Here is a 72,089-nt window from a genome sequence, read left to right on the forward strand (position 1 = left end):
AGAGTGAGTTAATTTCTATTTATCCCCGTGAGTTCAGAATACAAAAGAAATGAGAACCTGCGCAAATCACATGTTGTTGTCGTCCTGCCTTCGTGCTGATATCCCATGATGTCAAACCATTTCTTCTAGTCCTGGGCACTTTCTCAAATGCTGTACATCATATGGCTCTAATGCGCTGCAAAGACGATGGAAGCGTAGTATTTTTCCGGAGTCGCCTATCAAAACATCCGTTACCGCGAGGCACGCGCGTGCACTAAGTGCTGCCTATACGTACACCTACAGCCAGCCGGCTGTTCAAAGTTGTAAAAGTCCTACCATCTCGTCGGCTCTGCTCTTGCGTCACTTTCCAGGCATCTCCTCTCTTTCCACAGCGTCGGCAATTGGCTATCTTCCCGGTCGTGGTCTTCGGCCAGTCAGTGTCAACTACTCTTCGCCGATGAGACGTAGCTGAAACTGACCCCCCGTGAGGCGCGGTTGCGAGGAACGAATTTGCGGCGTCGATTTACCGGCTGGAAGCCGTCAACATCCCATCTCTGGAGTATTGTGCTTTCGTGTTTTTCTAAGAGAGGTGCAGCGATGCTTGCCTTCAGTCGTCGCACGTTGTGCCGCGCTTTTCGCCGACTCCCTCCGGAAAGGACTGAATTTCCTCAAAGGTGAGTTCCGTAACTTTTTTTCGCAAATCGTGCAAAGCAAAACTAAAAATTGCGAAGAAAGAAGGTTTCTTCGTAGACGCCTGTCAATAGGATAATTTTAAATTCTCATTTTACCAGATGCAAGCAAGGCAGATAAACCCTTGCCCCATCCTCTCCCCCACCCCCTCCCCCAAAACAAAGAAAAAAAAGAAAAGAAAATGTACCGAGATATTTTAAGTTCAATATTGGTGCCACGCTCATTCGACCTGTATTTTATTATTCTGAACACAAGGGCCACTTTATTATAGACGCTTTGCACACAAGCCAGATTGCAGCCGCCATCGCTGAACTTCTTTTGTCTTTTCGGTGTACCAAGCCACTGAAGCGGGCGTCGACGGACCCCCACGAGGGCCAATGCTGGGAAGAAAGACATAGTCGAATTTAAAATGTCAATAACCTGTCCTGGTGCAGTAATGATAGAACGAAGTGATCACAATAAGAGGAAACAAAAACTGAACGTCGATTATGGTGGTGCCCATAAACAGCCGCTGCAAAGCGTGTATAAAAAGAGTAAAGATTTTTATTCTGGCATATCTAGAATATAAATTGAAGAGGTCTCGTGTATAGAATCTTTAGTTTACTGATGACTATTCGGTCTCGCGCAAGCCCTGCATTTTAATTTTAAGAAAACTGCATTCCATGAACGTGCGAGACATCTTAATGTTCGTTGGGCGGTAGCTTGGATTTCCTTGCGGGGGCGTAGTACTAGGGGTTTGTTGATTCGGTGTGGTCATTTTAAATGTGTACAGATTTTTTTACCTTGTGTGCATGGATTAAAAAAAATGCTTGTTTCCTGCTGTGCTGTTCTTTACGCAGATATGTACACGTTGCCCAAGAAAAGTAACTAAATCCCGGTATTCGTTACTCGCTCAAAAGATAACAAAATACGTTACTCGTTATCGATTTTAAAAAAAGAACGCGTTACTTTACCTCAAATGTATTGCGTTGCGTTTCTTGTTACTTCGACTTTTCAGTAGTCGCGGGTCCTATCACATCAGCGATAGGACCCGCGATCGCTATGACATGGTTACCTATCGCCGGAAAAATCCTGAAGAGGCGTTACGCTGTATCTCAGCTATCACTGCGATCCTTGTAGCTTCGTTGGCTTCGTTGATTCGTGCTTCTGTGATCCGAACAGAAGTTCTTTTGCAATAACGACGAACGGCGACGAAGCACAACACATTTCACGGCCAGAATGTAATATCACGCGTATCACGAAGTACTGTTGTCACAATTAGGAAATCTTATCAGCATCAGCCTGGGACGTAGCCAGGGGGGGAGGGGGGACGACGGAGGGCTTATGGGGCTTAGCACCCCCCCCCCTCGAAACCCAGCCGAGCCTATAATATACAGATGCCTTTTGCCCCCCCCCCCCTCCCTCTCCGCACGCCAAGTCATGGGCAACCCAGCCATCTCCAGCCCCCCCCCCCCCCCCCCCCCCCGAAAAAATTCCTGGCTACGCCACTGGTATCAGCGGTATTAGAACATCCCAGGTCACGAAAACTTCGGCCGGAACCATTGTGCATGTGCGTGTCGAAGGAAGAGTAATTGTGTCCCTCTTATTTGTTCGCCTTCTCCAGGGATTATTTTCGTCATTCTTGTCCAGCTCACTTGCAGCTTTGCATTTAATTGCATTATAATAATTGTGTTCGCTCGATCGATTCTAGGTTTCTAGGTGACGTGTAGCAACTCTCGATGGGTTATTTTTGCCATGTGACGAACTCCGGTATTCTACTTTTGAACCTTTAGACCAACGTTACTTTAGGCTGACACGAGGCATAGTTTCTTCAAAAGAGCACTCTGTTTAATCGCTTTAAAAAAAAAAAAAATAAGAACCCAATTTACAAAATTATAGCACGACTTTGCAGACTGATCGTGATCTTCTTAAAAAAGGCCCTGCAATCATATTTAAGCGTCTATCTTATTTGCGGTTTCCACGTCCCTCGGGGTTCGGGCATGTCAGAGGGCACGGAGAGAGTAACTAAATATCAGTGCGTCATATTTTAACCGGACGACACAAGGCCAAAAAGACGCGTGACCTCGCGATTCTCATTTCTTCCTCTTTTCGCTTTGACCCCGTGAGGGCGCGGAGCCGAAGGGGAGCGAGGCCATTTCTCCTTCTTATCAACTCTTCGAGATTAGATGGCCGTCAACATTCTCCCTCATTCGCTTCTTTATTTTCCAGAAATGCGGCCATCCGCTCGAGATATGACTATATGAGTGATGTTTCGTGGTTTATGGCGCACTGTTTAACACTTCGGCAAGCTTATTTTGTGAAATCCGAATTTCTGTTTAGCATCCCTTTAACGGACGCTAAGCTCCTCCCGAATCGAATACGTGGCAATGAAGTTTGTCACTTCGCGACCTCTGCTCGACAGAACAGCAAGTTTGTTCTATCCTATTTTTACTAAACATTGTTTACACATTTAAAATTCCTCGCTGAGAAGCGCATCACGCATTATTCGCACATGGGTTCGCAAAAAGTAAACATACAAATGGTAGTAATTCATAGCAGGTGTATTCCTTATTTTTGGGGGGACGCTGAAGTGTTACGTTTTGCGTCGCCCGGGTGAATAAGCAGAGATTCAGTTGACTTCAAAAGCCAGCCTTGCTGCCAGTTTTTCTTTTATTTTTTTTAGAAATAGTTTGTTTATTGGTTCACGCATTTCAAAAAGGAATCAACTGGGAACTTATGTGGGATCAGCACTCACAGAACATATCGGAACCAACAGAATACAGAGGGGCGCTTTCACAGAATTGTTTACTACACACACGAGAGGTTCTCGAATGTCGCTTTCCTATATTCAGTGGGATGAGACACTGCTTCCTCAGTTTTATTTTGTCCAGATTCATAAGAAACAATACACTCCACTCGACTGTGGTAGATGTTGCAGTGGTATAAAACGTTAGATATATTATTTTCATTATCCAGCTGTTTGTATACTGGGGCAGGGGAGGATCCTGAACTCCGTTTTCGGGGGGGGGGGGGGGGGGGGGGAGGGGGAAGGGGCGGGAAATTTGTAAGGATGCTATTCTCCCATTCTTTCTTGATCACCGGCGGGTTCACCCATGTCAAATTGCCCTCCGAGAACGGGGGAGGGGGGGGGGGGTTCGACTTCGATTTGGGGGGGGGGGGGCGGCCGCCCCGTCACCCCCCCCCCCCTTGGATCCGCCCCTTTTACTGGGGGCAGGGAACAGCACACCACCATACGAGCGCTTCGACACGCGCCAAAGGCGTTTGTTCGCACGACTCTGCGTGCTACGTGCGGTTTCAAACTTTGGTAAAACTTCCTACTACAAATATAACTACAAATGAACACAACCCGTGAAACAGGCTTTGCCGCGCTTTACCCAAATTGCACATTAAGCGAGCTGGCGGGCTGAGGGATCCAAGATCTGCGCGTTCTGTCCCAGTCTGTCCTACCCATGACGTCACAAAAGATGATGATGATAGCTAAAAAAGCGCCCCCTGTAGTTCGCGAACGCCGCCAATGGTGCTGTAATTCACCATGAAGGTGCTGCTAGGTGGCGGACGTGTCTTTTTGAGAATAATAAACGAAACACTTGCTTTCAACAAAAGTTAGAAATAAAGACGTTCATATTCCTATGTGCAGAGAAGGAATTCAGTCTTTTTCGTGCGCCTAAAAAAGAAGAAAAAAAAAGGAGTAAAAAGTTTTTTTGGTGAGTTTTGGGGGCATTTGAGCAAAACAAAGTATGAAAGCGAGGTCAGAAGGATTTACCTTCTTCCGCGTTTTTGTTTAGCTCAAAACAGCCAAATAGCCGAGTAGAAAGATTTTTTCTCAAAGGCATAAAGAAGACTTAACTCCCTCTGTGACATTACAGAAATAAGCGTCTTTACTTCTGACTTGATTGAGGCCTGTGTTTTTTTTAATATTCTGAAAAATTGCGTCACGCTTTTTTTTAAAGTGCCTTCAACCCACTGGGCCCACGCGGTGTGCACAAAAACAATATGCATACTGTGAATTACACTGTGCGGATCAAATATGTACTTAGCGGGACGATTCACAACATTTCAACTCCCCGTATACTGCAACGATTCACATTAAGTGTTTGTCATTAGTACGCCTACACGATAAAAATAAAGCGTATGCGTGAATTTTAGAGCGGACGCCCATTGTTAAGTCTAGCAATGAAAGTCTAATTTAATAACCAATATTTCTAGATAATAGCAAATCAGAAGTAGTAAGTGAATTCGGCAATTAATGTAATTTTAAGAGCGACAAGTGGGCAATTAAAAATTGGACACAGTCTGGGAGGACTGTTTTCGCAACGTGAATCTGGACTGCCGTTTGTCATTGCGGTAGCATAGTATTACACGTGGATACTGACAAGGGTGCACTGCAAGACACCGTTGTGTTTTGCACAAACCACAAATAAACTAATAAAGAAAACTGTTAGTATATCACAAAAAACCGTGGGCTTCTTCAATAGAAAACGTTCGAAGACCCAATCATGGGTGCTGTAGATTGATGCATGGGTGGTAATCCTATCCGTAGCAGGGCTAGGTTTATTTTCCTTATATGAATCCAGGCATCTTGACCTAAGGTCTCCACTCCAGAGGAAAGAAAAAATTCCGTGAATCACTTGATTTTTTACACAGACTGGAGGAGAGCTGCCCACGCGGCACTGTCCACGGCCTGGCAGTGAGCCTCCTCGTACACACTGCGTTCATTCCAACTGCCATCAGTTCACGATTTCTTCACTTTGCAAAGCGTCAGTATCTGTAGCGGCTAGTCAATTTCATCAAGGGCAGTGTTTCACGCATTGCGTCGAGTGCGACTTTAAAGGTTCAAATATAGTTTGACGGAGCGCGGGCGCTATCGCCGGGCATAGAGATGGTCACTAATAAAATCTCTAAACATCGTTCTCTAAGGCCACTGAAAGGCGCGCGCGATGGACAACGCTGCGCTTGACATTGGGGACTTTTAGCAAACCGTTACCGTGTTTTGCGTAACGCACTACCGGATTCTTTGAAGCATGTTTTAAAGCGTGCGCCCCACGGTCACGGTATCACCCGGGCAAGCGCTTAAAAACCCTAAAAAGAAAACAAAAATAATTTTATAAACAGACTGTGGCACGCGTGTCAAAAAATAAGTTTTGCGCGAAAAAAAGAACTTTTAGAGCAATATTGATGGCTCGAGACGCGGTTTAGTCGGCAGTCACCTCCTTTCCCCTTGTTTTCTCTCTCGTCATTTCGGGCGCGGCGAGGAGAGATGGAGTGGCTTCGCCTTCACGACCGAGATTGTCATTCCGGAATGATCTGTGACGTCATAGATTTTGCGCGCAGAATTTTAAATAAATTTCTCGCCGCCAATATTGCTCTAAAAAAATATTTCTTCTCGTAAAATTTATTTTTTGACACGGGTGTCCCAACCAGACAGTTTAAAAAAAGAAGTTCTTTTTTCGTTTTAGGAGCCCTTTCAAAGCATGCTTCAAAGGCTCTGAAGTGCGGTATTAGGAACATGGTAGCGGTTTGCTAAAAGTCCCCTTTACGACAAAACGATCGTTACGAGTAGGTACAAGACGCTACGAAGGTGTACACCCGTGAGCGATATGAAGGTGAACAGCCCTCCTCTTGTTTTTGACGCTCCTGCAACTTTTGGAACACGCTCTGTTCCAGAAGACGGTTAGAACGCAAAGTCGAGACCCCAAGCCACGTACCATTTGAGACGCTGAGAGGGAGCCGTAAAACAGGCAAGAAACCAGGTAAGGTGTTCACCTTCATATTGCCGGCGGGTCTACCTTGCTCCGGTAAGCCCTTGGCGTATTTTACAAACAAAGTTTTACAATAACAGGAATCAATCAACAATTCTCTTAGATTTTCGATGGGTAGCAGGGGAGTAGACACGGACAAGCGTTAGTTGGCTAATTAACTAAAAATGACTAATTAATTTTAAATAGTGAAAATAGGCAAATGGTTCTAATATAAACTTGCTGAGCGTCATTGAAAACTCCTACATCAGTCATTTTCACAAAGACTTTGAGCGCGTGAGAAGCGTTGTAGTGCACTAAAGTTACCACCCGTGGAGCAGGTACAAGGCTGACGGTTGCGGTAAGGCGCCCGCGGGATTTTTCCGTCTATTATGAGAGCCCCAGCCTCGTACCTGCTCCACGAGTAGTGACTTTAGCGCCCTACTACCGTTCTCACGCGCTCAAAATCTTTCTAAAAATTACTGCTTAAGTGGTTTACGATGACGCTCGTTTCTAATTGAAGCCATATATCTATTTTCACGAATTAAAAGTTGATTAGTAGTTTTCAATTAATTAGCAAACTAATTAGGAAGTATTGCGCATTCTCTGACGTCCGCCACCACGACTAACGCGGCCCCAAGAAAATGATCCTTTTACCCGAAATACACTAATTCTAGAAATTTTTCGCAACTTACGTGAAACACCCTGTTTGAAAGGCTAGTGACAATACTCCCCGCGTGGCAAGCTGCTGCCCCGCGGTAGCTTGCGCAACAGTAATCTTTACCGAGAAATGTGTGCGGTGAGCTTTACGTGCTTCGCATTGTTATCAGGAGCGCCTTACCATCAATTCTATGGTTCGGATGCTGATTTTGTGCTTGTTCTTTATTGAAACGAATGATGTGCTCTAAAGTTGTATGTTGGGATATGTACTTTTCGCTTCAATCGCTGAAGGCATTTTTTATTATTATTATTATTTTTTTCGTGAGGATGCCGACACGAAAAACTCAGACCTATGAGTCATATACAGCTTCGCTGGAATTCTTAAAATTGATGATAATAAAAAAATATTTACAGAAAAAGAAATATCCCCTACACTCTAAAAAAAAACAAAAAAAAAAATAAAAAAACAAATCTGGTTGTAAAAAGAAGGTTTGTGGGTTCCTCGGCATGTTCATATTTTGTAACCTAAGAGGTTATCTTAAGAACCCCATAAAAGGGTTCTTCATGAAAAACCTATAAGGGGTTCTTTTAAAGGGACCATGAAGGCAATTTAATTTTTTTTTTAAAGAAGGTGTTTTCGGAAGCATTGGGATCCTGGCATGCCACACAATTTTTTCTAGAACGTTGTGACTCTTATTTCTGTACCTGCAAATAAATTTGCGAAACCGAAACAAACATTAAGATTTCTTCCCTTTTTCGCCTCTGGAAAGAGAAGTGACGTCAGGGAGCACTGTCGGCATCGGTAGGATTTAGTGCACACTCAGTGTGGTTCTCGTGGTTAGCTCTAGTGCACGGCGGTCTGCGAAGAAAACCTGGAAGAAATGGACGACAACGCCGCGCTCGCAAACGAGTTTGAGCTCCCGTTCAGCGACCTCACGCCGACTGAACGGGAGATGCTGCTAAGGACGCAGACGTCTGGATTGGCGCTTTACGAGGGCGATGCAGCAATGCTGCGCATTGCTGCATCGGTCGGCAGTTTATGCAAACTAACGTCGCCCGATCGATCGCACGTCTTTAGCCGACCTTTCGCGCAACCTACTACTGCGCATAAACGCGGCATGATTGGTGAGACATCAGTTCGCAAAGCGAACACGAAACGACGCACGAAACCAAAAGTCCGCCGCCCCTGGCGCTCGTACCTCTTTTTCTTTTTTTTGTCCATGGTTGCTCGATGCTTGTTACACGCCCGAGGTAACAGTGCGGGATGCGTTCAACCAGTGACAAACGGAGGGACCGCTTCAGATTATGCTTTTATACACGGTATGAAACCTATTAATTCCCAACTACAACTTCAAAAGATTATCCAACGTTCAAATAAAAATTTTTCATCACATCTCACCACCGAAATCGAAACCAAGAGCGTGTCTATCGTTTGAACCAATCACCAGACGAGGAGCCCGTTTTCGTCACGCTTCGACGGCGCACTTTAGTTCACCTTTCTGCCGCCGCCTCGGTGGGGTCTCAGGCATCGCTCCTGGCGCTATTATTACTAGGGGTGTCGCGAACTTTTGTCGAACCGGATTTTTAGGTCGAACTTTCTGGGTTCGACTGGGTCGAACCGGTTCGACGAACCTTCGACCTTTTCACCAGATTCGACCGGTTCGACTTTGCAGACAGTGTGGCCAGACCTTGATAGACGCATGTCTAGGTTTGGAGAATTTATTTTTATGCAAATGGTTATTTTATTTTATGAACAGTTGGAATTAAAAGAAACCACTTCTAATCACTAAAGACGTTAATAACTTAATTTGTTTTTACTGTATTAACTGAAATAACCAACCAGCGGTGCCCTTCATTCATCCAGTAGCCATTACCATCCAATCCGAAGCCAACTGGCCAGCCTGTCGCGCATGCGCACACGAGTCGAACCTCAATACAAGGTTCGTCGAAATTTCTACGAAAAGTTCGAAAAAGTCGAACCAGGTCGAACTCGAACCTCGGCCGGTTCGCGACACCCCTAATTATTACCGCGCCTGTTTGCTCGATTGGTGCGGCACCCAAACTTCTGTTCGGGCTAGAACTTGGTCAACAGTATCTGAGATGTGCCTGACATCCATTTCAATCGTCGAATAAAACTTCGAAACTGCCTTCATGGTCCCTTTAAGCTCCTTTTTTTGATGCGAACGATTTCTTCATCGCCCAGTTGCCTTTCTAGTCCGCCAGGGGACGATCGTGCTTGAGGCGAAACCGCCGTTCTTTACGAGGTAGAAGATTTCTTGAGGCATCAAGCTCTCACGCAAAAACTATATATATATATATATATATATATATATATATATATATATATATATATATATATATATATATATATATATATATATATAAGGGTCGAATTTTTAATTTCGATGAAAAAAATATATGTTATGGCGCCGTTTCTAAAACCGCAGTCGACACAAACCGCAAATTCGTCGGATTTTTTCTTCTCGACTTATGAATTTTTAAAGAGGCCGCGGCGAAAAGCAGTGTTTTTCACACCCGTCGTGGGTCGGATGTTTCGCTTGATCTCCCGCCATGGATTTTCAGTCCACATTATATTACCTTTTTTCAAGCACTCTGTGGACACATTTAAAAGACTCCAATACCATGAAATAATTTTAGGCCTGTTGCTTTTTTTCTGTAAAAATGTCAAAAACGCCTCCTCGGTCAATTGTTGACTAACTTTGACAATTAATTACTGGCGATCTACTTGGGTTACACAAATATTTTTGATGTCCACGGAGAGCCCAAAACACGCTCTTTTTATTCATTATAAAATGCCTTGGCTGTATAAAATATCCTTTGCGGTACGTTTACGTTAATATTATGCAAAAACCAAAAAGAACCATTTTTGAAATTGATTTTCTCAAAAAACCCATTTTTTATTTTTTTTTTGTTTTTGTTCAAATGTAGATATGGTAGTTGTCTACAAGAAAATCAAGCCTAGAAAGTGTATATTTTGTTTGCATGTTTTATATTTAGGCCTTAATATCGGAAAAAGACGTCTTTGTTTTGCAAGACCTAAGTCAGACATAGCGACCCATGCGTCTCTATGAATTGTGAAAAAGTTTTCTTGAATTTTCTTCTGCATTTTGTAATCAATTATAAACGGATTTTGTGATATTTAATATTTATGTATGTTTTGATAAGAGCGGGAACCATGAGATACATATCTAACCAAATCAGCAGGCCTAGTAGACTTTCAATAACCAAAAGGCACAGACGTTGTATTGTTTCGATTTATAAACCTTTCAAAGTAAACTAGCACGACTAGCTATTAGCTGTCATATTACTAAGACAAAGAAAGTCACCACATCGCCGATATATTATATACAATTCTTTACGAAACCAAACACTGGAGCTTGTTCACCGCACATCGCACAGGTCACCAGGGAATGTCCTTTCACTTCCGTAATACACAAAAGTGGTGACACAGAAACGGTCCGAAACACACAGAGAGTGTGTCATGGAGAGGGGTAGGAAATAAAAATAAATAAATAGGAATTAAATTGCCCAACTCCGATCTTAACGAAAATTGCGTTAAAATAAAAATAATAAAGTATTTAGGTTCAAGCGGTGGCAAGGCGATAGGTCCACGCCTGGTGGAGAGTCAGACAAAGAAGTCGACGGCACCTAAAGGTAAAACAAAACAAAAAATCAATAGTTTAATAAAGACGGGAAAAGTCAGCCGCACATAGCAAGAACAAAAACCAACTCCCCCGGGCATTCCCTAAACGGGACGCAACCAAATGTGTGCGAACACGCTCTCTACATCACCGCCAGGCCGCTCCGCCATGATGAAATAAACCATACAACTGAACAGTGCTAACAAACAGTTAGTAAGAAAACATTGAAAAAAAAAAACAAAAAAAAAACGTCCAGAAAAAATTGCACCCGAGAAACAAAGTTCAGCGGGGCGAAGAAACACACACGAGTCGGTCCCACGACATTGAAGTCTGGCAGGATGACTGCGTCCAGATGGTGCTCGAATCTGTTCCTCCCTCTATTACGCACATCCACGACGGCTGTGCGGAACAGTGGCTGTACGAAGAAAGTGAAGAATAGATTCCAGCAGGCGATGCGCGAGAAGGTAACCAAGACTATGCTTCAAGCTACACATCGGGAGAGGAGCTTTCGAGGTAGTTTCTGCAGTTACTCAAACTTTCTCTTTCCCCTTCCCTTTTTCAAAAGAACACGTCAGCCGGCGCTAACGTTTCATCTCGGGAGAAACCCACTCTTCACAAACGGTTATAGTTGACAAGGAGGCTGACTTCGACCCAACTAGTCTCCGGGCAGAATACAAACACAAGCATATTTACCAACACGCTCGTTTTAATGTCAGTCTCCGGGCTTTGATGTTTTCAAAATAGATAACCCTTTATAAGGACAGAACGAGCGGGTTGGTGGGGATAATTAAACTTAAACACTCCCTTCTCGTTTTCTTCCTCAAGTTTAATAGATAACCCTTCGGTGCTATCGGATCTATCCGGAGAGAGAGAGAGAGAGCACGGCCGTTTCAAGGTAAGGATAGGGCGCTCGAAGCTAGGGCAAACAGGCGGTGTCGTTTCACGCATGCACGGATGGCTGGTTTCAAATTTCCCCACATCCCTAAAGAAACCGGCCCATCTTCGTGTGTGCGTCTGCGGGATTTCTGTCCCGCGCCGCCGGTTTTAGCGCGCAAGCGGCGTTGTTTTGGCTGGCACAACAGTTGTTGACCGTCGACATTGTAAGGCCGTGGTGTCCTGATCCTTTCAGGCAACGATTCCTTTGCTTTCCCTTGTGCAATACTCTGACAGACTCCTCCTGGGTGGCTGTCACTGTTCGCCGCGTCAACGAAACAATCGTACCATTTCACTCCTCGTGACACAGGGTGCGCTGCTCGCTTTACTGTCACGGGCCGTCCCATCTAACACAACGAGCGTGAAAGGTCGTGGTCATCTGCTGGCTCCGAAAGGGCAGGACGTTCATGCAGGCCAATGAGGGCCCCGAATCAATACGACATCTGCCGACTCCTACACGTTAAAAATTTACGACCCCTGCTGGTCTGTTAAGAAGTGTTGCTTTCTCTTTTTGGAACTCCTCCGATGTAGCTTGTCGCCTATAATAAAATTTAAATAATCAATAAATATATCAGGGTGGAAATACTGTATTTCAGTTTTATGTGGGAACGTTGAAAAAAAGAAAAAACTATTTCCAAGCTTGTGAAGACGCGCAATTCGCAAGTCCATTTCGAGCCGTAAAAACACGTTTTTGTACGATATTGATGCTTAAATCTAGAACATACAAACAAAATATACACTTTCTAGGCTTGAGTTTCGTGTAGAGAACTATCATATCTACATTTGAACAAAAAATAAATAAAAATAAAAAATGGGTTTTTTGAGAAAATCAATTTCAAAAATGGTACTTCTTGGTTTTTGCATAATATTAACGTAAACGTACCGCAAAGGATTATTTTTAGAGCCAAGACATTTTATAATAAATAGAAAGAGCGTGTTTTGGGCTCTCCGTGGACATAAAAAATATCAGTGTAACCCAAGGAGATCGCCAGTAATTAATTGTCAAAGTTCGTCAACAATTGACCGAGGAGGCGTTTTTGACATTTTTACAGAAAAAAAGCAAAAGGCCTAAAATTATTTCATGGTATTGGAGCCTTTTAAATGTGTCCACAGAGTGCTTCAAAAAATATAATATAATGTGGACTGAAAATCCATGGCGGGAGATCAAGCGAAACATCCGACCCACGACGGGTGTGAAAAACACTGCTTTTCGCCGCGGCCTCTTTAAAAATTCATAAGTCGAGAAGAAAAAATCCGACGAACTTGCGGTTTGTGTCGACTGCGGTTTTAGAAACGGCGCCATAACATATATTTTTTCATCGAAATTAAAAATTCGACCCTTTTTGCCTGCACGATTTGAGATGAAACCACCCATATATATATATATATATATATATATATATATATATATATATATATATATATTATAATTTTTTTAGGGTGGTATGATTTAAGGAGTTTTACAATATTCTTTAATTTTATTTTTCGGGCTAATTGTTTTATGGGTGTTTGAATGATTTTTGCGCCTCAGAGTCTGACAATAAGACAGGACAGATTTTTTGAGACAAAGCCGAGAGCATGATATGAATGTCAGTGCAATTTCAGTAACTTGTGGCTATGCTATCGCTTTTCTGTTGGTAATGTTTTCCTTGCGGATCTTTTTCTTTTTTTATTTGTTCGTATTATTTAGTTAGGTTCGGAAGAAAGTACAATTTTCAATAACAATTCGCGATAACCAGCCTTACACGCGGATTGAAATAGACCACAGTAACGACACAGGTCAGACGCCCATGTGACGTCCGGCCGATACGCGAGCGACTGTCCAATCTTCACTCGCACGATATTGCGCTGATACTAGGCCAGTGGCGAAAGGACGGTGCCCCAATAGCTTCCGAAAATTGGACTGTGGTGCGAAACTCGACATTCAGCTAATATTGAGACAGAATTTTTACGAGCCCTGCCAGGATAGTGGCCTAGCATCGCCGAGCTGCATGGGATAAATATTTGAAGAAAAAAGACTTCCAGGAAAAAGAAGTGCTCTTTTTAGGCACAGGGAGAAAACCAGAAACAAACCGTCTGGTGGGCGCTCTAATTACCAAATGGTGCCATACGCACTCGCATCTGATGGATTTCGAAGACGCTTTCAAGTTTTTCTTCAATGTAATGCCTTCTGTGAGTAACAATGTCCGTCAGAGAGTTCGTTATTGTTTTTGCTCCTGTGCGTCAGAGTAGCACGTTTTTCTTTTCTTAGATTTTTTTCCCAGAAACTTACACCCCCGACATTTTAGTATGATAAACTATCTACTTAACGGAAGCTGTATAAAACGTTTAATTGCACTCCACTTGGTTTGCTTACACGGATTTCTTTACGACTGAATAGCGCTGGAAAAACCCCGTACTAAAAACTTGGTACCCGTAAAAGAATAAAAAAACAGCCACCTATTTTTAGCTTGTGATAGTAGTACCGAAATGCATTGAGTAACGTAACTCTGCTACCTGTTACTGTCTCAGAAAGGTAACAAGTGCATTGCGGTCTTTGCGGGAAAAAAAAGGAACACGTGACCACAATGCTCAGGCAGTGTTGTACACGTTCCTCAAAAAAAGGAACGAAAGCTCGTTCCTCGTTCCTTCTGATTTTTGGAACGCGTTCCCGTTACAAGTTACATCTGTGAAAAAGGAACTTGTTCCCGTTACAGTTAAAAAATGGAACGTATCGTTACATATACGTTACATTTCCATTTTGATGATTACTATATTTAGTAAGATAGTCAAAGTTTTTTTGTTTTTTTTAGCTATCCCATCAAATGGCAACATACGAATTTGAATGCCGTGATGCAAGGGAACGAGTATAAGAAAGCATGCAAAGCAGGGTTTCCATTGTTGATATATTCACCTTTAAAAATGTTTTAACCATATTTGTGGTGGGCGAAGTCAGACGAGCAAAATATACTGTTACCCCACATTGCACGAAAGGTTTACAACCTCACGGGTTTTAATCTAACAAAGTCCCTTCTTCGAACTTTACAACCGTTGCTTCTCGATATTGCTGTCCTCAAAACGACCAAGTTAAGAAGGGAGTAGGACTTTTGAAAGATCAGTCTTGAAAACTACAAGTCCTTCTTCGTGAAGGTTGGACTAGTTTTTCTGTTTGAATGTTGGGGATTAGGGGAAACGGATTATAGGTTAATTTTTTTGTGTACCTTTTAAGTGACCAATGTTCGGGATACAAGGTTGCGTTCGATGTCTGGTAACATGTTCTTTTGTTGTAACTCTAGATCTCTGTGAAATTCCAGTGATGGCTATAGTCAGCCTTATATTTCTAGGTGTATGAGGATTAGTGGAAGCAAAGAAATTAGCCGAGTTTGACATTTGACTAAAAATTTTGCTTTTTGTACCGCAGTCTCGGGCACTGAAAAAAGAAACATTGTCCACTAGCTTTACTGCGCCATGCAGACTGTTACTGCACCCTAACATAATTAACCAAAAAGTGAACGAGATTCTGCTCTTCGTAGAGATATTTTTTATACTTTTAGGATTTTCCGCTTGGAAATTAAAAAAAAAATACTCCACTGGACGAAAAAAGGAACTCCGCTCCTTTTTCCGTTCCAGTACAAATGTAACGAGTTCCCGTTCCAGTTCCACCTATGCAAAATAGAACGTCGGCGTTCCTCCGTTCCTCCTGAAAGGAACGCGTTCCAGGAACGTTGTTCCTTGGAACGCCGTTCCGTACAACACTGTGCTCAGGTCACGGCAGCGTATAGTTCCGCATGCGGCCGCGTAACAAAACTTGTCAACATATCCGTCGTCTGGATTGAAAGTTGGTTTATGATGCTTTCTGCAGGAGGGGACTAAGCCAACTCAGCTACTTTCACAAGCCTGGAAAGCAGCCCTTGCTCCCGTGGACCCTGGCAGACGTCTTGGACAAGACGGCAGACGCCAAAGGAGACAACAAGGCGATTGTGTCGTGCCACCAGGGAATAACCAAGACATACACCGAGTACCGAAATGATGTCAGTACTATTTTCTAACGCTTTGAGTTTTAGTTTGGCAAACGGAGCTGGCGTAGTAAAGGAAAGCAAATAACATGCGCGAATAATCAATCGAACATCTCGCGAATCCGAACGGGCGAAAATTGGGGTATACTATCATTGAAAGCTCGGAGAATTTTCTGCACGTAAATAGAAGGTACGGTTTTCTTAAAGGCACATTTGACATTCATGTGCAATAAATACTAGACTAGTTAGTTTTTTTAATGATATTTTTAAGTTAAACATTTTTGCGATTTCCGCATGTTTTTTACGCACATGCGTTCCCAGATATACGCGTACAGTACTCATCACAAGAAACCAACTTACTCGCAATCCATAATTTTTGAAGTAATTTTATTATCATTTGAGTACCCTTATTAGGAAGTAATCACAAGTGTAATCTGAAAACATCTGAAAGTACTCAAGTTACTTGCAACCGCTACTACTTTTCCTCTCTTTTTTATGGCGCTCTGTGTTTCTGCAAGTTTCTTTCCAAGGGATCCTCGAACCAAGTCTCGGACAAAAGGATGGCTTACCGAAATTGGTGGATTAAGAATATAAGTAGTCTATAGTTCGCTGATGCTAACCAAATAATGGTTTGGTTAGTATTCTGCTTCACTCAGAGGCGATGCTAGCATGTGCACTGGGTTTTAAAACGACGGCTGACTCAGACAACTTCTATACAGGCGGAGCAGACGATCCTCCACAAGACAGGCATGACATTGTAGTGCGAGCGACGGACGAAAGCGCGTCTAGAGTACTGGTGGAAAAAAATTTAGAACAGACGCTTATAAGTTTATTTGGCTAGGGCACGAAGACTCTTCGAGCTCGCCCGGTATAAAGGGAAAAGCCGCATCATCATCATCATCATCATCATCATCATCATCATCATCATCATCATCGTTCTAAGAGATATAAAGAGGTTCCAAGGCACCCGGTTCTATAGGAGGTCGCAAGTGTGTGAACGGGCCCTTTCGTGCAAAAGACTGGTCATAAATTCCGCAAGAATGTTGGGCCTATAGCCATGCTGTGTACGTAGCGAGCAGCTTCCTGTTGGAGTATTATTTTTGGTCAAATTTAGAATACGTTTTTCGGAGCTGTTTTATTGTTATATTAGCTTTCACTGGGGTTGACCTTTCTTAAATTTTATGTTGTCAGAAATTTGGCGCTTAGCAGAATTTAGCTCGTGCACAATTCCCGATTCTCCATGCCTTTGATTAAAAATAAACGTGATCCATGAATGTATCATAAAGTAAAAACTATGGATTGTTTTTTGTTGTTTTGATTGCAAGCAGAATTTACATAAACGTTTCGGGATTATGATCTCCACTATTATTGAAGCACTTGCTCTTTCTTCTTGTAAATTCCGAAAAGTTCTAGAATAGACTGAAACTCGGAACAGTGGCTAGCACAAACGCATGTTCAGATTGAATACTGTCGTGTCCGAGGAATACAGCAACACTGATTCACTGTCTTGGACGGACGTTGACGCAACTCCTCCTTTATTATTCGTCCGAGATTAAAGAGGAAGCAAGGGCAGTTAGTCTTTCCACAGAACAGCTGACTCGGCTCTCTACATACTATTGTAAAGTATCCCGGAGGATTATTTCATTAACAACCATTTTTTTCGGCGAGAGAATAATTTTTCTAATATCTTATACGTGTAGCAGACGACCCTGCGTTCGTGTACTTTGTCTACTGGTAAGGTGACAGGTCGGCGGGAGCTCCGTATTTGTTGGACCAGTGGGCAGTCGGTTTGGCAAACGTCATCACAATTTGAACCCGTAGTATCGTGCCGAGAGGGGGATCCGGCGATACAAGGCAGGCGTTTGATTAGTCAGGCGAGAACGAAACGTTCATTGCCCTGTCAGCTTAGCGGAGTCACAGAACCTGCGCAGACGCTTACTTCCGCCGAGAGGGATAATGTGCGGGCGATGGTAGAAAGTCCAGAGCAGCTAAGAATCCCGGATGCTGCGCGGATGCTCCTCGGAAGCGCGGAACTGATGTCGGCCGCTGGGAAAGCGTACAATGGCTACACCTCCCCCTTCTAGTTCACCATAACCCTGTCGATGTTCAATGTTGTCACTGGACGAAATATTTGAGATCGCTGTTCGCAGTGCATGATGAGAACTCGCTCCCTTTTATCTTCTGCCAAGAACAGGTATCTTGATTTTGTGGAATACACCTTTATATATGTTCAACTTGCATTCCACCGATTGCGGACCGTTGTTTTTAGCGAACGACGTATACAATATACTTCAGAGCATGTGCTGCAAACAACGACCTCAGCGCCGTCCCAATGTCACAAGAGGGGGGTAAGACAGAAACAGCCGAGAAATATCATGAACTGATGGTCGTTGTTGCTCTGAACTTTCATTAGTCATTCATCGGTTTTATACGTTACCGTGCTTTTTTTTTTTTCTCGTAGATGAATCAGTTTGCAGCGAGCTTGATGTCCCTCAATCTTCCTGTCGGGTCCAGGATCGGCATCATGGCGTCGAACCTCTACGAATGGGGGGTGGTCCAGTTTGCAACCGCCAAGGCGGGACTCGTTCTGGTGGGCCGTCTTCTTTCCTAACGCAGCGGGAGCAAGGATTGAAACTTGATGGCATTTACACCTTTATTTTTGTTTTTCAGGTTAACATCAACCCAGCCTACCAGGCTCCCGAGCTTGAGCATTGCCTGAACCATGTGAGTTGATCGCCGATTTGTCGATATATGCACAGGCTTTTTCTTTTTTTTAAATGTGAATAAGGCTTCGTTTTAGAGCTTCTAAAGGAATACAGTGGGCTTTGGGTGTATTTTAAGTACTCAGGATGGAGATAAAAACATGCTTGAGATAAATACCACCACGTACCAGTCACGGCATGGAATCACACCGCAGACCAACCAGGAAAGGTTGGTCTGCGGACTATGTGACGTCAGCGCAACGTGCGTCTTGGTAGCGGACAGAAAGTGTGGAAGAAGCTTCTATAGGATTAAAATATTTTTTTAGTTTACTCCCGTATTACAAAGGGCGATGAAGGCAGGCAAACAAAGTTACAGAATCACAGCTTCATGAATCTGCTTGCCCCCTACTGGCTGATCGGGCGACAGGGATAATACAAACTTGTAAGGCAGAAAAAAAAAATTAGCAATATATCAAATACTTTACCGTCAAAGTATTTATATATATCAATAAATATACTTATCCGTGAATATAGTCTGCGTATTGCTTTATTTATCGTTCTTCTTAAACCGTATAAAATAAATCAGTGTTTAAACTGGTTCTCACGAACGTAAAACGCTTTCTAAGTCGAATAGACCAACCTTACTTTTTTTTTTTAATTTTACAACAAAAGTTTTTTCCAGTACAAGAAAAAGAACCCTGTTTTCCGCGAGTTTGTACAAACTGAGACTGCGTTTTCAAATTGTTCGAAATATAAAGTAGGTTTGTTTACAAAACAAACGAGAACCGACAATAATATTACTTTATCAAGAAATTTAACAAGAAAAAGAGAAGACACAAATATAATTTATTTTCAATGTGTAGCCAATATTCATTGTTTTCTACTCGTAGATTTTGTTTGACAGCGCAAGCTTGAAGGTTATACACCGCAAGCCTATGAAAGCGGTGAAAACGCGCAGTAGAGTCGTTTTGGAAAGGACGCGGTGTTAAGAATTCTAAAGTTCAAGGAAGAAGCAGTTCCGCCGTTCAACTTTTCAGTTTAGCTTTTTGTTTTATTTTATTGTCTATTTAAGGCTGGTTCACACACTTGCTTTCGACTGCGATCGACAGCGCTACGACTTCTTGAAAAGACGGGAGCTGAAAGCACTGGATTTTCATCCAACGGCAAAAAAACGAGCTCCTGGTATGCTTACGAACCACTAAGGAAGCTCCCATGGATATGCTTACAGGTGTCCAGTGTTGTAATCTTGCTGTAGAGCTCCCGGGAACACAATGGTAGCTAACGAACAGGACGTGTTTTCCGAGGACATTTTAATTTTCTAGATGGTGAGACAAGAAGTAATAAAAGAGCATGTGAACTGCGCGGCTGAGCTTTCAAAGCTAGAAACCACTTCTAAGTTTCAAGTATCCCAATGCGAACCTCTTCTGATCTCGCTAAAGATTCCAGCTGACGCACAGACCATGGCAGTATGGAAAATAGTGAAGAGAATAGCACACAAAACGACAAAAACAGGGGAAGGAACATGCACAAAACACAAGTACTTGTGTGTTGTGCCTGTTTTTTCGCTTTGTCCTTGTCTTTTTGTGCATTTCTGTTCACTATGTCTTCATACCAACTTGCCCAACTTACAACACTTCTGCAGTATAAAACGTCAACTCCTCGCGCAATGTTCCCAGCCTACCCTGCTCCTCGGTGCTGACCAGAATACCAAGATTCCTATCGAAGCATGGCCGAAGAGTAAGGCTGATAAGGACTTCAATGTCGCTCCCACAACGTTCTCCACAGAGTTGATTGTGAAAGATGGGAATCTGGAACTTACGTGCAACGGGTCATTTTCAGTCAATATGCGAGGCGAGTCTACGCCTACCAACTTGGGGTGAACAGGGGACAGCCCGAGTTGTCCTTGCAGCTGTGTTTTCGCATCATTGGACTGTGCACAAAAACTCAGTGAAACTCAAATTTAAGAGTTGGAAGATAAGCCGATCAAGCTGACACGTCGAGCGGTTGTACACAAAGAAAACTTCGACAGAGAACTTAAGACTGCTTACGTATGGGAAAAGTTCCTTTGTGAAATGTTTTCGATTGATGTTTTTGACATGTATTAAAGTTCTTTCTGTTTATACGGTGCGTGTTATGGCGCACCGTGAATTCACGAGGGCGCCCATCAAACCATTCGGCCAATCTTGGCCGCGACACGATCACATGGTCGTGTTGCCGCGGGGTCGATCGGGATCTCGAATTCGGCTCCCGACGCGCCGCTTTCTCTCCTAGCCACTGGAGGGCGCTGCAGGCGCCCCCGTGGCAGGCGAGGAGATACCTCCTCGCCCATCGATAGATATATACTCGGTGGGGCAGGGGGCAAGAGGCCTCTAAGAACTTCGGACGAGACCGAGACGCAGGCACTGGCAGGCAAGTGGGTGGCGACCGGATCTGGATATCGCGGGACGCGAGGCCTAAGGGCCTACTTTGTGTTTAGCGTTGGTCTTAACGTGCGTTTGTAAATATTTGTATAATGTCGCGTGTATTTGTAGTTTAGATTAAGTGTTTTGTAGCGTTGTGTTTTGTTGTACGAATAAACTGGGAGCGGAATCCCGCTCCCGTGAAAGAACCAGGCTGGACTCGGGTTGTTGACGGACCACGTGGGAAACGGCGAATCGGCGTCGGTACGCAAATTCCTACAAATGGCGCATCAACGTTGGGGCTGGCGAGCCGTAATTACGGTCGCAACGTCCGTCGACGACACTGCGTGAAAGTTCACGCGGGGCGGTCCCCCTGGTTGGCGGGTCTATACCGCGGCACTGTGAAGGTGGAAAGAGCACGTCCAAACAAGTGTTCGGGATGGCCGCGGGTAATTTCGCGCTAACAGATTTAATGTTTTTGGCGGACGTCGCGACGACACAAGCGGAAAAAGAGCGACGGCTCTCGGGGTTGGCGGAGGGGAACGCCGCGGAGATGACCGTAGGGCTGAGTCCGGAAACGCCGACGGTATCGCCAGTAGTGTCTATGCCGCAGAGCACGGAGATGTCCCGTGAATCCACGGCGTTGGTTGCGGCGTTCGCTCAGGCCTTACAGAGCATGCAGAGGGAAACGCCGTCGCCAAAAACCCTCATCCGCATTCCGGTGCCGGAGTACAGCGGACACAGCGATCGAGCTCTGAGCGCGACCGACTTCTTGCTGGAAATCCAGCGATATCGGAAGGCTACCGGCCTGACAGAGAAGGAGACGCTAGGCAGAGTTCTGCCGGTGGCTCTTGTAGGCCCAGCAGCCAGGTGGCATCGCCTTGTGGGCGAGTCAGCCGGAACTCTCGACGAGTTCACGGCCCTCTTCCGACAAGAGTTCTTGCCGGCAGACTACCTGCCAAGAATGCGCAGGGAACTGGATGAAAGAACGCAGGCTCCCGCTGAGCCCTTTGCTGAGTACCTGCGGGCAATGCAGGAACTCCTGCAGATCGCCGATCCGAATGCTACGAACCAGGAGCAGGTCGAGCGGGTGGTGAGGCAGGCGCATCCCACCTTTTCGCGGTACCTGCGTGGGCGCCCATTCGGAAGTCTGAGTGAGCTCGCACAGGAGGCACGCAAGGTTCAGGCCGACATACTGGCGGAGCGCAGGTACCACCTTCCCCCAGCACCAATCGACACGCTCGAACCCCGATGCGCGTGGCACGGGCCGGTGCCACGTGGGTGTCGACGGGGGGAAGCCGCAATGGCGGCGGCCAGCGGGGAGCCGAGCGGGAATCCCTGGGAGCTCACAGATGACGCCTTGGAGCCAGGATCACGCCGAGGAGGGAGCGCGGCCGTCCACGCGGCGGAATTCCGGCCGACCGGCGCACCACGGATCGCCGCAGCCCAGGAGCAGTCTGCCGCCGACCCGCTGCCACAAAGGGGTGAGCGCATCGCACGTCCCACTGGGGAGAGTCCTATCCCAGGTTGGCGAGGCCGCTGCTTTCGGTGCCACGAAATCGGGCACTATAGGCGCGACTGCACAAGGGAGATACCGGGAAACGGAGGAGGCCGCCGATAAAGTTATCGGCGGCGAAACAGACCAACGAGCGGGTCCCCGACACCCCATCGACTGTGTGCGTGCCGACGGCGTATCGAGTCGGAACAGTGACAAGCACCGCGGCCCCATTTATTTCCCTGACGGTGGCGGGAAAGGAGTTCGCAGCTCTTCTGGATAGCGGGGCTAGTGCGTCGCTAATTGGGGACGAGGTCCTCAGGCATCTCCAACAGAAGTCCGTTCGGGTGAGGCATGGGGAGACCACTTTCCAGTTGGCTTGTGGGTCGACGACCTCGAGGGGAGCAGTGCGTCTCGTGGTACGTTGGAATCAACGGGCGCAGAGACAGCGGTTCGTCCATTTGGCCGGGCTGACAGTGCCCATCATTCTGGGACGGGATTTCCTGGCCCACACCGGCATCATCATTGACGTGGCAAGTGGCGGGTACCGAGAGGGGGCACATGCACCCCTTTCAAGTTTCCGAGAGCACTCCATGGGGGCCATGGCGGCAGCGCTGGGAAAAGCGACAGAACAGGAAAGAACCGACCGCGACGACGCCATGAGTCACCCAACTCCGAGCTCCGCCGAGCACTGCGACGGAATGGGCCACCCGTTGGCCAATGCCGATGGACTGTCTCGACCAGAGCGAGAGAGGTTGGCGGCTTTGCTGCACAACTTTGACGAAATGTTCACCGAACAGCCGGGCTGCACTAAGCAGGTGCAACATCGCATTGAAACTGGGGACGCACGCCCTTGGAAGTCCAATCCGCGTCCTGTGAGCCTGGCGAAGCGAAAAGCGATAGATGCCGCAGTCGATGAGCTCCTGAAGTCGGGAATCATTCGCCGGTCATCAGGCCCCTGGGGATTCCCGGTGGTTTTGGTGCCCAAGAAGAACGGAACATCGAGACTCTGCGTCGATTATCGGCGCTTGAACGCGGTGACCGTAAAAGATGCGTATCCATTTTCGAGCATCGAAGAAATCATCTCGAATCTGGGGAAGGCGAAGTATTTCACTACCCTCGACGCAAGCAAAGGCTACCTCCAAGTGGAGATGAGCCCGGGCGACGAAAGCAAAACTGCATTCGTGTGTCACCGAGGCTTGTTCGAGTTCACTCGGATGCCGTTCGGATTAACAGGTGCACCGATGACATTTCAGCGGTTGATCGACGGGGTGCTCGGAGATGCCAAGTGGCAGCACGCGCTCGCGTACCTGGACGACATCATTGTGTACTCGGAAACTTTCGAGGACCACCTTCGTCACCTCGAGGACGTGTTGCGCAAACTGCGGATGGCCGGCCTCACACTTAACCCGACTAAAGCCCAAATTGGAGCTTCTGAGATCAGCTTGTTGGGATTCCGGATCGAGAGAGGAAAAGTTTCCCCCGACGCGGACAAGTTGCGGGCGATCTTGGAGTTCCCAGTCCCTACCGATGTCGGGGGAGTGCGCCGTTTTCTCGGCATGATAGGATACTACCGAGCCTACATCCCGAACTGCGCAGCCATGCAGGCACCCCTCACGCAATTGCTGAGGAAAGCGGCTCCCTGGAGCTGGGAGGCGCCGCAGGAGGAGGCGTTCCTCCAGCTGACCGAGGCCTTGGCGCGTACAGCATCCCTCAAACTGCCAGACCTGAATAGGCCCTTCACGATCCAGACGGACGCCAGCGACCAGGGACTCGGCGCGGTGCTCTTGCAGGAGACCGAGGGAGAGATCCGCCCGGTGGCATTTGCCAGCCGGGCGCTGAACCCGGCAGAGAAGAACTACACGGTGAGTGAGCGCGAATGCCTCGCCATCATTTTTGCTCTTAAGAAGTTCGATCATTATGTCGAGGGGACGGAATTCACGATCGAGACGGACCATATGGCCCTCGCGTGGCTCTTCCGAATCAAGGAACCCGCCGGAAGACTGGCGCGCTGGGCCTTGACACTGCAGAAGTACGAGTACCGAATTCGGTACCGGAAGGGCACGACAAATGTGGTGGCCGACGCCCTCTCCCGCGCACCCGTGGTTCCCCCACCGCGCGAGGCAGCAGACTACGGAGGCGGGGCCATCCCCCAGGAGACGGGAAATCCCGCCTCGCGCTCCGCTCCCCACTGTGGCGGCGTCGCGCAGCTGGCTGAGGCGATTACCTCACTGGGACCGGCGTTCAACCGAACGGAACTGTACGAAGCGCAGCAGAGCGATTCGTTTTGTCGCGCTATCTTCGACCGGCTCAGGCAAGAGATGGATCCTGACCAGACGGGCGAAAAGACGCTCCGGCACTCCGGAACACCGAGAGGGCCAAGTGCCATCGCCCAGGAGTCAGACATCGAAGCAGGTGAGCTGGAATCTTACCTGATCGATGGGGACGGCGTCCTGCTGCGCTACTTCCCGGAAGAGAGCGATTCAAGTGAGTCGTTCAAGACCGTGATTCCCCGCGATCACAGAGTGGCAGCGCTGCGTCACTACCACGATGCGGACGGTCACGGCAGTGCACCGAAGTCGTGGCATAAGCTGCGCCGTTTCGCTACCTGGCCGGGCATGAAGGGGCAGCTGTGCCGTTATGTCCGTAGCTGCGCAGTGTGCCAAGAGCGCAAGCCCAGGGGCGGCAGACCACCTGGCCTGCTCGAGCCCATCGTGAGTACGCGGCCATGGGAGATCGCGGCCTGCGACTTGATGGGACCCCTGCCGCGGTCAAGCGGAGGCTATCAACATGTGTTGGTAGTCACTTGCCACTTCACCGGATTCGTCGAGATGTTTCCAATGCGGAAGGTGACAGCCAAGGGAGTCCTGAGCAGGCTGTCCGAAGTCTGGTGTCGCTACGGGTTCCCCGAGAGACTGGTGAGTGACAACGCCTCGATATTTTGCTCGAAAGTCTTCGCGGCAACCTGCCAGGCCCTCGGGATTAAGCATTGTAAGACTTCGTGTTACCATCCACAAGCAAATGTGACCGAGCGGCGGAACCGCGACATCAAGCCGCTGCTCGGGGCGTATGCTCGTAAGCAGCGGGACTGGGATCTGCACTTGGATTCGATTTCGTTTGCATTGCGGTCCAACCTCAACCGCAGCACTGGGTTCACGCCGGCGCTTTTGAACTTCGGCAGAGAACTCTCTACGCCGACCGATGCGGTTCTTCGCCCGCGACAGAGCGCGGCCAGAGCGGTGCCCTCGCACGAGGATTTCGCGACGCGCACAAGAGAGCGACTGTCGCGGGCGCTGGACGCCGCCCGCGGAAACAGGGCTCGCGCGCGGGCGGAGCAGAAGAGCACCTATGACAAAGCGCACCGCGATGCGCAGTTCGAGGTGGGCGACACCGTTCTGCGGCGAAGTCACGTGCAGAGCGATGCGAGTAAGTTCTTCTCGGCGGCGTTGGCCCCCAAGTGGGTTGGCCCCTTTGTCATCGATTCCAAGAAGTCTCGACTGACATACACGCTGAGGGACCAGAATTCTGATCTCGTCCGCGGGACAGTTCACATCGGCGAACTGAAACCCTTTTTCCCCAGGGAAGGGGATGAGCCGGTCAAGCGGCCGCAAAGGGGCATTCGCGGGCGCCAACGATCTCAGGAGTTCCTGGGACCACCGCGGCACAGCTACAACACGCGTAGCCGGAGGCAACCCGATGGGATCGGAACTTCGTAGAGTGCGTGGCCCGGGAAAGGGAAGAAGAGGGGGGACGATCCGAAATCGGCGTTCCGTAACCCGGGAAAGGGAAGAAGAGGGGGAGCGATCCGAAATCGGCGTTCCCGGCATTTTTTTTGTATTGTTTTTCTTTGTGGGTGGGGGGAGGGTGCCTCGGAACCCTCAGTGTTTGTTTTTCTTGTTTTTGCTTTGAATGTTTTTTTTCTTTTTTTTGTGTGAGGCGTTGCTGTTGGTGTTGGGGTACTGCTCCCTCGCTGGGCGCTCGCCTTGGACTTTTCCCATCTTGTGCGTCATCGCCCCTGCGGCTACTGCTTCGAGACGCAACTTGGTGTGCACCGAATGGTCCTCTCTGGGAGAGGATGAAAGGAGGAGTCGCCGTTTGGACAAACACCAGCCTGGGCTGAACTCCTCGTCTTCGGGCGGCGTACTCCCCGGCCGGAACCACAGCTCGGGGAGCCTCGTTGGACGTCCGCGACGCCACACAGGAGGCCGAGGTGCAGTTCTCAGTGACATTGGACTTCCAGCCCCACAGCGCTCCGGGAGGGCTGTCGCAGCTGGGTCACAACCACAGTCCCTCTCCAGTGCACCACTTCCTGGGGGGGGGGGGGGGGGGCAGTCTCATGGTGGCCAGGCACACTGCTCAAGGACCCCGTTGCCCCGGAGGTTGCCGCCAAGCCGAAGTCGGCAAAGTCTACTGTGAGGTGTGCGGTGGCCGCGCACCCCAGGTCTCGGGCGAACTGATGGACCTCAGTGAGGACGACCCATGGGACCAGCGGTGTGTGTGTGCGTGTGGGGGGTCTCCAGGCCAAACCAAGCGACGGTGTTTTCAGCAGCCTAGCCGTACGTCTGAATTCCGGCGTACTTCGATTTTTAGGAGAGGGGAGTATGGCGCACCGTGAATTCACGAGGGCGCCCATCAAACCATTCGGCCAATCTTGGCCGCGACACGATCACATGGTCGTGTTGCCGCGGGGTCGATCGGGATCTCGAATTCGGCTCCCGACGCGCCGCTTTCTCTCCTAGCCACTGGTGGCTAGGAGAGAAAGCGGTGTTTTTTAGATGAAACGGACTTCGAGAGCCTGGCAGACGCCGAGGAGGCCCGGAGCTTCACGTGCCGGATGTGCGCAATTCTGGACGAGGCCGTTCAGAGGATGGAGGGGGAACGGGCAGCTGGCGTTGAGGAGCTCAGGCGGGAGCTGCAGTTGGAGCGTCAGAAGCGTGCGGAGCTGGAGACCCAGGTCGGCGAGCTGCTGAGGAGGGAGGCGGGCAGCGCAGGCCTGGTGGAGCGGTTGGCCGGCGAGCTTCGGGAGGAGCGGGAAAAGCGGGCCAGGCTGGAAGAGCGGGTGGAGCTCTTGGCGCGGGCGGAGGGTGAACCCGTGTCGGGCCAGCGTCATGTGGAGGGCGAGGCTGGCGTGGGTGCTCGGGAAGAGGCGGCGGGAGCTAGCGATAGCACGGAGGCACCACGAACCTACAGCGCTGTAGCACAGCAGGTTCCGGATGAGGCAGAGGCGGCGACGGACCGGGTGACAAGCGGCAGTCCCGTACGGCGGGCAGGAGCACCGCAGCGGCAGGCGGGCCAGGTGCCGCAATCCGGAGGGCAGCAGTCGCGGGCTGGGGACGAACGGTTCGAGCGCAGGAGGGTGCTGGTTGTGGGAGATTCCAACATAGCGAGGGTCGAGGAGGGCGTGTTGGCAAAGGTGAGGGCAGACAGGCGGGTGAAGGTGGAGGCCCAGTCAGGTAAGTGCATAGTAGATGCAATGGCCAAAGCCCGGGAGGTAGTATGGGACAACATGGAAAACGAGAACCTAGTCGTTATCCATGCTGGTCTCAACGATGTGCTGAAGGGAAGAAGCCAGAACCTTGAGAGACAGCTGGAGGTGGGGTTGCGTAAGCTTAGGGAGGCCTCTGAGAAAGTGCATGTGACCATATGCACAATCCCAGAGGTCCAGGGACAGTCTAGCGGGATGGAAAGGAGAGTAGTTGAAGCTAACCGGGTCATTAGGGGTATGAGCCGACGACTTGGGTACGGCGTAATGGAGGTGAACAGGGACGTGTACGAGGCTGGCTCCCACCCTTTTGCACAGGATGGCATCCACTACAGTGGTGCCACGGGCAGGAGGGTAGGCAGTAGGATAGGTTGCCAGGCAACAGCTTTTTTAGGGGGACCCAGGGCCCTGAGGGCTCCGGAGTAGGCGAAGGTGAACCGGAAGAGGAACCAATGGCAAAGAAGCGTAGAGGCCGTAGAAGTAATAGACATAAATGCCAGCGGAAAGTTTTTTCAGACATAGGGTATATTAACATGCAAGGTGGCAGGAATAGGCTGAAATGGGAGGAAATAGAAGAGCAGCTGAGACAGGAGAATTTAATGGTATATGGGTTTGTGGAGACGCATCTTAGGGACACAGAGCAACCACCCTGTAACCCAGACTATGCGTGGGAATATTGCAATAGAACAGCAGGCTACAGAAAAGGAGGTGGAATTGGGGCATTCATTCATAAAAGTACGGATTGGCAAAGGGTCAAACAGGATTGTGTGGAACATTTATGGTTAAAAGGAAAAGTGGCGGGGGAGCAAACACTACTTGGCTTTGTGTATTTGTGGACAGGAGCAGATGCCAAAGAGGAAAACAAAAGAATTATAGAATGTATAGCAAGTGACATTAATGAACTAGGGAGGGGATGTGAGATTATTATGCTAGGAGACATGAATGCACACATTGAAGATATGGACGGGTACACGGATTCGACAGGTAACATGCTGCTAGATATGTGTGAAAGACATGACTTGGTTTTATGCAACAGTACCGAGAAGTGTGAAGGGCTCATAACTTGGGAGGTAGGGAGTTTGCATTCGACGATAGATTATTCACTAATGTCGCATAGGATGTATGATAGGCTAAAGGTAATGAACATAGATGAACTTGGGCTCAGAAGCCTGGGTAGTGATCACAAACGGATCAAGCTGAGCTTTACGAGAGAAACCGGGAAAGGAAAGATGCAAGATGAACAACCAGATAGGATCTTTTACTCGGAGAAGCAACTGGAGATAGCAACCAAACAAATTGAGGAATTAATTTCTGGCGATACCACAGCAGAATGGACTTACACAAATTTAATGAGATTATTTGAGCTAGAGCTATCCAAGGTCCGACCTAGAGAAAAAGGAAAAGGAAGGCATAAACCCAAGAGCTGGTGGGATGGGGAGGTTAAGAACGCCATAAAGAGACGCCAGGAAGCATCCAGGGAACACAGACATTCCAAGCAAAGGGGGGAACCAAAAGCCGAAGTAGACAGAAAATGGGATAATTTCATAATTTATAGAAGGGAAGCATCCTGTTTAATCAGTGAGAAAATGAGAACAAGGGGGTCCCAATGGTTGTCAAAAGTGCACAAAAAGGATAAAAACGCAGCCAAGAAATTTTGGAAACATCTGAACTCCATGAGTAATAAGACAAGTTTAGAACAGAGGTTTATAGTTACAGCTCAAGGTACTCGACTGGAAGGGGATAAGGCAATGCAGCATATAGGGACAATGATGGCGGAAAAATTTAAAGACCGAAGGAATGAGGCACATGCTTTATCGCAGGAGAACAGACCGGTAAGTGCTATGGATTCGTTCGGACAAAGAGAATGGGAAAGGGCAGAGAAAAGAGTTCCTAGTAGCACCTCGACAGGCCCTGACGGTATTCCCATTATGCTAATCAAGAACTTGGGCCCAAAATCTAAGCAAGCATTAAGAGAGGCAGTGAATAAAATGGTAACGGATGGGAAAGCCCCCGATGAATGGAGACTAAGCAGGATGAGCATGATATATAAACGAAAGGGGGACAAAGCGGACATAAACAACTATCGTCCTATAACGGTGACGTCAGTGATTTACAGGGTGGTGATGCAGATTATAAAGGATAGACTGCAGGCATGGGTGGAGAGCGAGGGGGTGCTGGGGGAGCTGCAGAATGGGTTCCGGAAGCAAAGGAGGTTAGAGGACAATCTGTTCTCTTTAACGCAGTGTATCGAAATAGCAGAAAAGGAACAAAGGCCCCTATGGCTAGCGTTTCTGGATATCAAAGGAGCCTACGACAGTGTAATTCAAGAGAATTTGTGGGGCATACTGGGTACATTAGGGGTAGAAGCTGGAGTAACTAATCTTTTAAAAGATATATATAATAGCAACAAGGTGCGTATAAAATGGGAAACAAATGTATCGGAGCCTATAGAGATAGAGCGGGGGCTTAGGCAAGGCTGCCCTTTGTCGCCTTTGTTGTTCATGTTATACTTACAGGGATTGGAGAACAAACTAGAGCGGAGCGGGTTTGGCTTCAACCTTTCTTTCATCAAGGAAGGTGAATGGATTAAACAATCACTACCGGGGCTGATGTATGCAGATGATATAGTGCTAATGGCCGACAACAAAGAAGATTTGCAGAAATTAATGGATATCTGTGGTACAGAGGGAGATAAACTAGGTCTTAAATTTAGTCAAGAAAAATCGGCAGTGATGATTTTTAATGATAAAGATGGTGGCGAGCATAGGATACAAGAGGTCATGTTGGAGGCAGTGGATAAGTACAGGTATCTTGGGGTATGGATAAATAATGGTGTTGAGTATCTAACGGAGCATGAAAAACATGTAGCGATGAAAGGTAGCAGGAATGCAGCCGTCATGAAACATAGGGCTCTGTGGAATTACAGTAGGTATGAAGTGGTGAGGGGGATTTGGAAAGGGGTCATGTTCCCGGCCTGACCTTCGGCAATGCGGTCCTGTGCATGAGACCAGATATTCAAGCAAAGTTAGAAATTAAACAGCGGGGCGTAGGTAGGCTTGCTTTGGGAGCTCATGGAAATACGCCGAATCAGGGGGTACAAGGCGACATGGGATGGACGTCATTCGAGGGCAGGGAAGCTAGCAGCAAGATAGAATTTGAGGAGCGTTTGAGGGAAATGGAGGAAGAGCAGTGGGCTAGGAAAGTTTTCAGTTATTTGTACATGAGGAATGTAGATACCAAATGGAGAAAGCGAACTAGAAAATTATCAAGCAAATATTTGGGCGGCAGTGGGGGCGCCAACCAGGAATTACGGGTTAAGAAAAGGATAAAAGAAACAGAGAAGGGTCTGTGGGAAACGGGTATGCAGACAAAACCAGCACTGGAGACGTACAGAATGTTCAAACAGGAAATTTGCAAAGAAAATATCTACGATAATTCTAGGGGAAGCTCTTTGTTGTTTGAGGCCAGGACAGGAGTATTGCGGACTAAGACGTACCGGGTTAAGTACCAGGAGATGGACACTTTATGTAGTGTGTGTGGGGAGCAGGAGGAAACGGCTGAACACTTAATACTTTTCTGTAAAGGGCTTCACCCAACAGTTAACAGTGACCGGGCGGATTTAATCAAAGCATTGGGTTTTAAAGACAGTGAAGGAAAAATAGACTTTACACGGGTAGAAATAACCAAGCGGAGGTTATCAGACTGGTGGCTAAAATCGAGGCAGGGGTGAGATTTAATCTTGGAATTCAAAACATATTAGATTTATAATGTTGGCTAGGTGGCGCAAGCCACCGCCCGATTCACAGGGTTTAGCCAGATCCATCCATCCAATCCATCCGGCAGGCGAGGAGAAACCTCCTCGCCCATCGATAGATATATACTCGGTGGGGCAGGGGGCAAGAGGCCTCTAAGAACTTCGGACGAGACCGAGACGCAGGCACTGGCAGGCAAGTGGGTGGCGACCGGATCTGGATATCGCGGGACGCGAGGCCTAAGGGCCTACTTTGTGTTTAGCGTTGGTCTTAACGTGCGTTTGTAAATATTTGTATAATGTCGCGTGTATTTGTAGTTTAGATTAAGTGTTTTGTAGCGTTGTGTTTTGTTGTACGAATAAACTGGGAGCGGAATCCCGCTCCCGTGAAAGAACCAGGCTGGACTCGGGTTGTTGACGGACCACGTGGGAAACGGCGAATCGGCGTCGGTACGCAAATTCCTACAGTGTGTTTCCATACACGCATGCGACGTGGTGTCGAGCGTCGCAGGAGACACAGCACGGGTAAAATTCGAAGAGCTAAAAAAGGCAGCGCGCTTATTTTATACACTCATGACATGGCGCCTCCTCCTTCCCATTGACTGCGCCGTCACGCGCCCGATGACGCACGCAGTAGGCTACACCTTTAGTCATCCAGAACCGTGGAGTCGCCATGGCTTCGGGGAAGCGTGGTCGCCTAGGACCCGGAGGCCCAGGTTCTATTTCCATCCTGACCGAAGTGTACAAAATTTTATTTTCAAAGCCATTAATTTACTTTGTTTATAGGAACCTCCCTGAGCATTCTGACGTGAATGCCTGCTTTTTTAACGTGTTTTTAATCTTTGCTTCATCGTCCATTTCTGTTACCATCGCTCGGTCTCGCCGCTAATGGCGCCGGATTTTCGCCTAATGGGGAATTTAAGGCAAGAAAGAAGAAACGGTCGCGAAATGCTTCTGGGTCTGGTTGCTCAATGTGAAGAGATGGGGGTACCATTTCACAAATTACTGGATGCGCAGCTGAAAGGCTTCTCTAAAAGGCACCTAAAAGCCGACCCAGCAAACAAGAGGTAGCTTCTGTAATGACCTAGGAAAAACAACATCGTTTTGAAATCTTCAAAGGGAGGGTAAAACGTGTGGCACAGATAGATGACGTTTACTAAGGCAATCGCAAAGATGCGGTTTAACGAAGCAGTCATGTGTTCTTTACACAAGCCCAGATAGCGCTTCAGGTGCAATTGAACCGGCAGAAAGAAATGACACACCAAGTATATTTTCGCTTGCATGAACCATGAGTCAGCAATAAGCAGTCTCGTGTAAAGAACACGCCCACTGGTGACGCCTGGAAGAGGAGTACAGAAAACGCCCAGTGGACTGTACGACCTCCATGGAGGATAAAACGTAAGGTCTCGATTTCTGTAGATCACAATGTAGCTGAGCTCGCCGAATAGTTTTAGGGCAAAATGAAGGATGAATCTTTTTTTTTTTTTTGAAATACTAATAAACAAACCGCAACTCTTGGTACAGTTCATACGATGATCGCGGAATACGAGAAACAGCTAAGAAATATTCGTAGGATGTTCATCTTGAATGTTGGAATAGACGACCAATTACTAGGACACTGAAAGGCTGCTATGTCGAGAACGTGGAGAAGAGATGGAACAAAAGAAGATGCTGCCAGGCGGTTTACTTTATATTTGAAGTGTTAGCTAGGGACAAAAAAAATGCGGGCCAAGGCTACGATGTTAAACGTCAAGCTGAAAAAACTGTACGAAAAAACACGACCCAAGAATGTGGAGTTAACTCAGGACCTAGCAGTCACACACATCATGAATAGAGACAGGCTGCATTACAACCAAGATGGTATCTGGGTAGTGGCAGGCAGCATGGCTGAGGCTACGAATCGTCTTACAGCGAAGCTGTATATGGCTAGGGTTCCATGGATCTTTGATATCCGTGTGCAAAAAAAAAAGAAAAAAAAGTCAGAAATTTGATACAAAAGCGCTGCATTGTGTGGAAATGCACATACGCCTCCTCACATCGATATGCATTTTGATATGGAAAGACGTCGAAACGTATGATAATGGAGTTACATCCGAGAACAATGGGCCTTCTACCGTTCGAGTAGGATTACGTCACTGCTTTTCACATATAAAATCAGCAGCTGCCGAGCAGGGCATTCCGTTGTGTTCTGCAGTTGCTATGGAAAGGCCACGTATAGTTAGGACTCCCGAAGAGCAACGTGCCCATGGCGAGCGCCATCGGTCATATATAGATTTAATTTTAGCAAAAAATATCGCCAAACTTTTAATGGAACCCATTACAGGCTGACCCGGCCCAACAGCCGCCAAACAAATCCCCAAAACTTCCAAGATCCGCGGGGGGAGTGGGCGAGGGGGGGGGGGGGGGGCGGGGGAGGCAAATTTTAGTCTAGAGCAATAAGCGAAACTCGAACTTCTTTCAATCTATCCGATTTAAAAGTACTCCAACTGTAGTACAACACTATAGTCGGTTACAAGTCAAAAAGGTTAGAGAAGCTCCTCCCACAAGCGTGATGCGCCCGTTTCAAATCCATCCGCAGTCGAAAGAATAGTTCCCTGGAAACGCCGTTTGTTCCGCTTCCATGAATAGATAATGGCTACAGAGTGATGCCAACTTGTCTCCGACCCCTACTTTTTAAGAAAGCGACCTTTCTATTCATCGAAGAAGGAATAGAGCCCCTGAAAGTGGCCTTTGTATCCATCGGAGGGGGAACCTAACCCCCCAAAGTCTTATTGGTTTCCATCGGAAGGGAAAAACTCTAATCTCCCTCTCGGGGCTTCCACAACGTTAAGTCAAAGTCGAAGGATAAAGCAAATAATCACAGGAAGGGAAAACCCTCTCACGCGTTGGCCACAACGTCACGGAAACGATGGGACGCCATTGGATGCGGAGGTGGCGGAGGGATATATGAATCCCTTTGAGGGGCATTTGCCGCTACCTTCTTGACCTGTAACTTACTGTACCAAACCGCAACCTGTCGTTCTATTGCAAACGCGTTCCATATTCTCTTTTTGGGGATGTGCCAGTGGCGTACCAACTTGTTTTTGAGTGGGAAGGGGGGGGGAAGAGGGCAAGCCAGCCCCCCCCCCCCCCCCGCAGACCCGGGAGGCGGTGCTCCCTGGTCTTCCTTAAAAGCCGCCGGCCAGTGTTTCCCCTGCCCGGTGGCGGCTGTTACAAGGGGGCGGGGGGGGGGGGAACATGCCTTGCCTTGCTCCCCCCCCCCCCACACACACACACTATGAGAACTGTGGGGGCGACCGCCCCCCTTGCCCCCCCCCCCCCTTGGTACGCCCACTGGAAGTGCTTGTGTGACCGGGAGTTAGGCGGGGGAGGAAAGGGGGGGGTAGTAGGAGAGGGAGCCGCGAGCCGCACTTTAACACTCAAAGAGCCACAGGCCCAGGAGTGGCCAGGAGTAGACCAGGAGTGGCCAAGCTGCGGCTCCTGAGCCGCAGCTTGGCCACTCCTGGTCTATATCATAGTGATCACAAAGCAACCACCTCTACCGTTTCAATATGATATGATAGGATCTATATATATATATACTGTAAATAAACATTTGGTGATTTCTTTTGTGTGTCTCTTGGCGAATCATTTATGGTGGTGCTCGACACCTTCGCTGGCCAACCACCTTCAAAGAGTGGAATGTCTCCAAGTTTTTTTAGACAAAAGACGACAGGCGAGGACGATCTCTGCAGGCCACAACATTGCAGGAAGGAGGAGAGCAGAGGCTTTACGCAACACGTAAAGCTGGGACATCAACAAATGGACCGCGCAGTCCTATAGGAAAGAATCCCACTATGACCTCCGTTTTATAGACTAGGCGAGCAGTCAGCGAACTGGAAGTTTCATCGTCGCACAAAGAAATCTAGATTGCCCACCATGACCGCAGCCCGTGCCATATTGGGAATGTTATGTTCAAGAAAAGAATGATTTCTCGGGATTGCTGCCACCTCCAAGCGAAAGATCCCTTGTACCCTCTACCGATTTGACACCATCCCGGACAGCTGCCAAGAACGACTGGCGGAGACTGCCGGACGAGGCAATGCCGTATCCAAGGGGGATCAATATGGCGATGCAAACACCCTCAGTGGCTACGGGGTTTGTGAACAGCTCGGATATGAAGTTCTTCGATGATCCAAACTCCATGGCCGTACGCTTTGGTTGGACAGACTGTGCGGCGACAATTAAGGGTCTGCAGTTAGAAATATCTCGACAGGGTAAGAGGGGGGGGGGGGGGGGGGCGTAGTAAAGAAAAGAGGGTTAAGGCGTAGAAGGCGGAAGCACCGAAGACACGTGGCAGAGAAGGTTGGGTTTTTAAACCCTCAAGGCGCCAGACGAGAGCAAAAATTGCAAGAACGTTATGGTGCAATTAACTTTGAGGGCAGGCTGCTTTACGGCGTCGCGGAGAAACCCCTCCGGGACCTCGAGGAAGCCTTTGCACACCCAGACTGGCACTGGACCGGGTGCAACCGTCATAAAGGGCAGCGGAGAGGAGGGGTGGAGAGGGGAGGGGCTTTGACGCAGCTCGTCATCGTGGCAGCGAGAATCAAGGCCTTGCCAAGACTGTCTCTGGGTTGCGGGGAAGCTACTAGTATCCTGTGGCGGTTTGCGTGATCAATCTTGCGCTACAAGCTAGGAAGTGTATTGCGCACGGGAGGACTAGAACCAGGCGAATGTGGCGTGTGTTGCTAAAGATGTTGAGGATTCTAATGGACATCTGGAGGAATTAGATGGGTGGGAAGACAGTAATGGGGGTTACTCTTAAAGCTAGCCGAAGAGTTTCAAAGCAAGGTGGTTAACCTACGGTCAACATATGAGGGACAGTTCGCATGGAATACTCGATGAAGCAAAACCTGCATTGACTATGCACTGGTGCCTCACCACCTGGGGCAAGATATTACTCGGGTTTGGGTAGATGAAGACGGCGAGCACACTATTGACAGTGACAAAAACCTTTGAGGCTGAACTTCCACAAAGCCACTTGGAGAAAAACTAAGAAGCGAAACGAGATCAGCGCCCCAGACGAACGTACTTAAATGAGCGGGCAGTAAAAGTAGTTATGCAGAACTTTGAAAAACAAAAAAGTGCATTCAGGAGACGTGCGGTTTGATATGGAGAATGCATCACAATGCTTAAAGTCCTTATCAAACATCATTGCCAGAAAAGGCTATATGAAAGCAGACGCCGCAAAAGATGGTGGGATGGTTTTGTCAAGTCAGCCATTCGTGCACGTCAGTTGCCATCGCATAACTTTTCTCAATGGGTTTGAGCAAGAGATAGACGAGAAATGGAATATGTACCAAGTTAGCAAGCAATATGCTGAGCAGCTCACCTAGCGGGAGATAAGAACGGCAGATCTGGCTACGGTGATGGTCGTTGCAGCGGCAAAAATGCACCAATGAAGTTTTGGGGCTACCTTGTATTGTTAGATAGCAGAGACCAAGAAGAAGTCATCGTTGACGAGTTAACAGGGGAGGCACCTGGAGACTTTGGAGCTCACCTGTCTGATTATCTAAGGAAGTTTTTTGTTTCGGATCAGTCTACACCGTCTCAACAAGACTAAGCGATGCGACGCACTTAAATGGACTCACCTCGGAGCACCTGGAAGGGATACCGGTCTCTTGTTTTAAATTCATAAAAAAAGGAATTCATAGAACAAATAGCGGTGATCCTCAGTGCGATCGTCCGCGGCACAGAGCCTTTACCAATACACTGGCGCATTGGCTGTGTTGTCTTGATTCCTAAGGAGGGTGAAAGCCGACAACACCGTCGGGACTATCACCCCATCAGAGTGACTTCCACGGTATACAAAGCTTCCATGCATATCGCGAAAAAAGACATAATGGCCTGGGCACAGGCAAATTGGGTGCTAACTGAGCTCCATTAAGGTTTTTGATGCGGTCGACGTCTAACATATATTTTCACCATCCCCACTGTATTTAGGTTGCCCGCAAAGAGGGAAAGAAGTTTATCGTGCACTTCCTTGGCATCGCCAAGGCATACGACTGTACGTCCAGATTTACTTGTGTGACACCTAGAAGAGCTTGGCGTGCCACAGCAGTGGTTGGACCTCATCCGATGCACCTATTTGGGTAACACTTGGGACAACAAAGCCAAATGGTGCCAAATGGGAGCAAGTGACCATTACGAGGGGTCTCCGACAGGGCTCTCCGCTTTCTCCGCTTCTATATGTTATATATGTGTCGGGGCTGGAGCGGCGCCTGGTCCAGTCGGGGTCTGGGTTCACTTTCTCTCATTTAGAGGAAGGTAAGGGGGCGATTTGGGCACTGCCACAACCAATTTTTTCGGATGATATCGTGCTCACAGAGGAGATTTCAACGGAGACTAGCTACTACTGTAGGGCCTCTGAATCAGAGGCCCTACAGTAATTGCTGAACACGTGCGACGAGGAGGCGGATTTACGACACCTTCGGTTTAACTGCAAAAAGGGGGCAGTGATGCAGCTGGCTGGACCTGAAGATCCTAATCTGAGCAACTGCATGCTTAAGGGCGAGAGATTTCCCGTGCAAGACGCATATAGGTAGCTTTAAATTACACTCTACAATAAGCGAGAGTACCTAACCAAGCACCATCTACAACTCAGGCAAGCAGTCAGGGGAAACACTATGTTCTTCGGAAGCCAAACATTTGAAGTTGCAGTCGGTTTGTTATTTCGCGCGAATTTTGGAAAGCGGCCATAGTACCTGAACTGACTTTTGCTAACGCTGTCGTGATTATACCCGGAGATGTGCCCACGTTGTCACCGCCGTCACCGAGACGTTGGGACTCAGGCTGTGGGATGCCATGGCATGGTTGCCAACGAGGCTGTCCAAGGAGATCTCGGATGGTCGTCTTTAAAGGCCAGATAAGCTATAAGCAAGATTTTCTTCTATGGGCGGCTGCAGTTCTTGGACAGAAGACAATGAGCAAATCATATCTTTGTATGCATTCATCTGACAGGCGTACAGACAAGGTGGAGAACGAGACTTTACCAAACTAAAGAAGAAATACGTTATTGTGTTTATCTTCGCAGTTCCCATGGCTACAGCAACGAAGTGGGAAGCGGAAGTGTGGTAGCGAATGCTGGAGGAAGAGGTGATGCTGTGGGCGTAGGCAGACCAGGCTAATTCTGTGACTGGACAAACTCTGCAACAGTACAATATTGCCAGAGACTATCTTGTACGACAACAGCCTGGGCAGCAGCCTGCTCCTAGATCCACGCGCAGGAGGGCTGCGAGCTTTAGGTTACCAACAGCGATATAATCGGCTGGTTGAGTCAACGACATGCCCGGCTTGTGGTCAGGAGGATGTAATTATTCAACATATCCTTCTCTCATGCCCAAACCTGTAACCAAAGCATCCGTTGGAGTGGACAGAAGAACCAGACAACACAAAGCAACCCGCCCAGGCCCTCGAATATAGCCAAGTGCTTGCCCAAGCCCCTGGCTTCCAATCACCCGTGAGCAGACTTGTAGGTCACCAGTTACAAGTAACTGATTACTAGTTGGGAGATCATCATCATCATCGCCACCGTCGCTATCATCATCGCCACCGCCGCCGAACAACCCTGGACTCTGCCCTCCGCTTCCGCGCGCGGACCCTATCTCCACCAGATCGCAACCAGACACGGCACAACTCACACCTGTATTGCTATGCTAGAATAAACCTCCGCAGTTGAATCAATCCTATCTCGACCACGACATTACTTGTAATCAATTACATTTTATTGAAACTTTCTAACGCTTCAATTACTTTGTATTTGCATTAACGTTCGCTAATATTTTATTACTATATTTTGTACTCAATTGTAATTAATGCCTTTGGGCCCTGAGGGATGAAATAAATAACTAGAGGCTGGAACAAGGAGACGCCAGGCCCTTTAAATCGACCGGAAAATTCGGTTTCTTAACCACGAATTCGTACAGCGTTGCCCACAGATGGTGCATTTTTTTTTTTTTTTGTAAAATTTGCGAAGCGCGAACTTACCTGAGGAAAAAGTAAAGAAAGAAAAAGGCTTAGCTCCTATGGAAACGCAGCGACGCCACCGGTCTGCAAACAACAGGGCGCCGTTTCGCACGGGAGACAAGACATGGCGCAAGCGGTCGCGACGCCAACTGCCGCCAACGAACGGGCAGACGACGCCGAGAGCCGGCCCTTTTGCAGACAAGGAACGGCAGTTCCTTGCTGTTACCGCGCCTGTCTTTTTTGTTTCTGCGACTGTCGCCGCCTGCGGAACGCGCGCCGCTTTTGAGTCAAAGAGATCGTCTGCTAAAAAGGCCTGCTCTCGGCGCCGTATGCTCGTTCGTTGGCGGCGTTTGTTGCGTTATCTCTTGTCTCCCGTGCGAAACTGCGCCGTGTTGTTTCCAGACCGGTGGCGTCGCTGCGTTTCCATAGGAGCTAAGCCTTTTCTTTCTTTACTTTTTCCTCAGGTAAGTTCGCTCTTCGCACATTTTACAAAAAGAAAAAAAAATGCACCATGTGTGGGCAACGCTGCTGAAAGTCGTAGCGCGATAGGTTAAGAAACCGAATTTTCCGGTCGATTTAAAGAGCCTGGCGTCTCCTTGTTTCACCGTGTACATTACAAGTAATCAATGGACCTTTTCCACCTACCGATGGCACCAGGCGGTGGCTGCACGAACTAAAAATCGAGGAAGTGACCTACCTGCGCTACAAATCGATAATGGGAGCTACGCTACCAGTTTCTTCGCTTTCTGAGCAGCGGCGCCTGCCCAACGCGACTTTAAAGAGGGGCATCCGTGGCGTCCACCCAAACGTTGTGTTTTCCTTTCCGTCGGCGTTCTTTTTTTTGTGTAACACGATTATATATATGCTGCAGTTACGTGTTCTACTCGCTGATATACAGCCTCCTTCCGAATCTCCTCGATTTTTCGTTCCGACTTCCGCGGCTTGGTATCGGGCGCTCGCGCGTGCGCAGAACGCTTCTCGGAAAAGGTCCATTATATGTTTACGAAAAGCTAAAAGTAATGAGTGGAGTTTTTTTACGTGCAAAATCGTTCTGTCTGGCCGTGCGTCGATTGTCTATGTCGCACCAACGTTGAAAACCTTTTTTACCCCTAAACGACTAAAAGGATATTAAAATGACACAAGGATTAGAATGTCAACGCGCTCAGCGTCGCCACCTGAAGCGCTTTCAACGAGCTGTCGCAACAACGAAGCGCTTCGCTCCCTATACAGGACTATGAAGCGTCCGTCGAAGCACTGCGCTACCGCGAACTGGTACATGAAATGTTTGTGCGGAACAACATTGTTCTTCCCTCAAGCGCATCCGTCCAGAGGGCCCTCAGCGTCGCGGCAGATATCTTCACCTGGAAACGAGGGAAGATGACTGACGGGAGAAGGCTTCAAAGGACGACTGGTGTTGAAGCTTAACAAGGTGTGAACGACAAAACGAAACAAAATGTAACCACTTTGAACATATGCATGCGTTTTTTTTTTATTTTTGTAATAAAAATTTAAAAAAGTAACCTGAAAAATAATTATTTACTTTATGGTAATTTTTCACTTATTTTTGTGGTGCAGTAATCGATTACTCTAATCAGTTATATATTTCAATGAAATAAACTTAATTTTAATCGGTTACTTTTTTCAGTAGCACGTACAAGACTGAGTGCCCCTGACGGTGTCTGCGCTCACTTTTAGTGAAAACATGGATGATGCAGCTGACGCTCAAAGTGTGGACGCAAGGCGCGTTGCGATGGAAACAGAGCTCAGTGAACAGTAGAAAGAGGCGGACGAAAGAAAACTAAAAGGAAGTCGGAGAACCGGTGGCGAAGAAGAACGCAGGCGAAGTGACGATATGTTTGTTTCGTTTCTATAACTATAATTTTTCCAACTTGGACGAACAACTTGTTTTGCAACCGCCCGTTTCAAGAATAGTTGCCTAAAAATCATCATCATCATCATCACTCTGATGCTTCCGGCCCTGAAGCAGACTAAAGGCTTTCCAATATTGGCGAGATCAAATCTACGCACACCGGAAATTGATCCAGACCTACCCGATGAACGGCGGCAACGTGTTCTCTTGTCTAGAGTTCCTGTATAGGCTCTCTAGGGGAGTCAGAGTTCCGCGTTTGTTTACCACGTGCCGCCGCGCCCCTATTCGTCGAGATTCGATCACGTGAGGAGCAGGATCAATGTCGTGCAGGAATGTAGACGTTGCGAAGGCACCGGCGCGCGCCCTGCTTTTGAGCGCGCCGCGCGCTTCGAACGCCCGGCGCCGCTATTCACCGAATTCAGTCACGTGAGGAGCAGGATCAACATGCCGTACAGAAAAGACGCCGCTACGCGGATGAACGCGCAACTCTGGCTCCCGTAGGGAGCGTATACAAGAACTCTACTCTTTTCTAAAGCGAAGGATATCCTGACTTGTCAAAGTACCGCCATCGTGTGATCGTGCCGCAGGCGCCCTCATAGGATGCCACCGACGCGTCGCTGGCATCCATGAACCGAAAATGGCGACGCGTCGCCATTTTCGGTTTATATCGTATCTCAAATTCGGACGCGCACTCTCCTATTGGTCTCTTGTGGCTGTCAGTGACGCGCCGCCGTTTGCGAACACGCTCCTATTGGACTTCAGTGCCGTTGCCGCGACGCCGCGGTGGCGACGCTCCGTAATATTTTTGCATAAGTGGGTCCAAGCATGCACCAGACTGACAGTGCTTTGAGACTTAACGAAATTAATCCAGGGCTTTAATATATTCCTCAGCAATTGCAAGAGGCTGTTGCGTAGTCGATCGCAATCAAACCCAGGTCTGTGAACCAAACTCTAGTTTTTTAAACGATGTCAAAGCTAGTCAAAACTTGCCCAGAAAGATAAGGCTGCAAAAAATAGGATGTACCGATCGCACGAGTAGTTTTGAAGTTAAGTATGGCTGAACAAACTTCGCATGTTTTGTACAGACTGAGTGCGAGGCAGTCATACTGTCGGAAAAGTTTGCGAGGGAAGATTACCATCAGACGCTGCTCGAGATAGCGCCGGAATTGGGGAGATTTTCGCCGGGTGAACTCAAAGGCCCCAGGTAATTATAGCGACACCAGCTTATTATGCCGATAAAAAGTCGGTGCCACTGACCTGCCAAATAATGTCGATGTCTTCACGTTTCTTTTTTTAGATTACCGTTTTTAAAGCACGTGATTCTAATCAGCGATTCTCCAAAACCGTAAGCATACGTGTCAATCCTTTTTTCTTTTTTTACACATTAAGCAACACAAATTAGTCATGAATGTTTCAACAGCATAAAACCTTATTTCATACAGTATATCAGCACTGATTCGCACTGTACATGAAAACGTCAGCCACTGCATTATAACTGTCAGCCGGAAAACGAAAATGCGGTGCCGGTATGATGAAGGCACAATGCTACAAAAATCGATGCAAATTAGGCGGGTGGCCTTAGATAGCATGAAAGTAGTTTTAAATAGTATACCAACACTGATTCCCACAGTAGATGAAGAATTCAGTTACTGCACTACGGCTGCTAGCCAGTCTGATGCCTTTGAGGTGTTAAAAAAGGAACACCAATTAGGCATGAAACTGGTCTCGCATACTGTACCAAATAGTTCACGTTGTAGCTTGGCGGGGAGCACATCTGAGCTAGCTTTTGTCAGGCCCTCACCGGAACTTCCGGTGAGCAGCCCCTCGTTACAAACGGGTCGCCATTCAATCCAATACAATCCAATACGAACGCCAGCTACTGCAGTGCGACTGCTAGCCAGTGCGATGCAGGTACGATGCGGGTTCAATACTACAAAAAGGAACACAAGTTAAGCATAAGTGTTTAGACAGCATAAGAAAAGCCTCGCATAGTGTATCGGCACTGGTGCATGCTGTATATATAATAAAGTCCGCCACCGCAGTGCGTCCCTAGCGAATACGATGCAGGTGCGATGACGGTACAACACTTCAAAGAACAGATATTTGGGATGAGTGTTTAGACAGCCTGAAACTGGTCTCGCATACTGACTATACACTCGTTCACGCTGTACATATGAGAAAGTCAGCCACCGCAGTGCGACCCTAGCGACTACAATGCAGGTAGGATGCCGGTACAATACTATAAAAACGAACACAGATTAGGCATGAGTGTTTTGACACCATAAAAATGGTTTCACATAGTGTATCAACACAGGCTCAGCTGAATATGAGAAAGTCAGCCACTGCAGTGCAACCGCTAGCCAGTACGATGCAGATAGGATGCCGGTATAATACTACAGGAAGGAACACAAAATAGGCGTGAGTGTTTAGACAGCATAAACATGGTCTCGCATAGTGTATCATCATTGGTTCACGCTGTATATGAAAAAGTCAGCCACTGCAGTGCGGCCGCTAGCCAGTACGATGCAGGTACGATGCCGGTATTATACTACAGGAAGGAATACAAAATAGGCGTGAGTGTTTAGACAGGATATGCGTGGTCTTGCATAGTGTATCAACACTGGTTCATGGTGTACACTGTAGAAATAAATTACAGATAATGGTTGATGGGTACAATTACTGTTGTCTTGTATCGCGGTCACAACATTAATTAGGTATTCAAAGCATGATATTAATGAGGCCCTACGGTTGGCCTCGCAACTTGACCCGCAGAAGCATGGTATAAAAATTTAACCTCTCAGTTACTGCACTGCACGTGATGTACGACCACGGAAATTGGTCCGGCATTAAATATTAGTTGGCGTCTTGTCCGTACCTTGCAACGACGACAGAAAACAGTTACTCTCACTGAGCTGCTCATGAGGCACGACGACGGGTATCGTTCCGGCATCAAAACTTAGCAGACGTTTTGTCGCAGATATAAGGACGACTAGCTGCAGGAAGTTAACAGAACGGATGTTTCGGTGAATAATATATATAGTATTTTAGTGTGTGCAGTACCTATGCCGGTACAGAAAGCCGAATATTTAGTGCCCATGAAATCTGATAAGGCTGTATGCAAAAGCTGATTTCAAAGTGACGCCAACTGCACCTCCCAGAGATTAGCAGGTGCTTCATCAATGTGTTAAATATATTTTTCAAGCAAGTGTACGCAAGATGCAGTGCAAAGCAAAACACGTTCAAACCTTAATCCTTGAGAAATGATTAGTGAGCCACTTCCAGCGTTCATGTGGAAGGCAATCACTGTAACTTCCAGAGCAATCACGTCTATAGGAAGAAATGCAGAACCCGAACAAAAAAAAAGAGGAATTTCTAATTGATAATTATGCGCGTCCAATTTCCCCATTAAAGAAAGAAATCAAAGATCGGAGCACACCGAGGTTATGTCAAGGGATGGGAGGGTAATGTTCTGGCGGCCAGGACACGTGAGGAATGAAAACGCGACATTTCGTGGTGATTGCAAACGCTGTTACTACAAACTGTATATGCTTTTGTAGATGATACGAGCAAGTAAGATTATGAGAAAAATGTTAATATTTCGCGAATAGGACACATAATAGTGCAATAATCGTTTCAAAAAATGAACGACGTTTACAGATCTCTGTAGCGCGAAATTAGAGCGCAGCTCTTGAGGAGGAGGAGGAGAAGGTACGGAGGAGAGGGGACGCCCCTCCTCCTCCGTACAATTCAGATTGTTGTTTATGCCACCTGACATCAGTTTTACCGCTAAATCTAGCAGAGAAACTGAATTTGCTCATGGGTGACGTGACACAAAGTCATGTTACGTCATTTTCCCCGCTAAATTTAGAGGGAAAATTGACGGCACGTGACCTCAACACCAATTCAAATTCCCACTAAACTTAGCGGGGCGGTTACGCCGACACCACCAAACCCGGAAACAGGCGCATAAGAGCTGCGCTCTGAAGCAGGGTACTGTATTGTTTTCGTTTTTTTCTTCGGGAGTGCGATGTGTCCGGCCGCCTTCTGGTCTGCTCTCCACCGCGCGCGCGCCGAGCTGAATCATTGCTCTTCTTCGCGCAGATTCCTTTTGCGACGTAGGTGCCTTCCAAGCATGCTTTACGATTCGTCATCACCGCGAGTACAACTGACTAAAAGAACTGGCTGAGTCCGGGTGTCCAGGCTGTCCGGGCGACGAGCCGCGCTCATTCGATAACCGTTAGGCCACGGCTGCGCTGCCTTCTTGGCCAGAGTCAGGCGCGGCAATATCACTCCGCGGGTCCACCGGTCGGAGACCCGAGGATCCTTCGCTCGCTATTGGCTGACTGTGGTCCTGGTTTCGGAACATGTTCCTCCCATCGCCTGAGATGCCCTTGGTGTGTTGCAACCTTTTATTGCGATTTCAATAAGGAAATAGGCTACGGATCGTCATGATGTAGGGATTTCTAGGATGCTTATAGAGCCTGCAGAGTAAGTTATCGCATATTAGGCGATCTCAGAAACCTCCTCAGGGCCCCTTTAACATGTGCTTGAACATCGTGTTAGTTATACGTTTCAAGCAAATGTACAGAAGATGCGATTCCAAGTGAAACATGCTCTAATTTGCCACCTCCAGATTTTATGTGGAAGTTAATCTCTGTAACTTCCAGAGCAACCACGTTCATGCAAAAACTGCACACCGTGGAAAAGAAACAAAAACATATGTGTAAAGTGATTACGTATTGACATAATGTGATAACAAACTAAATCTGATTTCTACAAACTATGAGTTGCACGTAAGGGCAGTACAGGAGCCTCGGCTTAACTCTGGCGGACATTAGACGGAAACTAAGTTGTGATTATATATTTTACGAATCCATTTCAACAACGGAAGTCTGAAAGTTGCCTTCCAAGATGGAATCGCCGCGTCAATGAGTTTTCTTTAAGCCTGTTGTCAAAACTTACCGCCGGCTGCGCCTCCCAGAGATTAACACGTGCTTGAACGCCGTGTTAATAAACACTTTCAAGCATGCGCACACATGTAAGATGTAGTGCTAAGTAAAACATATTCATATCTTTATTCTTGAACAATAATTATAGTGGCCCACGTCCAGCTTGCATCTGGAAGGCAATCTTTATAACTTCCAGAGCAATTAAGTCCGTGCAAATAACTCTAGAACATGTAAAAAAACGTGGAATATGATTACGTTCTGAACAGAATGCTATGACAAAATAAACCTCCCACTGCAAACAATGAGTTACACATCAGCGTAGTCCAGGAGCATCAGCTTGAATCTGGCGGGCAGTAGACAGGGAAACTATCTTGTGACTTATTCTACGAAACCATTTCAACCACAAGGAAAGTACGAAACGGGCATTTAGTCATGTAAATGGCGCACTCAATGAGTTCCTTAAAGCCTGCTGTCACAACTTACCGCCAACTGCGCCTCCCAGAAAGGTGCTTGAACAGAGTGTTAGTTCCGAATTTCAAGCAAGTGGACACAGCATTCAGTACTAAGTAAGACATGTTCGTACCTTTATTCTTCAAAAATAACATATAAGCTAAAATTACAGCACCTGAAAAAAACAAAAAAAACTGGGATGTGATTTTGTTCTAGACAGAATGCGATGACAAAATAAACCTCCCGATTTTTCAAAACTATGAGTTACATATATGCGCTGTGCAGAAGCATCAGATCAACTCTGGATGGCACTAGACTGTGAAACTAACTTGTGACTTCTTCTAGGGAAACATTTCAACAATGTAAGTCCTAAATATTTCTTTGAAGATGAAATTGCAGCGTTTAATGTGTTTCTTCAAGCGTGCTGTAACAAGTTGATATTAGACGTTACCACCAACTGCGCCCCCCAAAAATTAACATGTGTAAAGCAATCTCTGTAACTTCCAGAGCAATCGAAGCTATGCGAAGAACTAATAAACCTAAAACGAAACAAAAACAAAACAAATGTTTAGTGCCGTAGCTTTGGAATTTCTACTGGGTGTGATAAATTAGTACCATAAAAAGAACAATGTAATGATAAAAAAAGGCGTAGAACAACAAACACAACTCTTTCGCCTTCGAACGACAGCCTAGAATAAGATACATCCTGCACCGAGGGAGTCTGTTCCAAAGAAGGAGGACAGCAACGAGGAGTAAAAGCGAAGTGGAAAGGGGGAGTTCATGAATGAATGAAAAGCACAAAACTGAGCCAATTCAAGGCGTGGCAACATCGCTGACAAGGCTTTGTAGAAACTGTATATCGTTACGATATTTAGACTAAAATGTCGGATGCCAGATAAAACTACTCCTGCATCGCCTGCTGGGTTCTCCAGCTCCAACGCACGAAGCCAAGAATATTACAAAACGAAATCCACTCCCGTCTGTAGTGGTAAAGAAAAAAAAAATTAAAGCTTTATTTACTTTTTTTTTTGTTCTTTTTGTTTTTTGTTTTACTTTTCCTGAAAAGCGTTCTATGCGGTCATCGCAACCAAAATACCAAGATAAAAGGTCCTCTTTCTTCCCATTCAGGCAGGTTGCCTTAGCTGGTTTGATGCCAATTAGCTGCCTTTAATGAAACAAAGAGTAGTTTAATAGCCTCAAATGTATAACTGTATATTGTTTCACTAAGACACATACATCCAAGCTGCCTAGGTTTTGTAGTAGCCCCGTTAAGCAGCCTGGTGTAATATGCTATCATCTTGTGACGAAATGTGCCACATCGGTTGTGTAGTGTTGAGTAATACTGCTGTTTTGCATCGTTAGAATTCGCAGCTAGTCAGTGTTTGAATATCTAAGTTGGACATGCCTGCATTTTGGAATTGTTCAAATGTTGTGTACCGCGGACTAATTGAGAAGTAGGTCGAATCATTTACACTGAGGAACCACATGAACAACAAATATTCTACACGAATCAAAAACGCGGCTACCCTTCCTTTGGCCTATAAAAACTTTTTAATAAAAAAAAAAAGGAATTAGAGACCAAAGTGCTTACAAGATCGACTTTATACAGGGGTGTGCTAATACCAAAATATACATCTAATAGTAAGCTTTCGAATAATTCAATTCGGGAATCGAATTCCTAATGTTCCGTTAAACAATTATTCAATCTTTTTGGCAAACGGCGCCGTGACCTACAGATGGTAAACACTGTAACTGTCTAGTCCTGTAGCGAAAGACCTGGTGATGTAAAATGGACGACCGGTTGCCGCATTTGCGGAGAAAGAAAATCTTAAATAGAAATTGGTGTGATCATTCATGAACCACGTGACCCTGATTAAGAAGTTGAACACTCTCTTTCGTTGTCCTCTATTCACTTTCGTCACGCCACGCTTGTCCATTACTCAGGCTCTGTACTTTTTCTTTCTCTGCCGTCTCCTTCAAACACTGACGCTGACTGTAAAGAAGCAAGTCGGCTGGATCGCAAATTGAGGAATGGCTTACTGGGGTCGAGTGACACCACTGGTAGTCATCGCTTGACACCAGCAGTTGAATAATACTCCATGGGGCAAACAACAAAATTTGTGTTTTAGAGGTATGGTGAAACAAAGGAATTAAACTTTTTAGGTCTTTTCCAAAAATCATATAAAATATTTTATGCACAATTATGAAAACAGGAAGGCCTCTCAACTTTTATATATAAGCATTATGTGGTTACGTTGAATCCGCGGGTAGAAAAAAAATGGACGGATCTCCACGTGGTGAATGATGTTGATTGGGGCGAAGCTCTGGTGGTGCCGATGATAGTAATTTTATTGTTCACAAGTAGTGCTGATGGTGCTGATTTTTTTTATTGCTCATAGGTAGTGCTGAGTTCCCGGTTGTGTTTCGACTTCATTATTACTGCTTTATGGTCTGTGAAACTCAGAGCTAGTGGTTCTTCTCGCGGATCAGCCTGGATCCGCTAGAAGCCGTGGGGACGCATCTCCACCGCTTAAGTCAACGGTCCATGTCAGAAAGAGGATATGTGGTATGGAACGTGATTATATACGCAGTTGAGCATTTGACCGCAGCGCCCTCTCGTCTATAAACGTTGAGCCAATGCATGCCAAGTTTAACGCGATTATATACGCATTTGACTGCAGCGCCCTCTCCTGCATAGACGTTGAGCGGCTACGCGCAACGTTGGAGTGTAGCGTAGTGGTTAAGACGTCTGCCTCGTAAGCAAGCGGTCCTGAGTTCGAACACCCGTGCGGCCGTACTTTTTTTTTTTAAATTGGGCCTATCCCGTATGCAGTGCAATCGATATGAGCACGGACGCCGGACAAGGCTAGACCCTCAGGAGCTTCGCCCCTAAATCATGACGCAGCTCAACGAGGCAAGAGTTGCAGAGAGTAACCGCAGAGTTGGTCGTGGTTTCCAAGTAAGTTGGAATCAGCAGACGCCAGTTTTGTCAAATTTGGGGGTTTTTAGTGCCAAACCAACGACGGGCATCTGGCACGCCCCAGCGGAGGAATGAGGATTAATTTCGACCACCTGGTGATCTTTTGACGTGACGCTAGTTTTGAAGGCTTTGTTACGCGGAATGGTGGGGGCCCACTCCGGATAAAATACTGTTACTGCCAAACGTGTTGGACGTCCAGTGAGAGCTCAGCGTAATTTTAGACGCTTCTAATGAAGACATTTCGATTTGCTTATTTCATGACACGGGCAAGCTTGCCAGCTCAGCCGTGGGTGCTTTGGCACGTATAATTTTTGAATGAGCGTGAGATAACTTCACGGGTTCTAATTTCTGTACTGAAATACATGAATCAATGATAGAAAGATATCATTAGGAATTCAAAATCAAGCGGCAATTATATGCGTCATAATCCTTACTTTTTCGTGTTTCTACCATAGACTTGCGTGTATTACCTGGTGCCAAGCTTTCACCCCGGTGTTGCCACTGGCGGGCTCCTGTTCCGAGATCCAACCTACTTAAATAAAGATCAGTGTCAATGTCGACCATCCAGATGACGGCCATCTTTATAGGTGTAAGAACGCTTCCTATATGCCTTGAAAGTAGCGAGTTACATCCGTGCGATAAACGCTGTCGAAATTTATGGAAGAACGGCGTCCCACTACCAACCGCGTTCCGTCCCTCAATGAAGACGTTCTAGAGATAAAGAAAACGATCTTCGAGTATTAAAATGTCTGCGATCGATGTTTCTTAATGGCTTGTAAAGCGGGACTAAGTTATTACTATTTACACCGTCTCCAAATATGAAGAACATATACTACACGCTTCTGGTGTCGCCATTCTCTGGCATGATGTTCGCATCTTGAAATATTGCACATGCTTGTGTGCCTTGAAGGCTGACTTGCGCCAAGGGAACGAATCGTCGTGACCGGCCTTGTGATCGCTGAGGCCATTGGAAGGTACATTTAAAAATTAATTAAATTCTTTTTTTAATTTTACTTTATAGGTGCACTTTGTAAAGTGATTTTATGTTTGCCTTTCGCAGCGGCACAGTGACGTTCGACGACCTGATGAAATCTGCCACGAAAGCAGATCATGCCGCCATGCAATCCATCTCATCGAAGTTGCAGTTCGACGCAGCAGTGAACGTGCAGTTTACGTCCGTAAGCGCATGGTTGTTTAATTTATGTCATTGACGAACCCCGCGCTCATCCCTTTTAGGGCTAACATTATCTGCTTTCTCTCTTTCAGCATCTGTTTTTATATTGTTTGGTGCTGAGTAGAGCACATCATTGTACTTACGTCGCTGTCAAATAAGGGTGACATCGCGAATTTTTTTTTTCTAGTTCTGTTTTTTTTTTTTTTGTCATGCTTTAGCGTACATAGTGCTCGATAGTCATATAGCTGCTAAGGGTTGTTATAAAGCACCGTTAAAAAGCAACACCTTGGGTGGCGGCAATAATTGGCACCCAGTTCTTTAGGGTTCACTGCATGACTGATTGATCGAGGGACCCCTAAGAAAAAAAACTGGTGCAGAGCAATGACGTCCGGCCAATTTTACCACCTAACTATTTGTAATTATTTGTATATTTTACTGATATTTTTCTTCTTTTTCACAAAGTGCATTCACTTTGGTCTCCTTTATCGCCAGGCTTTGTGGCTATGTGCGTAGCGCATTCACATTCACATTCATTTTTTTTTTTTTTTTTACGGCCTAAAGTTTGTTGATAGTTTGTTTTGCGCACAGCAGTTGTGGCACTCAAAGAAACCAAGAAAACCCCCACCTTGAAATAGAGGGTCATTCACCGCAGTTTGGATTTACTGCAAAACCCTAAATCAGGAAGGGTTCAGCTATTTTCCTTCATTGAGAGCACGTGTGGCAGTCATGTGTGGAAAACCTTCCCGGCTGCGGGTGTCGTAGCTCCACCTCCCTTTTAGCAGATGTTATGCCTCGTTCACACTTGCAAAAAATGCTTTCGCCGCGGTGAAAATAACTGCGCCGTTCACATTTGTTGCCGCTGATACAAAGAAACTTCACGCTGCAGTATCTCACAGTTTCGCAAATGCGAGGGCTCTTCCTGCTAACACGTGCCATTCATTACACTGCGCTACGTCGTACGTCTTTCAATAACTGCTACCTACGGGTGAAGTGAGCGTTAAAACTGCCAATGACATGAAGCGAAAGTAAGAGCTGTACAAAGCAATATCTCTCCCGTGCGTTGTTGGAAAAAGTGCTTTCGCAGGCTTAATTCCTTCTGCATTCAATGTTCAACTGCTACGTGAGAACAATAGCTAACACCCTGCAGTGCCGAGACAGTGTCATATGTCATCTTGACGATACGAGAACGCGGTAAAACGTCGAAGGGCACTTAAGCTTTGCCATTATGAGTGGAACATGATAACGTTAATGAATCCTCTGCACTCCTAGCCGTGGTCTTCACCTTCCCGGCTTCAGTCTTACGTGGCCGACCCCGTCGCTGAGAAGGAGCAGACGTAGATGCTTCATCCGCACTCGTAGAACACGGCGCCCCGGAAGAGCGCCCGCACTGGTAGACAGACGGCATCGCATTCATCGCACACGACTCTCTCCCGGCGGCCTAAAGGAGGCCCCGCGGCGGAGTACTCAATCTCCACAGACGAATGATGACGGCAGGATCGCAGTCCCACTGGGAGGACTCGGCGACAAACGTAAACTTTCCGCTCCTCCGCGACGCGTGGAAACTGTACGCTCCTCCAGACAGACGAGCCTAAGTAATGTGGCTGTGACGTTATGACCGGACCAATAATGATTTTCGCATCACGCCAGCTTTTCTGGCTCGGCACCGAGGCCGGCGCTGCACGAGCTTCTCAACGTTATTGCGTTAATAAAACAACGATCAGACGAGAGACAAAACGTGGCTCACGCCTAACTCTGCGCCCATTTTATTATCTAGATTTTCGTTGTAGGCGCTGTCTTCGTTGAGCGCAGCTAATCACAAAGGGTTTGATTTTTCTTTTGTTTCGATGACCCTTTTTTCCGACATATCGAGAGCTACGAGACGGCGATATTTGCACGACTTGAAAGCTCCTGCAACTCCAGTGGTCATTCCGGAAACTCGGATGACTCGGCAGTGATGTGACCTAGCAAACGTCATACCTTCCATGTGTTCTAATCGGCTGTAGAGGCGCGGAAATTTGTTTCGCGCATGAAAGTTGGTCTTTGAATGATTGCTAACCACCAGCGAGCAGATTTTGCAACCCGAGATGATATTTCGTGCGGATCCAGCCGCCGAACCGCAAGTGTGAACGAAGCATTACGGCCAATGTGCGGATCAATGAAGTGCCTCTAGACTATTGCTCTCCGCAAATACACCACTCAATGAGTACAAGACAACTTTATGCAGCATGAAGGACGATGTGTGGATACAGACAAAAATCCTTTGGTAAGATGTGACGGTGCCTTCATTACCCGACATGTTAGACAGCAGCGAAATACATTTAATGTATCCGAGTTAAAAATGTAAAGCTTGGTGTAGCAATCAGGAGAGGTAGCTGGTATCTTACTATTTGTGATATGTAGTTCTGACGTTTTCGGAAGTCGTCCAGCGATCTTTCAAAAGCATATTGTAAAAATTTTCTTCTGGATAAACCCGCCGAGTGTTAAAAAATGCATGGATTTTCCGACTAAAAGTAATCTCAGTAGGTGCTACTATGAAAAGGGGGTAATAAGCGGTGCATCGAAGCAGATGTGGAAGTGATAAAACGACGTGTTTGCCGACGGAAAATTCTTGCCAGATCTAGGATACCGTGTTTTCGGAGTTTATTTCTCGTAAAATTGGGAGGCTGTCTTTGCAATTTTTTTTTCCCAAAAGGCGGAGTTTTTTTTATTTATTTATTTATTTAACATACCTCAAGTCACGTTGTTAGGACAATACATGAAGAGGGATACAAAATTCGATGACACAAATACGACATGCAATTACTCACCCATTACACAAAAAATAGTCCTATAAATACGGAACAGAAAATGTTTAAACCATTAGCAATGCCGATATTATTTATGTATGATGGTTTCCCGATTCTCCGAAATTCGAAGTTTAATTTTTCTGTGTACGCGTTGTTCGTTTTTTTTTTTTGTTTTTTTTATTAATCTTTAATAAAAATAAATATTATCCGGACAAAAATCTGCCCCAAATTCGTAAAAACCGACCTTTAAATGATATTTCTTCAGCTGGATTGGGCATTTGCGCCCTTTCCATTGGTAATACAATTTGGCTTGCAACAAAACTTGTTAAATGCAATGATTTTAGAAACTTCATTATTACAACTACAAAAAAAACTAAAATTTTTGATGTAGTTTCTGGAAATCTCGTTTTTTCCGCCATCTTGTACATATCTTGCACTGTCAGTACTTGGTCAGACATATTGGGAGAAAGGGTGCGAGAGAGCGTAGCTTCAGCTGCGTTAGCGAGGCGCTTCTGACCACCATGACGGACAGACGTCACGTGCAAGACGTGTATTGCACCGCTCCACCCTGTGGCTGCGTGGGGTGGAGTGCTGAGATAGGGCCTTTGGCTGCTCATCTCCTCCCCCCTCCCCCCCTTCCCCTTTCTATGATCATATATTTCACTCCTATAAAAGCACAACCTCGCCTTCCTCTAAATTTCCAAACTGAAAACAAGAACAGTGGCTTTTGCCATGATCCAAAAGCACCCGTTATCCTGGAAAAAGGCTTAACGAGTGCAACGGTAAACCCCTTTTGTCGCTAGTCCGAGATTTGAAAGGAAACTGGAGGGATGCCTGTCCTCGGGACCACACGCCCTTTGCTCTGCCCAAGCTTATTCGTAGTATTGTTTCTTCGTTACTTTTTTTTGCTAATATGATATTGAAAATTTCTGGTTTTTCCGATAAATACTAGTTAACAAATATTTTACCGTGGAGTGTGTCTTTTTCAACGGATTTTATCGGATTTATTAAAAAAACGCGGTACCCTACTTTTAACCTATGCAGGGTACGACTGCGCGACCCAAGGCAGCCATGTTGTCTCATTTTAATTTGGTGAACAACGCCAACTTGATCGGCCGTATGTTTGGACTCCATGAGCAAGTACGATGCATTTCTCATTATAGGAATGTCATGCTCTTAATGTGAGCACCTGTCAAAAGCACGACCTGTCTAGTGTACAACATGTCCTCCGTCTTCAGAACGATTCGATCTGCCTCACCGTTCCCCTGGTCCACTGCTACGGATGTGTGGGAGGTTCGCTGACAGCAGCCATGTTCGGGGCCACCCTTGTGATGCCGTCACCAAGCTTCAAAGCAAAGGCCGCTCTTGAGGCAATCGCAGAGCAACGGTAACACGCTTTGATTATGACCAAAATGTAGCCCCATCTTTTTAGACATTGCGTTGCCTTTTTTGCGCGACAATTAGGCTTGATGTATCTGCGGTGTGAGCTGCCGGCACACGTAGGTACAAAGAATGTCTGTCTTTCACGTGACTTTTTTTCTATGACTTCCAAGTCGCAGCACAAACTCTCGAGGTAGTGAATTAAAAACCCTGCCAACTTCGTTTGAGACTATAGACGAGACGGAAACCAAAATGCTTTCACTGCAATGTAAAAATGTTTTCTGCATTAAAAAAAAATCTGGTAGTCGAAGAAACGGTACGAAATGTGGACGTGGCAACGCTGCCACCGTGTCGTGTGCCTCTACAGGCTATACTCCGGCGTTGAGCGCAGCGAACGCAGCGTAGCGCAGAATGTGCGCCTTTCATTGGCCGGCGAGCAGGTACTCAATATCTGCAACTAGTCAGCATCTGTGTGCTCTGCGCTACGCCGCGTTTGCTATCTTCAACGTCGGAGTATAGCAGGTCCTTAAGACTGAGGCTGGACTAAGCGCCCGCTGCGTTCCTCCTAAAACTTTAGTCCCGCATATGACGGTTTGATCGATAAACCGAAATACAGCGGCAATTTTTCGTCAGTAAACCATGCACCGTTCCCGAAATCTAACGTCGCGTGACTATAAACGCTTCTTTAAGGGCGCCGCCATCATGAGAATTACTCCGCCGACAATGGCATCTAGCGGCTTGACTCACTGTTCAATTGGTCGGACATCCAGCTCCGATTTCTCTTCAATGACTGGTCGTTTCGGAGGCGTGGAAGCGGTCGGCGGAGAGTAGAGAGCCTCGTTACCGGTGCCACGGCTTCGCTCAAAATCGTATTTTTTTAAATGCTTTTCGCAGACACAGACATTCACTAAGTATGGGCGGGCGGTCACAAGTTCTAAATCATAGAAACCAAATCTCGTTTCGCCAAGGCTTCTTTTAAAATTAGCTACTCGAGTGATGCTCCATCAAAGGCTTGTGGCAGCTATAGTTGAAGGGGGAACTAAGCATTTAATACGAGAGTAACTCCAGTGGGAGCAACAAAATCTCCAAGGGACGAACTGCTCGAGTTACCCCTTCTGAATAGAGGGCACTAGGGCCCTGAAAAGAAACGACAGCAATTAATCCCTTAACGCACCGTTTTTTTCTTCTTTTTTTTTCTTTTTTGCGAGTGTGGGTGGGCAACGGAGTGTGTATGGGGGAAACTTTGCTCGATCTGGATATGGATGTATCGTTGGACATTGACAGTGAATATAACTGACTAATGACAGACCATCACCTCGCCTCTTCGAATGGACGAGGACGAAGACGGTGGAGTGCTTTGATTTAGTTGCCACAAAGAAATAATACATTAGCAGTTTAATGTAGTCTATGCAGGTAAACTTTCGGCATTTGATAGCTTCATCTTGAATGGTGACACGTGGACCTTTTCATACCCTTCACATGCCATAGTGCAATAGCAAATGTTTCTTCGATAGCATAATGGGTGCACCGGCACCGGGTTGGAATCGGTCCGCTTGTCTTAGACGAAGTTGTCGTGAACATTTACGCGACGATGAGTCTGATGCAAAGTCCTCGCTATATAAGCTCGCAATCGACTGACTCGATAAATAAGAATCCTTGGGGAACATGTGAAGCTAAATTACGTTGCAGCCACACTCGCCCTGCAGCACCTTGTGCTTATCACACACCTCCCGCGATTGTTCTTATGCTTATTAAAATTAAAATTAAAAATAAACACTCGGAACAAACTTACGCACGACGTGTGTCTCTAAGGCTCTTCGCCCACACCCTTGGTGGTTGCATACCTTGTGTCAGCGGGCAGTACAAAAATACAGCGGGTCGAAAGTTCATCAGTGGCGAGCTTGTATAACGTTGTGCGAAAAAGGTCTAGTGTGTCCAGACCCGTGGTGTTTGTTGAAGACAGCACGCTTGTTAATATGATGTGTGACTGCAATCCTTCTCCATTTTCTCGAATGTGTCATCTTTGTTGCAGGTGCACGTTTATCTATGGAACGCCCACAATGTACATAGACATGATTAAGGAGCAACAAGAAGGGAAGTACGACGTTTCGTCTGTTCGGAAAGGTACGACAGTTCCATTTCTAAATTTATAACCAATGAAGAGCTCTATACTCCAACTTCACCAAGTACCGCTATCGTTTGATCGTGCAGCGGGCGCCCATGATGAAGGGCAACTCCCATTCATTTTGTTTTCTTCTCAATTTCGTGGTTATGGCAGCATTTCTGAATTCCGACCTATAAATGTGGTAGTATATAGTTTTGTTATATATCTTCCTTATATTTATAATTTATTTACCGCATTTAAATAGTTTGGTGGGTCACGGAGTATTAAAGTAAGGGAAGTACTGGCCAACGTTATTATATCAACTCAGTAACGACTGCCCAAGGCGCCGCTTCTTCGTTCAGTACACTATACCCCCCCCCCCCCCCCCCCCTCAAGTTCCGTCTTCCGTCGCTGGACTCCACCGTTTCTCGTGGGAACGGCCGCTATGGTAACTACAGTTGCGCAGGTTTTATCACAGCGTCTAGATGGCCCTTCACCGTAGCATCTTCCAGGCGTCTCCGAAGAATACAGTTTTGAAATTCAGCCTCTATAGGTGGCGCTTCTTCAAACAGCGGGTGACGGGCTCGAGGGGGAGAGGTGGGAGGGGAGTACCTTTTTCCACGGGAGTGCCACACAGTATTACCACATAGCGTTACAAACTGAAGGGACATGTGTCTAAACGTAGGGACTTCTCGCAATATTTTGGCTCGCTAGGGACGTACGGACGCCCCGTTATTTTTACTGGAAAATGTAAAACCATTTACAGTTACTCGATTTTTTTTCCTCATCGCAGTTACTGCGGCGCGCTTTTACATCCAGATCGGTAGACATATTCCTGATTTTCTAGACGGTATCGTCAAATTTGTTATCACGTTCCTATCAAAACTCTCACGAAGTCGTGTTACTACACTCTAAACTAGAGAGCTGAAAATATACGGTGCTTGGAGCGCGTCTCCGAGTGGTCTGTTTAGCACCCTATACCACCCCATGCATCGAAAGTGGTTCTGAAAAGTGGCAAAAAATGACGTCACAAAAGTCAGAGTGTCACGTTGCCAGACGTTGCAATCCTGGCGGTGGGCCGTAGAAATACCGGCGAAAAACCCGAGCGAACGCCAGTGTCGCTGTCGTCGCGACGTCCCAACTCCTGGCTGCCGAAGCTTTCGTGGAGCTGTCACGCTGGAAAAGTGACCTGCCGCAGAACGGGCGTCGGTCACATACCCCACCGTTGCTGTGACGCCGCCAGGATCGCGGCCGGCGCCAGCGTGACACTTGAATGACATCATCGGGCGGATATCGAGGTACCACTCGTTTGGACAGGGTAAACACACAGGTCGCGAGATGCGTTCCAGGCACCATACTGAAACCGAATCGTCTTCTACGCAAGCGTATTGCTTGAGACGCGGTCTAAGAAAAAAAGAGACCATTGTGGCATCGCATGTCAGATGGACACCTGGCGCAACTTGCAAACGGAAATATCGGAGTCAACCGCGCTGCCGTTTGTGTATTACTTTTTCTACCTTTTTCGTGTTAGGCCTATAAAAACAAAAAGCCGCCGGTCTGCTTTCTTCGTGACGTCTGCGCTGAGCTAGAGTGCACCCGAAGTTTGATAGTTTATAGATAATACCCGTACCTGCATTATTTTTGTTTCCAGTTACTTAGGATTTTTTTTTTTTTTTTTACGTACGTACGAAAGCTAGAACTTGCGAGCACTTAACAACTTCTTATAAAAAAAAAGTGATTTACAGGTACTGGGAACTCGTTGAGATGGGTTCAGGAGCAGAACTATTCTAAACGCAGAACAATTGGAACACAAAATAATAATAGTAATCAAGCATAATACGTAGTCATACAATAATCATACGAAAGTAAATCCAAAATCCGACTGTACATGAAAACAATCTAAAGAAAAACAATAAAATAGACCAATTTGTATATTATATATAATTCATTGAATACTACGCCTGCGATCAACGATTAACACTTTAAATAAAAGTGTGGCTGGATGAGAGTATGACCATACGACACACTACCAAAAGGATGGGTAATCAAGCCCTAACGCTCACGAAAATTGAAGGCAAGAAAACCTTTTTTTTTTTCTTTTTCATATCGCACTTTTTGGAAATACATTGCACAGCCTTGGCTTTGCTAGAATTAATATCATCGTTTATAAAAGTGGAAAATCTTCAAATCCATGTTTTAGAAAAGGCATAATTATGCATCGATATTTCAAGGGCGGTAGATTGGAACTCGTACGTGAACTTCATTTCAACTTACCTCGTCGTGCATTGCCATAGCAAAAAGCCAAGACCGATTTCTAATTCTTAAACGTACCTCGAAAGTCCTTGGAAAGTTGAAGTTGTGGCTGAACGATTACACATGAACGAAACAAATAAGGAAAAGATAAGGATCCGTCGCCGATGTAGTATGTTTATTTTATTTTTTCATAACTTCTCTCGTTTATTTTAAGTAGTCGCTAAAATTGTTGTTGATTTGGCATTTTTCCGCTCAGTGGATTAGCATACAAGTTATTAAAATGAGAAAATTAATCCATATTCTGCATGCGCTGTTAGAAAACAAGAATGGAATGATTCCATAACCAAGAAGTCGCGCGTCTGAAACTTGGGCGTTGTTGCTTTCATGATCCAAGATTTTTTTCGTTATTTTTTTTTTTATTATTAGTAGGGATTTATGCAGAGCTGGCGGTAATGTAATTACTGTAATGAAATTACAGTAATTTAATTACTTGTTCCAGTAATTAGTAATGTAATTCATTACTTTTTGTAGCAGGTAATTTAGTAATGTAATGAATTACTCCAGCGACGGTAACTGTAATTAAATTACCTAATTACTTTTTCGCACCAGGCATATTTTTGTGTCCACAATACACAAGAGCGCTTTTCTTTTTATTTAACTTTTTCTTTTTCCTCTACACCTTTCCAAAAAACGCTCTTCGGCCGCCGCTATGTTGCTGATGCTAATGCGGCTGGTGCGACTCTCGCGCCCGCTATCAGCTAGACATTTTCTGCCACTCTCTTGAACTGTGAAAACCCGCTCAGCGCGATTCTCTACCTATGTTTCGCGGTTTTGCATTCGACGTTTTCTGGCCCCTCTTGAAAGTTTCCGCTTACTTTTTCTGATGCATGCTGCGTACCCTCTCTGTGTTATCTTCCACTGTGAGAAATAGGGCTGGTAAGTGCTTGCCATTCGAGCTTTTCTGTTTGACATTCTAGGGAAACGAAGGAGGGGAAGTAGGTCGAACTAAGGCCCCTGGTGGAACGACCTCGACGCGATTTTGCGAACAATGACAATTGTTCTCCCCCCACCCAGAGATAATCCTCGTAGGATCCTCAGTCATCTCCGAAAATAGTTGTCCGGGTTGGGGTGGGAAACGGTTCAGTCGCGTGCGTTCCCCAGTCCATCGGTAAACATGCAAAAAAAAAAAATGGGTTGTGTGTGTGTTTATACAGCCTAGAACTTGGTCTGCCTCACAGGGGCGACGAGTCTCCCAGCTGTAGATCAGAAATTTAGCCAGTGCGGTACAGCCGCTAGCCTGGGGTCTTTAACGTGCATTACGTATAGTGATACACGACCGCATGCCGGCACGATGCTCATCCAGATCGAAACGGGCAGGGGTGGGCCTCGAACCCAGGATCCCTGGGTTCTGCAGCGCGAGCTTTCGCTCCACGTGCTCCGAGCTGGTGTGCGCTAGACCACTCGGCCACCGATCCCCCCGGTAAACATGCAACAGAGAGTTCTAGCTGTGTGCCATGAACTGTGTAAATAATGTAAATAAAGTTATCTGTAAAAGGAAGTTATCAATAGCTCCTTTATATTTAAAAGTATACGAAAGTAATGCAAAAGTAATTTGTAATGGTAATTAATTATTTTCTGGCTGTGGTAATTTGTAATGTAATTTAATTACATTTCAGCAATTTTCAGCAAAGTAATTAGTAATGTAATTTAATTACAGAATATGAGTAATTTGGCCAGCTCTGGATTTATGTGTGGTCTGGGTTGGCAAACGTAGGGACATGCAGGGTTTTTCGGGGGTGGCTGTAGGAATTTTCGTAAAACACAATTAGAAACGCTGGTTGGAGTTGGATCCAATAACGTTGGCACTGGCTTAGGGTTATGACATCAAACCACTTTGCTGGTAGCGCTCATTTTTCTTTATTTTTTGGTCTGGGGCACACAAAAAAACATCTATCAGTAAAAGCTCTTATCATTGACGGTGCTGCGAGATAATTTTTGTTATAGGCTATTATTTATACTTTCCCTGTGAGCGCGTGCCGTCAGCATCTGAGCAAGCTCATACGCGAGCCCGTTCAACATCTTGTGCCGCAGTGCGCCGCGTTTCCTGTTGTGCGCGACACAACGTTGGTGCTGTCACCGTGATTACCATCGAGTCATCCGCCGTTTTCGCCGTGCATGGTAGGACGCCTGACGCCGATGCGTCGTTTTCGACTTTTGAACCGGGAGCGACAATTAACGAGTCCTCACCCTCTTTGTGGTTTTATGGTCGATGACGTTTAAGTAAAGATTGTTTTGTGTTTGTAACCGATGTGGGATTTGTCAAGTTTACCCCTGAAAGTCCTCATTGAGGTAGATATCCACTCCGTAGTCCGCTTTTTACGCGGCTACGGCCGGGTCCGTCCACTGACTGCCTTATTGGGGCACCGATGGACGAGAGACAACACCAACACAGTGAATCTGTTTTCGACGTGTTTATTGACTCACATGCCAACACGCTTCGCTCTTTGACAGGAAATGTCTGGGCACTGGCTCAATTGCCAGTATCAACCGGTCGGTTTCCCGCACTGCCGCAATAGGCAGATTCACGGGAAGTCGGAGGCCCACAAAGAATAACCGAGCTCCGTAGAGCCAGTGCCTCCGCCGATGAGAAATGAGAGCCCCCGGCCCTCCTCGGGAGCAGCTTTTGTAGCCTCGGAGATATGGACGCGCCCGGGGAGGCCGGTAGTAGTCGCGTCCACTATCACTCTGAAGGGTGCGCCGGCGGCACTTCACCCTACCTGGGCGAGGGAGAGCCGTCCCCTTCGGGAGAATACAGCCTAGGTTCCTCGTATCCGGCTAGCCGCCGCCATTGGTGACGACTTGCGTGGCCTGCTTGATGCGAAGTCTAGATAGGGATATAGTTAACCCCATGGCACCCACACTGAAGAGAAAGCGCTCAGGGGCGACCCTCTTTGCCACCGAGGACGCCACCCTTCAGCAGCCAGCATTTTCCATGATCACCTGGTTCACCAAACATGAATAACCCTTTTGACGAACTTACACAAACCGGGCGAGATCTGGTGAAAGAGTAAAGGTCCTTTAATGGCAAATCATCAAAGAAAGCTCAACCACCTGCATGCTCAGCTCACGAAAAATGCCTAAAGGAAAAAAAAAACGATTTCGAGTTACCTCAACTTGAGTAGTTTTGACCACGCAGCACTATTCGAATCCCCTTGTCACAATACAAAAATATGTAAATGCCTATCAACATTGACTATTGTAGTGAACTTGCTGCTGAGCGCGTTCCTCCTGCAGCATACGTTTCGCACTTCCGTATTCCTTATCGTCGGCAAGAACGAGTAAAAATGAACACCAGCATAACGAAATCATGCCACGTACAGTAATGGGAATGTGTAAATGTTTACCTCAACAGGTATCATGGGTGGAGCTTCATGTCCTCAAGAAGTGGTGAATAACGCAATGACAACATTCAACATGCAACAGTTCCAAGTAAGTTTGCGCGTATATCTACGCGGACACCGTCAGTCAACTTTTTGTTTCTTCAAGTTACTACGACGCTAAACACGGCTGAGACAACATTTCAGACTCTCTATGGTACCACGGAGACGAGTCCGACTGTGACCTGTACAGACCGTGCTGAATCGACGGAGCAGTGGATCGAAACAGGGGGAAAGCCCCTGGATCACACAGAGGTCAGTGGACGTGGTCTTCATGGTGGACATTGGGGACTTTGAACAAACCGTTACCGCGTTCCTCGTGCCGCACCACCGGAGCCTTCGAAGCATGCTTTTAAGCGCGCGCCCCGCAGTCATAGTATCGCCCGACGTGCGCTTAAAGGCATACTTCAATGGCACCGGTGCTACAGTACCAGGAACACGGTAACGGTTGGCTAAAAGTCCCTATAGGGGACTTATAGCAATCAGTTTCCTTGTTCTACTGTCTTTTGCTAAAAAGTTCGCATTCATATACATTTGGTTACTTCACTTAACTTTTCCGTAATCATCTGCGACAATATGTTTACGATGCTATGATAAACAAATAACTTTTTTATAGAGCGCAGCTCTTAGGCGCCCGTTTCCGGCTTGAGCGGTGTCACCGTCGGCGTAACCGCTCGTTCCATTATAAAACGTTCCCATAATGACGTCACACGTGACGACACGTGTAACGTCACGAGGGTCTCGAGTGACATCACGTATGACGTCACCCTCGTGAGTCACACGGAGCCTAAATTAAACGAAAATATTTCCCCGCTAAATTTAGCGAAAAATTCTCCGCTAAATTTAGCGGGAAAATTTCCCCGCTAAATTTTGCGAAAAACAATTTACCCGCGAAAGTTAGCAGACAAAATTTTCGCCCTAAATTTGGTGAAAAAAATTCACTGCTAAATTTAACGGAAAAAGTTTCCCGCTAAATTTAGCAGAAAAATATTCCCTATAAATATAGCGGAAAAATTCCCCCGCTTAATTTAACGGAAAAAATTCTCCGCTTAATCTTGTTAAAAATTTACCCGTTAAATTTACTGGAAAATTTTCCCCACTAAATTTGCTAAAGAATTTCCCGCTACATTTAGCGGGAAAATTTTTTCCGCCAATTTTAGCGGACAAATTTTCCCACCAAATTTAGTGGACAAATTGTTTCGCTACATTTAGCGGGAAATTTAGCGAAAATTTCCCGCTAAATGGGAGGGGAGCAGAGGAGGAGGAGGTCAGGTGGGAGGAGGGGCGTACCCTCCCCTCCGTTCTCTCCCCTCCTCCTCCACAAGAGCTGCGCCCTAATTCGGCATTACAGATAATTGTAAACATCTTTCATTTTTTGTTTATTATCTTAGTGATGATACTATGGTGATATTCCCCCAAGAATGTCGCGCTACTGATCGCGTCATTTCTGTGGCGTAGCCACACCAATCGGCCTAAGTAATTTTTTTTTAAATATATCTTTCCACTGAAGATTCAGCATATTAGTTCTGGAACTGACACGATCGATCGTCAGGCATGAAATATCTGACATCGTGATTTTTCCTTCCAATGATACACGTTATTGTTTTTGGACTTGTCACGTTTCAACCAAACCCGCACGACCACTGTAAAGTCAAGAAAAGCTTTACGGAAGACATGAAAGTTTATCAATGTTCAGACTCTCTTTTGACAATACGTGAATGGATGAAAATGTACTCTCCCGAGAAAATCGGCGTAAACTTGAATAAAAACGCGGACTCGCAGTTTAAAACAATGTCTTAACGCGGCAGACGTTCATGTCTTGGGGAAACATAATCTACAGTGCGAAGACACTTGTAGTATAAGTGAGTCGATATATCTGCGTCGATGTCGACTCACAGTGTCTCAAATTAGACGATCGGTCGGAGGAAAGCTCTATGGGATCAAGTTAGGTCATGAGGCAACTTGGCGCTTCTTGGACTTTTTGAATAAAGAGTTATAAAACACGCTACGTGTGTCTGTGTCTTATACAAATCTGCAGAGTCTAATGAAAAGACTCAATGCAGAGTAAAGAACATGGTCACATAAACTTTTAATTTTTGTTTCTTTTCAAAATTACCTGCCCTAGCCCCAATAAGAGAGGAATCGTAGCCTCTTCATTTTCACAAAGTAGTGGAGATTAGGCGCACGTTCTTTTCTCAAAATCTTCTCGATGGTCCAGGCCTTGTTTTTCGGGGATGGAAACACGTTGCAACAATGTGACCAGCGTCATGTGATATCTGGATCGCTGCGCGGTAATGTCTTATAAAAATATTCTTTATCCTAACTGGATTCGAAGTTAGAGAGTCTAGATTACTAGGCGATGATGATACCAACTGAGACAGGAGTTATACATATTAAGTGAAGAGAGCATTTCATATGATCGCTTTCGCGCGCACACAATCTAAATCTGGGGCTTTTAGGCGCATGACTTGTCAGCTCCGTCCATAGATGGCGCACGTCTTTGATTCTAAACGTCATTGTTTATAGGGTATGAGCTACATCTGGCGGCGTGTGTGAGTGATGTTGTGTCATTTCATGCTGAAAAGTTCGTATTCCTAAGGCGTGCTCGTCCGTATTTTCGCGCGCAATTCAAGTCCGGGCTTTGTGCGTGTGAGCTGCCGATTTCCGTTTGTAGATGGCGCGCACCTGAATCCCTTAGATGGCGTGAACTTTTAGCATTATCTTTAATCGCGTGACATGTCTCGATGATTTTAGCGTCAACTCTCGCGCGTTAGCGTCATCTCTCTGCTAAGGAAAGAAATGGCACGGAGCGTGGACCGCATCTATGCGATAACGACAAGACAGATATGGTGGTTCATTTTCTTTTATTTTCGTTTGCTCTACGCTACAAAAAAAAAACCATTGGAAGCACTTTACAAAAAAAAATGTACAACACAAGATGTTTTCAAAACACATCAGAGAAAAAAAAAGTTTTAAAAATGACATCTCGCGAGCAACGCGATACAGTTCAAAATATTTACAAGGCATGCGATGAGAAGAGAGATCGCTTCCGTACACTATCAGACCATACAGAATGCACATGAACATAAGACATTTTCGATACCATCACTTAGACTGAAATGAGAAAAAAAAAATCACGTCACGAAGCTGTACATCACCTTGCCTCTCCTTAGGTAGAGCGTGTCAAAAGTCTCCAATGTTCAAAAGGAAGAGTTCCAACGTCGCCATCGTAAGTTTGAAATAATCGTGGGCTCTAATTTTCGAGACGCGGTGTGATCTCAATACAAAGTCCATCGTGTTTACATTTTACCGGTATTGTTCGCGGGATCCATTTTCGCGAATTGAAGGCTATTTGCGACAATTCGCGAAACAAAATAGGTCGTCGCATATTAAGTCGTTGACAGTAAACGAGGTTCTCCATGGTCGAAGAATATCGCGCGATGCGAGACCGTCCAGTCTAAACATGTCTGGAAATGTCTCGACAGCCCGAAATGTGATCGTCTCTTTTTGTCTTTTTCATGTGTAATTCAATACTCTGTTTTGAGGCTAGCGTCACTCACTTTTTTTTCTCTCTCGTTTTTTTTTTCTTTTTAGAAATAAAGATTAGTTACGCACTTGCTTATTTCACAACGAGTCGTCATTTTCTTGTAAGTGTTTTGATATAAAGGTCCGAGTGAATCGTCGCCTCTTTACTGATTTCGCTCCAAAAGAAAAGGTAATGCTAGAATAAGCTTTGGAGGCCCGATGTATACTAATGTGTTTATTTTCAGACAACCACGTCACCTCGAGCCACCGTCACCCCCTCCGGTCAACTTAGAATTGACTGGATCCTGAACAAGCTGTCTTCACTGCAATCGTCGTCATCATCTGAGTTGCTGAGCATTGGCTCCATCCCGTGCAACGTCAAGCTACCAGTGCTGGAGGTGAGTCGAGTGGATACGCGCCACAGGCCATTCATGTATCTGTGTTACTCTCCAGTTGGAGAACGGGGTGATAAAAGTATGTTTACCGAAGCCATTCGCCGAACTGACCAAGAAAGACATCATAGCCTTCTTGCACATCAAGGTGAGCAGACTAAACGCCTAGCGTTCTCCTCGCTAATAGGATTTCGTGTTTCGATATCTGAAAAGGTCCCCTACACGATTCGGATCATCTAGCCACTTCGTCACCTGTTCGTCGGATATCTGCAAATATCGTCTAGCCAGCTCATCCCCATCATGGTTACCTGTCACCTGTGCTCTCCCGACGACCGACAACATTATTCTAATGCAGAATCGCTACAAGTTCACTTAGCCTTGGTTCACAATGTGACTCCCTCGCCATGCATTCCGTTTTACGAAAGAGTGTGTGCTCTTCATAATTATGTGGCTCAGTATGAGTTACACTTACACCAAAGAGGCACAGAGGCGTGCGACGTGCCAACATTTTTTAGGCATCATACAAAGCATATGTCAAACGTGCTCAGATATTTTGTTCTGCCTCTGCGTTTTTTTGTAACACTCACTGTCGAGCTCGGACGTCTCTTTCCTGATGACGAGATTGATGTGACTGTGCACTTTTTCATAGTCAGGTTCAAACCGAATTTTTAGACGGTAATTTCTGAAGTTCGATTCAACGAGTCTGCACTGAAATAGCTGCCCGGTTGGAACATTGTCAGGAACAAGGCTCGGGATTCTTTCTTGTCGGAATCAAAGTTTGTACTATTAGTTTGGGACGATTCCGTCCTCCGACCGTCGGTTGCGGAACTTTTTCTCTGCCGAAGCCACTTGCCTCAAAGCAATGCCTCGTTAATGTCAGTGAACGTCTTCACGAATATGAACGGGACATATGCTTCGGGTTTGCGGTGCTCGCCGTTCTGTATCCTGCGAACAGGACTTACAGAGGAAGAGAATCCTCGTATCATGAACATATGTGCAAGTATGTGTTTCCGAAAACGTTCCCTGTGGCTTTTCCACAGAATGTGGAGGCCTTTGAGCGGAACAATTGTGTTTCACTGAACATGTTTGGTTATGACAGTGAGAAAAACTTTGTCTACCCAATGCAGGTAATTGACATCGAGTTGGAGCAGCATGTCGATCTCCTCCTTGTTGAGAACCACTTTGTGGGCATTACGAACTTTGCGAGACTTTTTTCAAATGCCAACATCCTACGCTTTCGTTGTAAAAGGTGTCTGACTGCGTCTAAGAGGCAAGAAACCCTATCTGACCATCTTTCAATGTGTGGGGATGGTTTGGGAAGCCGGGCAAAACCGTCTTCCCAAACAAGGGTGACGAACTGTACTTTCGGAGCAAGCATGTCATGGAAGAGTTTCTTTTTTATTGCTTTAACGGCTTTGAAGCGATTCTGCAACCGACTCATTCGACGGGAAATGTTTACGAGAATCGCGTCCCCAGTTCTTTCTGCCTTCTCGTCATCCGCTCAAAAAACTCGTCCATTGTTGAGGAATACCTCTATCGTGGACCCGACTGCGTAGAAAGATTCATTTTGATTCTCAACTTTCTAGCGAAGAAAATACCCCGATTGATTAGGTCGAGTGAAGTGCCTCTTGAAATGACTCGAGAAAACGAGGATTTCCACGCGGAGTCTTCCCGCTGTGGCATTTGCTACAAAAGCTTTAGCAAGAAAATAAAAACTCGCGACCACGACCATATGATCGGAGAGTATAGGCGGGCACTTTGCTCCCAGTGTAACCTGAATCATCGAATCAACAAACATACCGTTCCACTCATAGCGGATAACCATTCTTACGACCTTAGTTTCTTTCTAGGAAAACCTAATTTGTTCGAGCCCAAGGATATTAACGTACTCGGAAGCTCATGCCAGAATTTTAAACTGTTAGAGATAGGTAACCTTCGTGTATTGACAGCCTCGCATTTCTTAATGCAAGCCTGGAGACGCTTGTGCAAAATCTCCATTCTAAGGGCACAGAGCATTTTTGTTGTCTACGGCAGTCCCTTCCCGAGCACGTCGACCTCCTTGTCCGCAAAGGAGTGTTTTGTTAAAATTTCATCACAAGCTTTGAGAGTTATGAGGGGCAAAGCCTTCCGCTAATAGAGTCCTTTTTTAACAAGTTGACTGGGAGCGGAGTGTGTGAAGAGGACTACAAACATGCACAGGTCGTTTTCGATACCTTTACTTTGAAGAACCTTGAAGAATACAGCGACCTTTAACTAAAGACGGATTTTCTCCTCCTGGCCGATGTTTTCCAGAACTTTATACGGTGGACTCTTGAAGCGTACGAAATTGAGGCTTTACATTTCGTGTCATTACCATCCCTAAGCTTGTCGTGTGCGCTGAAACAGTCGAAAGTTAGACTGCAGCTAATTGACGATCCTGACACCTATCTTATGATAGAACAGGGTATTCGCGGAGGGATTACCCAATGCCTGACCCGCCATGCTCTCGCAAATGTTCCGGGAACGGATACGTTTAACCCGCTGGAGGAGCCGTCTTAGGTTTTGGATTTGGACGTAAACGGGCTGTATGCGTCGACAATAAGAAAAGCTCTGCCAGTGTCGGACTTTGAGTGAATGACGGAAGACGAGATTGCCTGCCTGAACATTGATGAGGTTCCAGATGACGCACCGATGGAATACATTCTCGAGGTAGACCTCATGCAGCTATCCTCACGACTTGCACGATAGTCATTCTGACTTTCCCTTGGCCCCGGTGAAACAAAGCGTTCCCTACGAGTGGTCATCCAACTATCAAAAAAGTCTGATTGACAAGTTTAAAATGCCCAAAGAGGAATCTACTAAGAAGCTGTTGCTGACACTTCACGACAAAACGAAATACGTTTTGCATTACCGGAGTTTGAAACTGTACACCCAATTAGGACTAGAGGTGACCAAGATTCACTGAGTCCTCAAATTCTCGCAACGAGCGTTCTTGAAGGAGTTTATTGATTTTAACCACCAGCTGAGATGCAAGCAACCAACTCCTTCCAGAAGAATCTTTCCAAACTGTTCATGAACAGCATATATGGCAAAACGATCAAAAATGCGCGCAAACATGGACACATTAAACTGTGCGTTAAAGAGGGTGACATACTGGGAATGCTTCAGAAGCCGAACCTGACGCAGTTTCGAGCACTTAGCTCGCAGGTTGTAATTTTCCAGTTTGTTCCGCGAGTGATCAAACTCAAGCAACCACTCTACGCATTGTTCTCTATTCTTGAGATTACAAAAACAGTAATGTACGACTTCTTTTATAATCAACTTCGTCGTGCGATCCTTTTAGCGAGAGCTCATTACTGCGACGCGGATTCGTTCTTCCTAAACCTTCACGGATCAGATATAGACGACAAACTGCTCCATCTCCGAGACGCATGCCTGGATACATCTGGATATCCAGAGAGTCACAAAATCTTTTCAACCATAAACAAAATGAAGCTTGGCGTGTTAAAAAACGAATATCTGTCTACCCACTTACAGGCTTTTTGTTGCTTAAAACCAAAGCTATACAGCTTAAAAACAAGCAGCAACATATGTTGCGTAAGAACCAAGGGAGTAAAAAAATGTGAGTCCCGCAAGTTGACCTACGAGTTGTACACGCACGCTCTTGATACGAAAACTTTGCATAGATTGACGCAGCACTTAATTGCTCGAAACCTTAACGAGAACAAAAGCCTCTCGGTCGAGAAGATTGCTTTGAATCCGTTTGACGACAAGCGATACATTTGCAACGACGGGATTACGACCTTTCCTTTTAGCCATAAGAACGTTTTCGGAAGCGAGTGATCTCTTTCCTAATTACAAGACCTGGCCCTGTAAATATCTTGGACAGTATCGTCTTGCTCGCGAGATGTCATTTCCCAACCTTTTTGCCGCCGGTGTGTCTTGAAACTTCTTGTGTTGTACATTTTTCTGTAAAGTGTTTCAAATGGTTTCATTGTTTCGTAGAGCAAACGAAAATAAAAGAAAATGAACCACCATATCCGTGTTGTCTTTATCGCATAGGTGCGGCCCACGCTCTGTGCCATTTTTATTCCTAGCAGACAGATGACGCTAAAATTAGTGAGAGATGATGTGTGCACGAGAGTTGACGCTAAAATTATCGAGAGGTGTCACGCGACTAAAGATAATGCTAAAAGTTCACGGCGTATAAGGGATTCAGGTCCGGGCCATCTACGAACGGAAATCTGCAACTCACACGCACAAAGCCCGGACTTGAATTGCCCGCGAAAGTACGGACCAGCACGCCCCAGGAATACAAACTTTTCGGCATCAGATGACACAACATCACTCACACACGCCGCCAGATGTAGCTCATACCCTAAAAACAAAGACGCCTAGCATCAAAAACGTGCGCCATCTATGAACGGAGTTGACAACTCATGCGCCTAAAAGCCACAGATTTAAATTGTGAACGCGCGAAAGCGATCGTATGAAATTCTATCTTCACTTAATATGTAGAACTCCTGCCTCAGTTGGTGTCATCATCACCTAGTAATCTCGACTCTCTGACTTCGAATCCGGTTAGAATAACGAATATTTTTATAAGACATTACCGCGCAGCGATCCAAATATCACATGACGCTGGTCACATCATTGCAACGTGTTTCCAACCCCCCCAAAACCAGGCCTGGATCATCGAGAAGATTTTGAGAAAACAACGTGCGCCTAATCTCCACTACCTTGTGAAAATGAAGAGGCTACGATTCCTCTCTTATTGGGGCTAGGGCAGGTAATTTTGAAAAGAAACAAAAATTAAAAGTTTATGTGACCATGTTCTTTACACTGCATTGAGTCTTTTCATTAGACTCTGCAGATTTGTATAAGACACAGACACACGTAGCGCGTTTTATAACTCTTTATTCAAAAAGTCCATCAAGCGCCAAGTTGCCTCATGACCTAACTTGATCCCATAGGGCTTTCCTCCGACCGATCGTCTAATTTGAGACACACTGAGTGGACATCGATGCCGTTATATCGACTCACTTATTTTACAAGTGTCTTCGCATTGTAGATTATGTTTCCCCAAGACATGAACGTCTGCCTCGTTAACTTAAGACATTGTTTTAGGTTGCGAGTCTGCGTTTGTTATTCAAGTTTACGCCGATTTTCTCTGGAGAGTACATTTTCATCCATTCACGTGTTGTCAAAAGAGGGTCTGAACATTGATATACTTTCATGTCTAACGTAAAGCTTGTCTCGACTTTGCAGTGGTCGTACCAGTTTGGTTGAGACATGACAAGTCCAAAGACAATAACGTGTATCA

The 72,089-nt window shown here is 46.4% G+C and overlaps 2 protein-coding genes and 1 pseudogene across 2 annotated transcripts in view; all 3 read left to right on the plus strand.

Moving 5' to 3' along the window:
* The first annotated feature begins 21,194 nt into the window (after window positions 1-21,194).
* On the plus strand, window positions 21,195-26,476 carry LOC121836490 (annotated as a pseudogene).
* Window positions 26,477-27,117: 641 nt separating this feature from the next.
* On the plus strand, window positions 27,118-28,529 carry LOC121048622. Its single transcript, XM_040505156.2, has one exon. The coding sequence runs from the start codon at window positions 27,118-27,120 to the stop codon at window positions 28,156-28,158; it is 1,041 nt and encodes a 346-aa protein (XP_040361090.1). The 3' UTR covers window positions 28,159-28,529.
* A 26,238-nt stretch (window positions 28,530-54,767) lies between these two features.
* Window positions 54,768-72,089, plus strand: part of LOC115325074 (medium-chain acyl-CoA ligase ACSF2, mitochondrial) — a 25,897-nt gene continuing 8,575 nt past the window's right edge. Inside the window, exons 1-6 of the mRNA XM_042291399.1 lie at window positions 54,768-54,836; window positions 54,935-55,083; window positions 57,109-57,200; window positions 62,846-62,922; window positions 66,641-66,793; window positions 66,849-66,935. Coding sequence (XP_042147333.1) covers window positions 54,768-54,836; window positions 54,935-55,083; window positions 57,109-57,200; window positions 62,846-62,922; window positions 66,641-66,793; window positions 66,849-66,935 — 627 coding nt within the window. The remainder of the gene's footprint in view (window positions 54,837-54,934; window positions 55,084-57,108; window positions 57,201-62,845; window positions 62,923-66,640; window positions 66,794-66,848; window positions 66,936-72,089) is intronic.

Source organism: Ixodes scapularis, unplaced genomic scaffold (assembly GCF_016920785.2).
Source record: "Ixodes scapularis isolate PalLabHiFi unplaced genomic scaffold, ASM1692078v2 PGA_scaffold2__306_contigs__length_199485367, whole genome shotgun sequence".
In the NCBI taxonomy this organism is placed as follows: Eukaryota; Metazoa; Arthropoda; class Arachnida; order Ixodida; family Ixodidae; genus Ixodes; species Ixodes scapularis.

What these genes read in the sequence shown, in the direction of transcription:
- LOC121048622 (XM_040505156.2), top strand. Translation starts at nt 27,118, where the DNA reads ATGGAGGGGGAACGGGCAGCTGGCGTTGAGGAGCTCAGGCGGGAGCTG.